The sequence below is a fragment of the Cydia fagiglandana genome, chromosome 27 (assembly GCF_963556715.1).
Source record: "Cydia fagiglandana chromosome 27, ilCydFagi1.1, whole genome shotgun sequence".
In the NCBI taxonomy this organism is placed as follows: Eukaryota; Metazoa; Arthropoda; class Insecta; order Lepidoptera; family Tortricidae; genus Cydia; species Cydia fagiglandana.
The window spans coordinates 7448581-7509528 of NC_085958.1; the positions used below are offsets into that span (position 1 = coordinate 7448581).

General features: G+C 38.3%; 2 protein-coding genes across 6 annotated transcripts in view; both read right to left on the reverse strand.

The window, feature by feature from the left end:
* The window catches only part of LOC134677916 (GATA zinc finger domain-containing protein 14), a 55664-nt gene extending 52493 nt beyond the window's left edge, over window positions 1-3171 (reverse strand). Inside the window, exons 1-3 of the mRNA XM_063536362.1 lie at window positions 3032-3171; window positions 1479-1557; window positions 22-120 (exon numbers count right to left, since the gene is read on the reverse strand). Of these exons, the coding sequence (XP_063392432.1) occupies window positions 22-120; window positions 1479-1557; window positions 3032-3070 (217 nt within the window). The 5' untranslated portion in view covers window positions 3071-3171. The remainder of the gene's footprint in view (window positions 1-21; window positions 121-1478; window positions 1558-3031) is intronic.
* Window positions 3172-20092: 16921 nt separating this feature from the next.
* LOC134677861 (juvenile hormone esterase-like) lies at window positions 20093-59814 on the reverse strand. 5 transcript variants are annotated; one of them, XM_063536281.1, is made up of 6 exons: window positions 59684-59814; window positions 43966-44004; window positions 31617-31764; window positions 27276-28543; window positions 23737-23966; window positions 20093-23474 (listed from the first exon to the last, which is right to left on the reverse strand). In XM_063536281.1, exons 2-6 carry the CDS (start codon window positions 44001-44003, stop codon window positions 23056-23058), a joined length of 2103 nt encoding a protein of 700 aa, XP_063392351.1. In that variant the 5' UTR covers window position 44004; window positions 59684-59814; the 3' UTR covers window positions 20093-23055. The 5 variants fall into 5 exon arrangements, with proteins under 5 accessions (XP_063392351.1, XP_063392353.1, XP_063392354.1 ...); XM_063536283.1 differs by lacking the exon at window positions 43966-44004 and having other exon boundaries at window positions 59684-59807; XM_063536284.1 differs by lacking the exons at window positions 31617-31764; window positions 43966-44004; window positions 59684-59814 and adding an exon at window positions 31256-31317.
* Window positions 59815-60948: the final 1134 nt, after the last annotated feature.

Below are 60948 nucleotides of genomic sequence, written 5' to 3' on the forward strand. Positions count from 1 at the left end.
TTAGTATAAACTAGTGCTTACCCAGCTGTAGGTTGGCGTCGTCCAGGGTGCTGTGGTGGCGGCGGCTGCTCTCGATCTGAGAAGCCATCTGCTCGTGCTCCTCAAAATCGAAGCCGTCCGCTGTGGAAATCAATCAATCAATCATTACGTTTTCACTCTCTCCTCTCATCTACTCAAAGGTTAACTGGAAGAGATCCCTCAAAGGGATAACTTCGCCTTTGTACTTCTTACTAATTGTATGTTATTAGGGTTCCGTACCCAAAGGGTAAAACGGGACCCTATTACTAAGACTTCGCTGTCCATCCGTCCGTCCGTCCGTCCGTCTGTCACCAGGCTGTAACTCACGAACCGTGATAGCTAGACAGTTGAAATTTTCACAGATGATGTATTTCTGTTGCCGCTATAACAACAAATACTAAAAACAGAATAAAATAAAGATTTAAATGGGGCTCCCATACAACAAACGTGAGTTTTGACCAAAGTTAAGCAACGTCGGGAGTGGTCAGTACTTGGATGGGTAACCGTTTTTTTTTTTTGCATTATGGTACGGAACCCTTCGTGCGCGAGTCCGACTCGCACTTGCCCGGTTTTTTTAATGTCTTTTTGTACAATAAAGAGTTTACTACTACTACGTTTCAAGGCGAATAAATATAGTTGTCTCGGTGCACACTTCGAATTTGTAGCCTTTGGCGTCGAGACACTAGGTCCGTGGGGTAGAGGGCTCGGGGGCTCCACAAGGCGCAAACGCAAACGCCTAAGGGACGCCACAGGTGACTCTCGCGTAGGCAGCTTTCTCGCGCAAAATTTTGATAGGTACTTTTAATTTTTAGCTGTAGTTATTTAAATTTTAGTTTTATATTCATTTTATAACACTTATTCTATCAGAATTTCAGACGAAAAACTCCTTATTGCACTTGAAGCATAAGGACCCTTCTGTGATGGAAAGCCACATTTATTTGATGCAAAAACAGAAACCCTATCCCTTATTCATAAACTCGCTACAAACCTCAATTAGCTAATAATCATTTGGCCTTATCTGTCATTTTGACTTAAGTATTTGTAGGAAAGGGATAAAACATAATTTAACTAAATCAGGCCCGTAAAAATGTATGAATAAAAGGCTATGAGTCATTGTTTCAAAGGGTCAGCTAAGTATAGATAGCCGCATCCTGCCCACCACACTCATTTTAAGCCATTGAAATTTAAACCAAATTATTTGGAAAATTGAGTTGATTTTCCTTTGCTTCACGTTAAGTAAAAAAAAAAGAATTTTCAGTGTAACCTCATCTTATGCAGGCTTTTTCATAACTTGCTAAAAATGGAATATGTTCTTTAAAAATCACATTGGGTAGGACTAGGATAGAATGGGCAAATCCTAAAAGGAGCCTGGGGTCCGCTTGACAACTAAGAGCCAGCATGAGAGCCAACTGCTATAAGGTACCTTTACCCTTGGGACGTCACATTTATAGAGAACTTACCCTGCCCAAAGGTCTCATCGTTGAGTGCGTCATATTCATCTTCTGACGGCTCGCCGGCTCCTTCGTCGTCATTTAAGTTCTGTAAAAAAAAACTAAGTTATAATGTGGAGTAGAACGCAGTAAATGGATTGGTGCCCCTATGATCCCAATTGGAAGCCAGAATCTTTACCTTTTGTATATCTTTGAGGGTCATTCATTAATTACATCACAAAAAAATTACGGTTTTTCCCTTGTCACACTTTTTCATAGGACAAAGATAGGTTAGAACCCCCCTGCTTCCTATTGCTGTGACGTAATATGTGGATGAACCCTTGATATAATGATAATAGACATTGTAAGGACTTTTTACAATTGTTGCAAATGATGTTAATTACTGCTAGATTTTATATTAATGTGTATTAAATGTTTTAATTGATGTGACTAGTATGTAAGCGCTTTGGTATAACACTCTAATGCTTATATATGATGAAATAAATGAAATGAAATGAAAACTATAATAATAAATTAAATTAACCAGCCAAGGAAACACAAAGCATGTGTTTCAGATTGTGAAAATTTGTTGATATGTGGCTATCTCCTCTTCTTCTTCCTCGATTCCTCATGACTGATGGTCGCGACTACATGAGGTTGTTATTCTCCTCTAAAAGGTCTCTTATCTCCACAGATTTTTGTGAAATTTTTTAAACAGGTCTAATGGATTCTTTTTTTATTTTAGAAATGGAGGAGCCAAAAGGAGAAATTCTCAGAGGAGAAATGTCCGTGATCAGATCTTCTTATTTATACAATTTTATCTGAAATATTGTTCATCTGGAGGTGCGGGAAATAATCTATATGAAATGTCGAAATCAGATATTTTACAAAAAGCTGTCATTCAAAACAACACAGAACTGATGTATGACAAAGAAAAGGTTATCATGAGCCTCACTCTTCTTGATATTACAATATGAACATTTGAGCATCTTCTAAAAACAATTCTTAGAAAACAAGATATATCATTGGCTGATACTGTATTTATGCAAGCGGTATGGAAATAGCTCCAGGATGTACTTACAGCGACAAGGTATATATTATTATGCGTTTCATAATGATGAAATCATCTTTCAAATATATAATTCATGTTATCATACTAATATCACTCATAAGAATCACGTAAAGAAAAGTAACAATGTTGTTTGTAGTTTTTAACGATTTCAAGGATGAAAGATGAGCGCAGACATTCGAAACGTACATTTATGACAAATATGTTTGCAGCATGGATGTAAACAAGTAGGAGAATGAAGGCACTTGGTACATATATGTTATACACGACACAGCATTTAGGTATTTTGCCATGGAAAACTTTGATATGATGAAGCAAAAAGTTATAGGTCGCGATAAAAAGGCTATAATACCAATAATACGCGCGTAGAAAGGCTAGAAAGTTACGAAAACTGGCTCGAATTGAGTCATAACTTTGCAATATAGCACGCTGGCACGACCACTATGTAAGAGAGTAAAGGCTTATCCTTCGGTTATTTTGCTTTAGAAATGAAAAGAAAACTTAACAAGCTTACCGATGACGAAGTATCGAACCCGAAGAAATAATCTGCCATTGGATTTTCTCATATATCATGGACAAAAATGACATGACTTGTCACACAAATAACGTTGCAACGGCGATGGCGGCGGCCATTATAGCTGGGTTGCCATAGTTGCATTTGTCAAGTAAAATTTCTACTACGCACTAGATTGTTCCCGATTTTCCGATCCGATGTTCCCGATGGTAGGAGTAGAATGTAGGATAGTGTAACTCTGGCACAGCCACTTTGTCAGTAGAAAAAGGCGGCAAATTAAAAAATGGAGGTGCAAAGGTTCGCCCATAGAAAATTTGGATTCGCGCGTTTTCCTACTTACAAGTTGGGTGTGTTAGAGTATAAAAACCCAAAACGTTCTCGAATCTGGGTAATAATAGAAGTATTTTTAAACTAAACGTATATTATAATTATAAAGCATGAAAGTAAAGTCAATTTAAGAAATGTCATGAACATGTGTTCATTTCTTTTGACACACAAATTTTCTACTAAATTAATAGAAAATCGAATATTGTAACATTATATCGTGTCTTGTCCAAGGCCCCTACCTTTATTGTTCTATTTGACGGCGCAGCAACTAGTATCATTTCTCTCTCCTCGCTCTTTTAAAATGCCATTTGTCAAAAAAGGACAACTATACTGTTGACAAGATGGACTTCAAATCCAAGTGGCCCCTTTTTAGGCGACCCGGGTTGTGCATGTGTGCGTAAAGACGTATATGTGTGCTCTTTTAGGGATGTGAAAAGTCGATTTTAATCATGTTATATATCGATAAACGCTACACAGCGGAACAAAATAGCGATTAATTGAAGCTTCAATATCTTCGTTAAACATAAACATAATTGAAATGCTAATGGATAATGAATATATTATAATGTAATAAAATAATTCAATTATTGAGGACCACCTATTTTAATAGGTATTTATGTATTTTAATTAAATATCTGAACTTTCCCTTGGTTCTCTCCTGGGGCGTGACTACAAAATTGTGATCTGATAACCACAATAAAGAAAAAAAGCGTTTTTGTTCATTTTAGGTATAGTTAAACCTTTGAAGTAAAATTAAAATTGCAAGAAATGTCGGTAGTTTATCGATATGACTTTATCGACATGGCTACAGCAAAGTGGGTCGCTTTGTTAATCGTACACTAATAGTAGAAGAGCCGGCCGCAAATTTTCTAACCGACTTGATACCACGATGAAATACACAATGGGAAACCATAAAAGTGATGCTAAGTCCGAATTCGATAGTCTGCCACGGCGGAACTTGCCGAAAGTACGAAAAAGAAGGCCACTTCCGGTGCGAAAAAAGGGGGCTGATTTAACCCATCTGATACCGAAATAATAGTTATGGCAGCAGTTAGAAATTTACATGTAGACACATAAAAGCGAAGTCTGCCAGTATTTTTTTTGCCGGAAGTGCTTGGCAGACGCTCTCAAAGGTGGCCAGCGGGACCCCTAATTTAACCCATCTGATACCACCATGAAACCAATTCCAGTCGGTAGGTATGAACCCTCATGTCAGGAATATATAAGTCTGCCAAGGCTTTTCCTGCCGAAACACCTTGGCAGACGAGATTATGTAAGCAAGGTCGGCATCGGTTACCCTACACTAACCCATCTGATACCACCATGAAACCAATTCCAGTCGGTAGGTACGAACCCCCATTTTAGGAATATATAAGTCTGCCAAGGTTTTTCCTGCCGAAACACCTTGGCAGACGAGATTATAAGCAAGATGACCATCGGTTACCGTACACTAACCCATCTGATACCGCCATGAAACCAATTCCAGTCGGTAGGTATGAACCCTCATTTCAGGAATATATAAGTCTGCCAAGGCTTTTCCTGCCGTAACACCATGGCAGACGAGATTATGTAAGCAAGGTCGGCATCGGTTACCCTACACTAACCCATCTGATACCACCATGAAACCAATTCCAGTTGGTAGATATGAACCCCCATTTTAGAAATATATAAGTCTGCCAAGGTTTTTCCTGCCGAAACACCTTGGCAGACGAGATTATAAGCAAGATGACCATCGGTTACCGTACAGTAACCCATCTGATACCACCATGAAACCAATTCTAGTCGGTAGGTATGAACCCTCATTTCAGGAATTTATAAGTCTGCCAAGGCCTTTCCTGCCGAAACACCTTGACAGACGAGATTATGTAAGCAGCATCCACATACGAGGGATCCGTATTTTGGGATTATACAGATTACGGACATTATTAATAGCTGTAGGCTTATTTATTACTTTATGCTTATACATATTTGTATATTATTATGTTATTAATAAAATATATTTATAATTTATTAAACCTAAACTTAATACATTGGGAATTCATTACCTGCTTACGGCAGTAGTAGGGATAAGTGGGTCAGTTCTGGCTCACTGAGCCAGGCCAACAGTCCCTCCCCCTTTTTTCCCTTGTTGAGGCCCTGCAACCTTGCCTTGAACCCAAACTAATGTCATTGTAGCTCGAATCTAACCTAATCTATTTTTATTGCTTTTAGAATATTTCAATTATCTACTTTTGCAAAGTTAAAGGTTGAAATCTCTATTTCGCAAAATGGAATTTTAATGTGACTTTAATGTATGTGCAGTCTACTTAGTAATTGGGTTTAAAGATATAAAAACACACATTTATTTCCTATCCTAAGTATCCTATCCTAAGTTTATTCAAATAATATTCTGAACATATATAGTAATTAGACTGGTCATATTTTTCATAAAATCTATTTCGACTGGCAAAGCATATAACTTTTTGGCAACCGGGTTTTTTAACCTAATTAGATCCCGCTGAATCCGAATTTGCCGGTTGCTCGATCGAAATCTTGACCGGAAGTGAGATATTTGACATTAAAGGTCCCTTTTTTTCGTTTTTCGTAAATAACTCTTAAACGGTGGCACATAGCAAAAAATGTTCTATAACATAAGTATTCTGCATAAAATTGCCTACAAGAAAGATTCAGTACAATTTTTCGCTAGGATCAATATTCAAAGAGATTTTAACGCGGGAAATTTAATTATAATCACTTCTAAGGTCCCGTTTTTTAGGTTTTCGTAAATAACTCATAAACGGTGGCCAATATCAAAAAATGTTGTTAGACGTTAATAATCTACACAAAATTTTGAACAAAAAAGATTCAGTATACTTTTCGCAGGGATCAATATTTAAAAAGATAATAAAGAGGGAAAGTTAATTATAATAAATTCTAAGGTTCCTTGTTTTTATTTTTTCGTTAATAATTTGAAAAGTATGACTCATAGCAAAATAAAAACTTATACATAAATAATAAACGTAAAATTTCCTACAAGAAACATGCAGAACACTTTTCGCTAGGATCAATATTTAAAAAGACAAAGCAGCGGGTAAGTTAATTATAATCAATTTTAAAGTCCCTTTTTAGTTTTTTGTAAATAACTCGTAAACGGTGTCCCATAGCGAAATAGGTTTTTAAGAATAAATTTCCTACATAAAATTTCCTCCAAAAAACATCTAGAACACTTTTCTCTAGGATCAATATTTCAAGCGATATTAAAGGAAGAAAGTTAATTACAATCAGTTCACAGGTCACTTTTTTTAGTTTTTCGTAAATAACTCGTAAACGGTGGCCCGTTGCAAAACAATATTCTACATAAAATTGTCCACAAAAAAGGTTCTGTACACTTTTTCGCTACGATCAATATTTAAAGAGATATTAAAGGGGGTAAGTTAATTATAATCAATTTCCAGGTCCCTATTTTTAGGATTTCGCAAATGACTCGTAAAATAAGCCTCATAGCAAAATAAGTTCTTAATGTTCTTGTAAATAAATAATCGATATAAAATTTTCTACGAAAGACATATGGAACGCTTTTCTCTTTTTAGGGTTCCGTACCTCAAAATGAATAAAAACCGGCCAAGCGCGAGTCGGACTCGCCTTGCAAGGGTTCCGAACATTACCCAATTTTTAACAGTGTATTTTATATGTTAAACGCGAGTGAATTGCCTTTAAAAAACCTGTAGGGATCGGTTCAAAAACTAAGTAATGTCCGACTCGCGCTTGACTACATAATTCTAATAGGTTTTTCTGTCATCTATAGATTCTATTCTGTATATCTTTTCAAAATTTTAGACCCAGTAGTATCGGAGATAAAGCCCCCTTCCCCAAAATAAAACATTAAAATACAAAAAAATACCCCCCCCCCTTTATCTCCGAAACTACTGGGTCTAAATTTTGAAAATAAAATAAAATAAAATAGTTCTTTACCTATATAGACGTAAACCTAAAAATAGGGACCTGGAAATTGATTATAATTAACTTACCCCCTTTAATACCTCTTTAAATATTGATCGTAGCGAAAAAGTGTACAGAACCTTTTTTGTGGACAATTTTATGTTTAATATTTATGTAGAATATTGTTTTGCAACGGGCCACCGTTTACGAGTTATTTACGAAAAACTAAAAAAAAGTGACCTGTGAACTGATTGTAATTAACTTTCTTCCTTTAATATCGCTTGAAATATTGATCCTAGAGAAAAGTGTTCTAGATGTTTTTTGGAGGAAATTTTATGTAGATAATTTATTCTTAAAAACCTATTTCGCTATGGGACACCGTTTACGAGTTATTTACAAAAAACTAAAAAGGGACTTTAAAATTGATTATAATTAACTTACCCGCTGCTTTGTCTTTTTGAATATTGATCCTAGCGAAAAGTGTACTGCATGTTTCTTGTAGGAAATTTTACGTTTATTATTTATGTATAAGATTTTTTTTTCTATGAGTCATACTTTTTAAATTATTTACGAAAAAATAAAAACAAGGAACCTTATAATTTAGTATAATTAACTTTCCCTCTTTATTATCTTTTTAAATATTGATCCCTGCAAAAAGTGTACTGAATCTTTTTTGTTCAAAATTTTGTGTAGATTATTATCGTCTAACAACATTTTTTGATATTGGCCACCGTTTATGAGTTATTTACGAAAACCTAAAAAACTGGACCTTAGAAGTGATTATAATTAAATTTCCCGCGTTAAAATCTCTTTTAATATTGATCCTAGCGAAAAATTGTACTGAATCTTTCTTGTAGGCAATTTTATGCATATTACTTATGTAATAGAACATTTTTTTGCTATACACCACCGTTTAAGAGTTATTTACGAAAAACGAAAAAAACGGACCTTTAATGTCAAATATCTCACTTCCGGTCAAGATTTCGATCGAGCAACCGGATCGGATTCAGCGGGGTCTAATTAGGTTAAAAAACCCGGTTTCCAAAAAGTAATATGATTTGCCAGTCGCATCAAGAAGGAGAGCGATTTTGAATTTTTTTGTCTAGTCTAAATATCATTACTTATTCTGTGTACAGTGGAGAAAACGAATGAAATTATGCAATTTGATTTTGCTATTTTTAAATAAAGAGTAACTAAACAGTATTTTCCACAGTTGTTGGTAATGATACCATCTCTTACAATTTCTCTTCATGAACATTTTATGATACCTAACCTTCCAGTTTTCGCCCGAATTGATCAAAAAATTCACCAACTCCATTTACACCAACCAAATAGAAAACGGGTCCGTGTCCGAATTCGTGATCTCGAGTCCGGGTCCGCGTCCGGGTCCAGGTTCAGGTAGAAGTCGAATTCAAAATCTTGCTTGTTTTGCCAGTGGGGTAACTTGCTTAACAATCAATTAGAAAAAGACAAGTCGTCGAGGAGTTCCGTTCTGATCACCATCAGCAATACCACTTCATCAAATGCCACTGTTCTTAATGTAAATCCTTGTTTGCCTGATGAAAATACAAGAGTCACTATACAATGCCATTAAGATTTGTAGAGTTACCTCGATTCCTTATGGATCCCATCATCAGAACTTGAGCTTCACGAAAATATGACTTAAAAATCTAACGTGCTTAACAAACATAACGAAGACACATCCCCAAACATGAGCTATGCGTCGTTGAAGAGTTCCATTCTGATCATCATCAGCAGTTTCACTTCATCAAATGTCACAATTCTGAATGTAAATGCTTGGTTTGTTTAAAATACACCAGTATCACTATATGTTAGGGTGGTTCAAAAAACATTTTTTTTTCCTAAGGGGCACCCCCTTATTTTGTTAGACTTATTATGTTGATAAATTGAGATTATAGTTGAGATAAATTAAGAAACTTGGTGTAAAAGTTTCTTAATTTATCTCAACTTTACTTCGTTTTTTTTAGCATTAGAAATTAGGTAAACAATCTTGATGTGTCGTCTGCTTTCATAAGTAATAGTTTTTGAATTTTGAAAAGCGTTTTTCAATTAAAAGACATGCTAAGATCGCTTACCTTCTTGCAAGTTCTTTCTAATGCTAAAAGAACGGACTATACAATGGGTAGGACATCAATTTTAAATGAGTTTGTATGAGTACCTCATTTTCTAAAATGAGGTGTTACAATGTCTTACTTCAAATGAGGTGAGGTACTAGCATATTTTCAGCGTCGACTATTCTATTAATCCAACGGGCCAATGGTGACAAAAATATTTAATAAATATACATATTAATGTATTCATCACTTCCTTTGTAAATTAATAAATAATAATAATTAAGGAGTGCAATTCTGGAGGTAGAAGGTAAGAATAGAACTTATAGGAGAAAGATCCCACATAGTAACTTAATTTGCTGCTTTTATGAAACTTTTTCTAATTTAGCTCTTTAGATTGTTAGATTGTTTTGTCCTCCTCCTTGCTACTTGATATAGTTTTAAGTATAATAATCACTAGCGAGAGCGACCCGCTCCGGCTTCGCACGGGTTAACAAATTATACATACACCTAAACCTTCCTGAAGAATCACTCTATTGATAGGTGAAAACCGCATGAAAATCCGTCCAATCGTTTTTGAGTTTATCGCGAACATACAAACAAACACACATACAGACAGACGCGGCGGGGGACTTTGTTTCATAATATGTAGTGATATATTTCATAACCATAAAACTACCACATTTTTAACAAACTAAGGAGAACAAATTCAATATTTTCACAAGTCATTATTATATAGAAGTGACTAACTTACCACTTCAGATAATTTAACAGTAATATCATCAATATGATATTAAACAAAGCACCATTCGCTCCGGCCGCCGCCGGCTACATTTACATTTAATTTTTTCATGCAGGTATTAGAGAACTAAAATTAGCTACAGCGACGTACGAACGAACAAAATAAATAAAAATATGTCACAATCATAATTTGTCAGTCCGAAGTCGTTTACAAATAATGTTAATAAAAAGTATTGCAAATTCAAATCGTTATAATTTACATCTACATGTTTATTTTACCTATGCAAATTATACTTACTTTTTATTTAATAAACTTGAAACTTATTGAAATGATCATATATTGTGTACGCTACAGTATTATATTTCAATAATATTTTAGTCACTAAAGGATTACTGTTTATAAGCAAGCTTCGTAAATGCCTGTCTGGTATACAGAGTGCGTACCGCGATCCATGTTCGTCATGTTGCCTCCCTGTCACACTTACGTACAAATTTACAAGTGCAACAGAGAAGCAACACGACGAACTTCCTTTTGGTGACTGATTTCTCGCGCCATTTTGACAAGTAAGTTAGGATCAAAAAGGCTTAAGATGTATGAAAGCTTGCAGCGCTTACGCTTGTTGTCTTTCGTGTTTAATTTTTAACGTATTTTCGGTGGTGACGCGAGGCGATATTGAAGTACGGCGCGTGTCTGTCTTACTCCCTCTTTGGGTATTTCTAATTCATTGTTTCATTTTGAAAGGATTTTTGAGGTGTTGACGTCACAGCGAGGCAGTGAATGGTACAAACTCAACGCATTTCTCGGTGGACCTTTTGTCGTTGCAATAAGGTTTGTAGTTCGGCAGTTGACAGTGTGGGCCATTACTCGTTTCTTCATTTGAGACATTTTGAATTTTGTATGTCGGCGAGCAGGCGAGCACCTAGCGCCTCGTGCCATCCAGGGACTCTTTTGCAAGTTGTGAGGAGCGTTGAGTTTTTGAGGTTCGCGAGTGAATTTGAAAGGATAAGAGTTTTTTTGAAATTTGAAGTGTGTGAATGATTTGTGTGGCAAGAGGTGTTTGTGATGCGCGCGAGTAAATGAGTAAAATGAATAGAGGAGTGAAGTAAGACATTTTTGCGGTATGAAGTACTGCGACAAATTAACAAAATGAGTGGTACAAATGAGGTGCCTCGCGAGTGAGCGACTCAACACTAATTTCAACGTGGTTAAGCACCACCTTGTATAGTATACAAGGTGGTGCTTAACCACGTTGAAATTTTGTATGTTGTTTGAAACCCAACAAAAAGAGTAATTATGATTCAGAATTTTATTTAAAATATCTGGTTTCACACTATTTGCACATGTGATGTATAAGTTTTGAAGTAGAAAAACATTTTCTTTCAAAATAATATCTTTTAAATCACACTTTCAAATAATGTGAAAACTACTACTTACATAAAAATCAAAAAAATAGTAACTTATTTATTTTTTTGATTTCATACAATTTGAAAAATTTCAAAGTGTTTGAGCACCCCCTTGTAGTTAAGATTGCAAGATGCTTGGCGTATTTTGTCAACATAATAAGTGTAACAAAATGAGGGGGTGCCGCTTCTTCTAGCTAGAGTTTGAATTTTTCCCATACAAACGTGAACCACCCTTACAAGATTTGAAGAGTGCCCTCGATTCCTCATAAATCTCACCATCAGAACTGGGTTTTGACAAAGACGGAACCAATCTGTATGTATATACTTACAAGTTACAACTCAACTAAAAAAATATTTTTCAATATCGATCCCAAAATGACGGAGATATCAAACATTAAAAAACCGAATTAATATCTCCTTTTTAGGGTTCCGTAGCCAAATGGCAAAAAACGGAACCCTTATAGATTTGTCATGTCTGTCTGTCTGTCCGTCCGTATGTCACAGCCACTTTTTTCCGAAACTATAAGAACTGTTGAAACTTGGTAAGTAGATGTATTCTGTGAACCGCATTAAGATTTAAACACAAAAATAGAAAAAAAAACAATAAATTTTGGGGGGGACCCCATACTTAGAACTGAAACTTAAAATGTCTTTTTCATTAAACCAATACCCTTAATTATTATTATTTATTAATTTACAAAGGAAGTGATGAATACATTAATATGTATATTTATTAAATATTTTTGTCACCATTGGCCCGTTGGATTAATAGAATAGTCGACGCTGAAAATATGCTAGTACCTCACCTCATTTGAAGTAAGACATTGTAACACCTCATTTTAGAAAATGAGGTACTCATACAAACTCATTTAAAATTGATGTCCTACCCATTGTATAGTCCGTTCTTTTAGCATTAGAAAGAACTTGCAAGAAGGTAAGCGATCTTAGCATGTCTTTTAATTGAAAAACGCTTTTCAAAATTCAAAAACTATTACTTATGAAAGCAGACGACACATCAAGATTGTTTACCTAATTTCTAATGCTAAAAAAAACGAAGTAAAGTTGAGATAAATTAAGAAACTTTTACACCAAGTTTCTTAATTTATCTCAACTATAATCTCAATTTATCAACATAATAAGTCTAACAAAATAAGGGGGTGCCCCTTAGGAAAAAAAAATGTTTTTTGAACCACCCTAACATATAGTGATACTGGTGTATTTTAAACAAACCAAGCATTTACATTCAGAATTGTGACATTTGATGAAGTGAAACTGCTGATGATGATCAGAATGGAACTCTTCAACGACGCATAGCTCATGTTTGGGGATGTGTCTTCGTTATGTTTGTTAAGCACGTTAGATTTTTAAGTCATATTTTCGTGAAGCTCAAGTTCTGATGATGGGATCCATAAGGAATCGAGGTAACTCTACAAATCTTAATGGCATTGTATAGTGACTCTTGTATTTTCATCAGGCAAACAAGGATTTACATTAAGAACAGTGGCATTTGATGAAGTGGTATTGCTGATGGTGATCAGAACGGAACTCCTCGACGACTTGTCTTTTTCTAATTGATTGTTAAGCAAGTTACCCCACTGGCAAAACAAGCAAGATTTTGAATTCGACTTCTACCTGAACCTGGACCCGGACGCGGACCCGGACTCGAGATCACGAATTCGGACACGGACCCGTTTTCTATTTGGTTGGTGTAAATGGAGTTGGTGAATTTTTTGATCAATTCGGGCGAAAACTGGAAGGTTAGGTATCATAAAATGTTCATGAAGAGAAATTGTAAGAGATGGTATCATTACCAACAACTGTGGAAAATACTGTTTAGTTACTCTTTATTTAAAAATAGCAAAATCAAATTGCATAATTTCATTCGTTTTCTCCACTGTACACAGAATAAGTAATGATATTTAGACTAGACAAAAAAATTCAAAATCGCTCTCCTTCTTGATGCGACTGGCAAATCATATTACTTTTTGGAAACCGGGTTTTTTAACCTAATTAGACCCCGCTGAATCCGATCCGGTTGCTCGATCGAAATCTTGACCGGAAGTGAGATATTTGACATTAAAGGTCCGTTTTTTTCGTTTTTCGTAAATAACTCTTAAACGGTGGTGTATAGCAAAAAAAGTTCTATTACATAAGTAATATGCATAAAATTGCCTACAAGAAAGATTCAGTACAATTTTTCGCTAGGATCAATATTAAAAGAGATTTTAACGCGGGAAATTTAATTATAATCACTTCTAAGGTCCAGTTTTTTAGGTTTTCGTAAATAACTCATAAACGGTGGCCAATATCAAAAAATGTTGTTAGACGATAATAATCTACACAAAATTTTGAACAAAAAAGATTCAGTACACTTTTTGCAGGGATCAATATTTAAAAAGATAATAAAGAGGGAAAGTTAATTATACTAAATTCTAAGGTTCCTTGTTTTTATTTTTTCGTAAATAATTTAAAAAGTATGACTCATAGAAAAAAAAATCTTATACATAAATAATAAACGTAAAATTTCCTACAAGAAACATGTAGTACACTTTTCGCTAGGATCAATATTCAAAAAGACAAAGCAGCGGGTAAGTTAATTATAATCAATTTTAAAGTCCCTTTTTAGTTTCTTGTAAATAACTCGTAAACGGTGTCCCATAGCGAAATAGGTTTTTAAGAATAAATTATCTACATAAAATTTCCTCCAAAAAACATCTAGAACACTTTTCTCTAGGATCAATATTTCAAGCGATATTAAAGGAAGAAAGTTAATTACAATCAGTTCACAGGTCACTTTTTTTTAGTTTTTCGTAAATAACTCGTAAACGGTGGCCCGTTGCAAAACAATATTCTACATAAATATTAAACATAAAATTGTCCACAAAAAAGGTTCTGTACACTTTTTCGCTACGATCAATATTTAAAGAGGTATTAAAGGGGGTAAGTTAATTATAATCAATTTCCAGGTCCCTATTTTTAGGTTTACGTCTATATAGGTAAAGAACTATTTTATTTTATTTTATTTTCAAAATTTAGACCCAGTAGTTTCGGAGATAAAGGGGGGGGGGGGGTATTTTTTTGTATTTTAATGTTTTATTTTGGGGAAAGGGGCTTTATCTCCGATACTACTGGGTCTAAAATTTTGAAAAGATATACAGAATAGAATCTATAGATGACAGAAAAACCTATTAGAATTATGTAGTCAAGCGCGAGTCGGACATTACTTAGTTTTTGAACCGATCCCTACAGGTTTTTTAAAGGCAATTCACTCGCGTTTAACATATAAAATACACTGTTAAAAATTGGGTAATGTACGGAACCCTTGCAAGGCGAGTCCGACTCGCGCTTGGCCGGTTTTTATTCATTTTGAGGTACGGAACCCTAAAAAGAGAAAAGCGTTCCATATGTCTTTCGTAGAAAATTTTATATCGATTATTTATTTACAAGAACATTAAGAACTTATTTTGCTATGAGGCTTATTTTACGAGTCATTTGCGAAATCCTAAAAATAGGGACCTGGAAATTGATTATAATTAACTTACCCCCTTTAATATCTCTTTAAATATTGATCGTAGCGAAAAAGTGTACAGAACCTTTTTTGTGGACAATTTTATGTAGAATATTGTTTTGCAACGGGCCACCGTTTACGAGTTATTTACGAAAAACTAAAAAAAGTGACCTGTGAACTGATTGTAATTAACTTTCTTCCTTTAATATCGCTTGAAATATTGATCCTAGAGAAAAGTGTTCTAGATGTTTTTTGGAGGAAATTTTATGTAGATAATTTATTCTTAAAAACCTATTTCGCTATGGGACACCGTTTACGAGTTATTTACAAAAAACTAAAAAGGGACTTTAAAATTGATTATAATTAACTTACCCGCTGCTTTGTCTTTTTAAATATTGATCCTAGCGAAAAGTGTTCTGCATGTTTCTTGTAGGAAATTTTACGTTTATTATTTATGTATAAGTTTTTATTTTGCTATGAGTCATACTTTTCAAATTATTAACGAAAAAATAAAAACAAGGAACCTTAGAATTTATTATAATTAACTTTCCCTCTTTATTATCTTTTTAAATATTGATCCCTGCGAAAAGTATACTGAATCTTTTTTGTTCAAAATTTTGTGTAGATTATTAACGTCTAACAACATTTTTTGATATTGGCCACCGTTTATGAGTTATTTACGAAAACCTAAAAAACGGGACCTTAGAAGTGATTATAATTAAATTTCCCGCGTTAAAATCTCTTTGAATATTGATCCTAGCGAAAAATTGTACTGAATCTTTCTTGTAGGCAATTTTATGCAGAATACTTATGTTATAGAACATTTTTTGCTATGTGCCACCGTTTAAGAGTTATTTACGAAAAACGAAAAAAAGGGACCTTTAATGTCAAATATCTCACTTCCGGTCAAGATTTCGATCGAGCAACCGGCAAATTCGGATTCAGCGGGATCTAATTAGGTTAAAAAACCCGGTTGCCAAAAAGTTATATGCTTTGCCAGTCGAAATAGATTTTATGAAAAATATGACCAGTCTAATTACTATATATGTTCAGAATATTATTTGAATAAACTTAGGATAGGATACTTAGGATAGGAAATAAATGTGTGTTTTTATATCTTTAAACCCAATTACTAAGTAGACTGCACATACATTAAAGTCACATTAAAATTCCATTTTGCGAAATAGAGATTTCAACCTTTAACTTTGCAAAAGTAGATAATTGAAATATTCTAAAAGCAATAAAAATAGATTAGGTTAGATTCGAGCTACAATGACATTAGTTTGGGTTCAAGGCAAGGTTGCAGGGCCTCAACAAGGGAAAAAAGGGGGAGGGACTGTTGGCCTGGCTCAGTGAGCCAGAACTGACCCACTTATCCCTACTACTGCCGTAAGCAGGTAATGAATTCCCAATGTATTAAGTTTAGGTTTAATAAATTATAAATATATTTTATTAATAACATAATAATATACAAATATGTATAAGCATAAAGTAATAAATAAGCCTACAGCTATTAATAATGTCCGTAATCTGTATAATCCCAAAATACGGATCCCTCGTATGTGGATGCTGCTTACATAATCTCGTCTGTCAAGGTGTTTCGGCAGGAAAGGCCTTGGCAGACTTATAAATTCCTGAAATGAGGGTTCATACCTACCGACTAGAATTGGTTTCATGGTGGTATCAGATGGGTTACTGTACGGTAACCGATGGTCATCTTGCTTATAATCTCGTCTGCCAAGGTGTTTCGGCAGGAAAAACCTTGGCAGACTTATATATTTCTAAAATGGGGGTTCATATCTACCAACTGGAATTGGTTTCATGGTGGTATCAGATGGGTTAGTGTAGGGTAACCGATGCCGACCTTGCTTACATAATCTCGTCTGCCATGGTGTTACGGCAGGAAAAGCCTTGGCAGACTTATATATTCCTGAAATGAGGGTTCATACCTACCGACTGGAATTGGTTTCATGGCGGTATCAGATGGGTTAGTGTACGGTAACCGATGGTCATCTTGCTTATAATCTCGTCTGCCAAGGTGTTTCGGCAGGAAAAACCTTGGCAGACTTATATATTCCTAAAATGGGGGTTCGTACCTACCGACTGGAATTGGTTTCATGGTGGTATCAGATGGGTTAGTGTAGGGTAACCGATGCCGACCTTGCTTACATAATCTCGTCTGCCAAGGTGTTTCGGCAGGAAAAGCCTTGGCAGACTTATATATTCCTGACATGAGGGTTCATACCTACCGACTGGAATTGGTTTCATGGTGGTATCAGATGGGTTAAATTAGGGGTCCCGCTGGCCACCTTTGAGAGCGTCTGCCAAGCACTTCCGGCAAAAAAAATACTGGCAGACTTCGCTTTTATGTGTCTACATGTAAATTTCTAACTGCTGCCATAACTATTATTTCGGTATCAGATGGGTTAAATCAGCCCCCTTTTTTCGCACCGGAAGTGGCCTTCTTTTTCGTACTTTCGGCAAGTTCCGCCGTGGCAGACTATCGAATTCGGACTTAGCATCACTTTTATGGTTTCCCATTGTGTATTTCATCGTGGTATCAAGTCGGTTAGAAAATTTGCGGCCGGCTCTTCTACTATAAACAAAAAGTGGTCCCACTGACAGCTCGCTTGGAAGGCATCTGTATATATTCTTATATGTATGGTCTTGTCAATTATTTTTGTTTATGGCAAGTTTCAGAATGTAACTTTTTTCCAAATATCCTGTGTTTCTGATCTGTTATAAAATATCTGCTAGATAAATGAATAAAATTTAAATCATTATAATAGGTTCTTTTATGAAAGGGACGACACTACAGTGTTGCCACTTTTTAATTTCTACTCTTTTTGGCCAGGCTGTACCCCACACTATTGCATCAAAGTAAAAAAAAAACATTCTGTATGGTAAAAGTACCCTAAATTTTTTTTTGTAGTTTTTAGGGTTCCGTACCCAAAGGGTAAAACGGGACCCTATTACTAAGACTCCGCTGTCCGTCCGTCCGTCCGCCTGTCACCAGAGCGGCTACCGCGAAAACCGAAATTCGCAAATTGCGGGGATCTTTCTCTTTTACTCTAATGAAGGCGTTATCATGGAACAAAGCCGCGGACAGACGGACATGGCGAAACTATAAGGTTTCCTACCCTAGTAGGTGCACTACGGTACCCTAAAAAGGCAAATTTGAATGCTTTAAAGGCTCGAAAGATCGATCTCCCTTACAAATGTTGTTTTCGCGTGTTTTTCTACTGACAAAGTTGACTTGCCAGAGTAGGTATACGTATACTTAAACCAGAGAGGATATAGGGCAAAGAATATAATACTCACTAGGAGAAGAACGGTAACTCCATACAAAAAAATGTCCCCAACCGTTTATACGTTTATACTAGTGGCGCCGTCTTTGTGTACCAATGGAACTAAAGTTGACAACCGGTTTAGCCTGGCGGGTATTGGTAGGTAGTAATTCTGTTGATAAACATATTTGTTATCTTCATATCACGAAATATATGCAAGATGCAAATATTACCCCTTGTTTGTGGTATTATCAATTGATTTAAATAAAAGGCATGTTTATGTTTATAACATTATATATATTATTTATTAAAAAATGTTTTACATATAAAAATATACACTGAAAACTGGCAACTGGCAACTTAATAAAAAAATAGACATTAATAAAGCGTATTCACAAAGTTTTCAGCACCTTTTATACAAATAACAGGCATGCCTACCTATTACACTTTACACACAGATACACTACACTTTACACACGGCATTTTACACAGATTTCCAACTTGTATTCATACATTTCTTCACGGTTAATTAATACGCTTTCCAGATGCGTTATGACTCGGTTCCTTCTGAACCCACTAAAGTTGTAAATTTCACTCTGGCTGCTTCAACAGCCGTTACTCCGCATTTAGCACATTTTCTATGTGCATTGCTGTAATCCATGTAGGTACAGACTTACAGTCTTAAGTGGTACGTAGCGGTACACGTTGTATGTATTATTTAAAGAGTTAATAAATAAAATTTTCGTTATGAACTTTAACCACAGCAGTTGGACAGAGTCATTGACAAATATATTTTTTATTATGGTGGGTAGACGTACCTACCCTCCATATATTTTATGAACATTGATAAAGACAGTTGGAAGCAAATATTCATTATAAAACTTAATCGCATGTAATTAAGTTTTAAGCGTTTTAAGTCCCGTTTTATGATTAATATTGTATAAAATTCGTGATAATTTAAATCAGAGTTGGGAGCAATGTTGCTGTAGAAAAATGTTTTTATTTTTATTACTCGCAACTTTTTCCCGGAGGCCAACGCACACATAGAAGCTTAAGGCGCACACATGCGCAATTATTTGGGGACATAACTTTCTTAAGTAGCTAACACACTACCGCACCGCACCAAGGACATTGTAGGACGCACCCATAAGTAAGAGGGAGAAAGCGATATCGCTTTCTTCCTCTTACTTATGGGTGCGTCCCTCAATGACCTTGGTGCGGTGCGATGGTGTGTTAGCTGCTTTAGGAAGTGAACAGGCCTTGATATAGGGTAGGTATATACGGAGTTATATGTCTCTGCTTAAACCAAGGGGAGACACTCCTGACTTCGGGCAAACTCGGCTCAGCCTTGCTCCGAGAAATTATTAAGGTTGGCACAACTTGACGTCCCTTTGGGTGCACGACCACAGATAAGACAATGGGGTTGGCAACTGTCAAAAGAATGCATAGATGGCTCCATCATAGCTTGCCCCTTTTTCTATGAGATTTGGCTTAAATGGCTGGCATCCAGGGTATTAAAAAACATAAATTTGACATAATTCTAGGGATTGACGGGGCAAGCTATGATGGCGCCATCTGCTAAAAACTTCCACCGGCCAACCCCATTACTTATTTTGACAACCCTAAATTGTCGAAAGGGATAGTGCCATAACTTAGATATCATGATTCGTCTATGATTCGTCCCTGAATCGCTGCCAAACTTCGGTTTTGTAGGAAGTGTCCTTTCTGTACGGTAGTACTATTACTTATTCTGTGCTTTAACTATGAATAGCTGCCCAGTCCGAAATATAAATAAAACGCTAGGTACTTTCATAATTTATTTACTAATTAATGGTAGATATATATAAAAATACACATTCTTCGCAAACTAATGTATAACTATTTATAAAGTCAATACAATTATTAGCACATGTACAACATACATATAAATAATATAATTTGGAATGTTTATTAAGAAGAATATGCCTTCAAAAATTATATAAGCAGACTGATAAAAAGTTATTTTACTTAAATACCATTATAAATAACGAATGTAAATATTTAGAAATAAAGAAAATTTAGTATAGAGGCGGTTGTAAAAGTAAATTTTGTAGTCACAGTTAATTTACTGCCATCTTTCGACACAGGATTAAAACTTTTAGAACGTCATTTGACTTTGATCCTTATTCTTTCACTAATATGTGTTTTTGTTAAATATCAAACGGTGTCGCCATCTACAAGATAATAGGCCAAAGGTATTGCGTCATCGCTCGAATAGATGGCGCCAAACCTTTCGCCAATACTTGTGTAGATGGCGACACCATACATTACGCCTCTATTCCAAATTCTCTTTTCTAAATACTTTGAATGGTCAAAAATATTATTACAATAATTCAAATTTTAAATGGCATGTTTTTCTTATAAATAAATAATGCCTAATGACAAACACATAACTAATAGACTAGTTTTATATGAAAATGTTTCAGAATACTATTAGAAGTATTAGAACAAAAATAAATTATTTTCTGACAATATTTTAATTTGTTTTTATTTTAAGTAGAAACACTACACACAACGAAGGCCGCAAAAATATCTGACACGGTCTTATATGTAGACTTGTAGAGCCATAAGAGCGTGTCACATATTTTTGCGTCCTTCGAAGAGTAACATATTATTGTAGGTGACTGTACACAAAAATACGTTTTTTGCCGCTGACTGTACAATTTGTATGATTTAATAGAATAAATAAATTAGTGGAATGTTTATTAATTAAAATTATCTGAATTATATCCGACCAAAGTTTTACCGATTGTCTCAAACAATCTTATACAAATATCAAATTATCCGAGCCAATAAATACACAACCTATAATAAAAATACTAATAGTATGGTGCTGTCTACAGATGTAAACTGCAAAACGTAATTCAAGACCAAAAAAAGTAAGACAATGTTGCCATTGCAATAATTTGTTTGTAAAATAGTAAATTCCTTTTGTTAAATAATCACGCTAAGATCAATTATTTATTCGTAATTTTACTCCTACTATTTAAAAAAAGTATTTTTATTTATTTATTTTTACATAAATACAAGACGCGGTAGTAATAAGTGGCAACATTGTTTACTTTTTTTGGTCTTGAATTACGTTTTGCAGTATAGTGCATAATTATTTTCCATCGTATTTTCACGGAAACGTACGAACGTGTCTTGCTATTTCAGTCAGTCTCGGCACAAAAAGTACTGACGTTGACTGAAGTAGCATGACAAAACGAACGTTTCCGAGGAAATACGATGGAAAACAATTATGCACTAACCCCCTTATTCATAAACGCGCTACAAACCTAAATTAGTTAATAATCGTTTGTCCTTGTCATTTTGACTTAGGTATTTGTAAGAAAGGCACATAAAACATAATTGGGGCATTATCTGTGAAAAGGGACCTTATTGTCGATGACGCTTACAAAGCACAGCGTCGCGCGGCATTGTATTTATACCGGAGCATCTATAAAGGTGGGTCAACGCTAGACGAACCGAGCACGAGCGAAGCACGAGCGGAGCCGTTCTCGGCGTCAAGTGTGGACGTACAACGAACACGTCCATGAGCGCAATGTGAGCGCGTAGCAAATCCCTTTGTGTTCATCAAAAAACCGACAACTGGCGGAACGCAGCCGAGCACGAACCAAACGCTCGCAGCGGGCTCGTTCGTGGCTTGTAAGTCGGTCCACATCATAGACCTAGGATTCGCTTGCGCTTGACAGACAGCTTAAGTGTGCGAAAGGGAAGCCATCACGTATATGAACATCCCATAAGTGCGAAAGAGTCAGACTACCAATGAGAAAACGTAACCACTTTTGAGTTTGACGACGGCCGCGGACGGCCAAGAGCGTATCACGGTAATTTTCAAATTGAAAAATATACACGGATTAGGACGAAAAGTATTAAATAAAGTAATTCAGTAAAGATGGTGTCTTGTAGTGTGCCGGATTGCAGTGTCACAGGGCCAAATAATCCAAGCAAATACTCATTTCAGAGGATTTATGATATTCCGAGCGAAATTTTCATAGCGATATTTTGTCAAATTAACAGCGTAAAAAGTGTAAGAAGCCAGTTTATACAGTTCATTATAAGTTTTTCTTCCGTTCCGTGCTAATATTTTATTATATTAGTCAATAATTTAGAATATTTTGTGTAAAAACATAAACTGTTAGTTTACGCTAGGGCTTGACAAAATGTTCATATGACAGTATCGATAACTTGTCGGTATATTAATAGCTATGTAATTATTTCTTCACAAGACATCATTATTATTATCTTTTATAACCGACTTCAAATAATAACGATTGTTATACTTTTTTGAAGGTGTTCATGTTTAGCGTGTCATGATAACTTCACTTTCCAACACAGTTAGTGTTTAAAATAACACATTTGAAAAAGTAGTCGATAAAGCAATCAAACATCGACAGATTATTAATGTTGTAACATGACATCACTATTTTTGATCTCACATAGACAATTTACGCACACACTTGCATTTCATTTTTGGTCACACTTTTGAAGATTGAGAGTTGTTCTTTGTCATATAATTCTTTGGTCCACATTAGACGAATTGTGTTCGGCTTGTGCTCGGCTCGCCTAGCGTAGACACACCTTTATAATGGCGTAAGCGCCATCGACAATAAGGTCCCTTTTCATAGATAACGTCACAATTTAACTAAATCCGGCCAGTAAAGTTTTATGAATAAGCTACATCTGTACAACTAAAAAATAACGCAAATCCAAAATTCAAATACATCACTTCTTCCCGCCGAGGGATTCAAAGAAATTCACAAACTTATTCACCCCAATATTTTTAGGCAAATCGTCTTCCGGCGGATCGTTGGCACGGATCACATCCTTAGGTACCCCGTTTCCATTTTGGACCATTTTGATTTCATTGGACGGCCGCGGTTTCCTTTCTACATCACCGTTTGTCCCGTTCACACCATTGTGAGGAGTTTCTACTAGTGGTTCTAACGGACTGGTTACCTGCTCTTCGATGTGAGCTACAGTTTCTAAGGTACTGGTTACCGGCTCTTCGATGTGAGCTACGGGTTCTAAGGGACTGGATACCGGCTCTTCGATGAGTGGTTCTGGGCTGGTTTCAGGTTCTGAACTGGTTATGACAGGTTCAGGACTGGTTATGACTGGTACCGGTTCGATTGGCTCTGCTACTGAAATGGAAAAGTAAATACAGGGTGAAATTTTTGGAGAAGAAGACTACAATAGAGCAATATAGTAAGACGAGAGTGCTCACTCCATACATCAGTTTTGGTACCAAAAACACTATTATTTTTGTAGTCGACATCTAGCATCGAGTAGCGGAATTATCAGTACTTTAAGTAGCAATGTAGTACTAAACTTTCAAGATGTATTTAGCATTTACAAATTGTTTGTTTACTTTACAGACTATAGGTTTAGGCAGGAAATGCTTACCAATGACAGGCTCTTTAAGCGTCTTAACAGGTGTCTCCTCATTATTGACTTGAGGATGCTCCCAGATCTTGAAATGCCTGTTATATAAGTCCTCCCAAAGCGCCATCTTGTGTTTATCCGGACTCGTGTTGAGGGATAGTTCGTTGCTCAGATTCAGGTAGTAGAGGTTGTCCTTGGTGACCGGTTGCCAGGTTACCGTGATGTAGTGGTTCTCGTCTGGAGTTGGGTTGCTGAGGATAAGTTGAAAGGATTAGATTTATAGCCGATTGTGTGATAAATGCGAATGGTCCAATTGGCGATGATTGGGATGGTCAGGGCGAATATGATCGCCCGCAGATTTGCTAGGTGCTCTAAAGAGGTGAAGGTCACTTTGTTTAACGCGTTTTGCACATCCCTCTACACCTGCAGTCTGTGGGCGGCGTATACGCAACGGGCACATGGGGCCCTTAGGGTCCAGTACAATAATGCGTTCCGGGTGTTGATGGGGCTGCCTCGTTTCTGTAGCGCATCTGGGATGTTCGCGGCGGCGCGCGTGGATTGTTTCTATACTACCATGCGTGCACGCGCAGCATCCCTGGTGCGCCGTGTGCGTGGCAGTCCCAACAGCATCCTTCGCATGATAGCGGATAGGGTTGACTGTCCCTACTTGTTACACTGTGAGGGATTGCATTCCCCCATCAGTGTTGTTTTGTTTTAAAAAATAACCCTGTACCTACTAACCCCTTAGTGTGTAAGCTTTACTAATAAAAATTGTGTCCATGTGTTACACGTAATAAATAAATATTCATTAATTCATTCATTCATTCAATTGAAAATGATTAGAATTTTGGTGAAGTAGATTACTATTTTGAAAAAAAATATACAAAATAATTCTTTACCTATAGATGACAGGAAAACCTATTTTTTTTTATTAAATTTATTATTAGAAATATGCAGTCAAGCGTGAGTCGGACTAATTACCAGTGGCGGAGCGTCCATAGAACTCGATTTCCATCGGCTTGTCTGATATTCAGGCTCTTAAGCTATTCTCTTTAAACTTATGAAGAAAAGAAAGGGCAACTCGGCTACGGCTTGCCTACCAAAAATCTAGACGCGCCGCCGCTGCTAATTACTTAGTTTTTGATCCGACCCCTACGGGTTTTTTAAAGGCACTCGCGTTTCACATATAATGAATGAATGAATGAATGAATATTTATTTATTACGTGTAACACATGGACACAATTTTTATTAGTAAAGCTTACACACTAAGGGGTTAGTAGGTACAGGGTTATTTTTTAAAACAAAACAACACTGATGGGGGAATGCAATCCCTCACAGTGTAACAAGTAGGGACAGTCAACCCTATCCGCTATCATGCGAAGGATGCTGTTGGGACTGCCACGCACACGGCGCACCAGGGATGCTGCGCGTGCACGCATGGTAGTATAGAAACAATCCACGCGCGCCGCCGCGAACATCCCAGATGCGCTACAGAAACGAGGCAGCCCCATCAACACCCGGAACGCATTATTGTACTGGACCCTAAGGGCCCCATGTGCCCGTTGCGTATACGCCGCCCACAGACTGCAGGTGTAGAGGGATGTGCAAAACGCGTTAAACAAAGTGACTTTCACCTCTTTAGAGCACCTAGCAAATCTGCGGGCGATCATATTCGCCCTGACCGACAAGGCCCTTCGTTCCCTTTCCATGTCCAGGTCGTCTTTGAGGTCGGTCGCGATCACATGGCCTAAGTACTTAAAATGGTCCACTCTATCTATAGGGGTACCATTGAGGCAAATGGCAGGAACTTCCATTGTCTTCTTGCGACCGCACTCAAACACCATGAACTGGCTCTTGGTTGCGTTATATTTAAGTCCATGATCTGAGACATACGTTTCGCAGATTTTTAACAACTTGCGCAGCCCACACACCGACGCGCTCAGCAGCACCATGTCGTCTGCATAACTTATGTTGTTGACACAAACTCCATCCACATGACAGCCGACATGGGTTCTACTGAGCGCCTCGATTAGTCCGTTAACATACAGGTTAAAGAGCGTAGGCGAGGTCAACCCCCCCTGTCTCACCCCGCACTCCAACCTGTACTCATCAGATAGCACGTCTGACCATCTAACGCTGTTGACCTGGTTTCCATACCAATACTTAAATATTCGAATGGTTTCCTGCGGTAAACTGGTATTTTCCAGCTTCTTCCACAGTATGTCATAGGAAACCAGGTCAAAAGCCTTAGACAGATCGAGGAAACAGGCTACCACCGGTGTTTTACTTTTGGCATAATACCTGACAGTGTGCTTAAGACACAGGATCGCAGACTCTGTAGATAACTGTGGTCGAAAACCTAGTTGGTTATCATGCAGTTTAACATGGTTATTTAACTGTGAATTAAGCACACTATCAAGTATTTTGGCCGTGACTGTTGCCAACGAAATGGGTCTGTAGTTACTCCTATCTGCCAGGTCTCCCGTCCTGTTTTTGACAATAGGTACGACGATCGTCCGCATCAGGTTAACTGGCAGATAAGAATGCCTAATACACAAGGTATAAAACATTGCCAACACTCTCGGTAAGTGGGGACCTGCATGTTGGAGGTGCTCAATAGAGAGACCGTCGTATCCCGGGGATTTACCTCCGGACATTGATTTTATAATTTTGGCAATATCCTTGGCAGTAAGGCTAGGACCCACACTCTCAATCTCGGTCTCACTATCCAGCCCCCCCAACTTCGTTGGGCCTAAAGTCGATTTTATAATGAAATGGTCCTTAAAAAGGTTAGCAATGCCTTTTGGATCGCTAATGCCCTCAACGCTAGCCGGGTGACCACTCAACGGTTTCAATTTATTAGTGGCCTTCCAAAAGGAGCGGAAATCCTTCTTTGTATGATGAGAGGTAATAATGTCCATCTTTATTTGATCTTCATGATCTTGGCACCATTTTAAGCGCGATTTAAAGACCTTGCGACTCTCACGCATCTCATTAAAAAGAATACCACTTTCAGGCTTTCCAGCCATTATCCAATCATAAAACCTTTGTTTAGCCACCCGGTGAGCGGCACTAACATGTTTGTTCCAACCTACAATCCGTTTCTTAGCCCTCGGTTTCCCATCTCCCCGACCGACAGTCGCTGCACTCTTAAGCGCACCAACGATTTGCTCATATAGCCGGTCCAAAACTTTTTTATGTCCCTGTTCCTGACAATACCTATCGGCACAGGACTCTAATTCTATTGGAAAATTAACTAAACGCAGCCTTCGATGACATTCGTCGCGATAAACAACAATTTGTTCCGCTGTTCTCACCCCCCATATTACATTTTTATCTACATGAACCTGTCTTGTTGTTTTAGAGACTATAACATTAAGGTCACATTCGAATATAAAAATACATTGTTAAAAGTTAGGTAATGTACATTGTACGAAACCCTGGGAACGCGAGTCCGACTCGCACTTGACCGGTTTTAATATTTTAAGCTTATCTTGAGGTCTACAGCTCACAGAGCCACAAGTTTAATCGTAAGATTCATAAGTAATGATACCCTTACCCGGACTTAGCGAAGTTGGTCCAAAGCCGCAGCATCCTCTCCCTCATCTTAACATCCTGTGCCGTTGGTTCCACTTCACCCTGCGAGTCCATCTTGAAGAGATACCCCAATTCATCCGCGTGTCCAGCATGATGGACATTTAAGGTATCCATTAGCTTCTTCGTCAAATTTAATTCGCCTACATAGTCGAATTTATAGTAATAAACAGGCTTTGTTGTCGCATGTACCAAATACTGGACATATCTGTGCGTATCGACGTTGATAAGCCTATCGGAAATCAGCTCAAAATAACCATTCAAATTTTCAACAGCCGTATGATTCCCTTTGAAATATAAGCTTTTAAATTTGTTGGCGATCTCCAAGGATTCCTCGGAATTTCTCTGCACGTTTAATTCTTGAGGAATGAACACTTGCAAGTCATCTGTGTCAACTTTACGCAGAAATTCAAGCGTTGTTGAACCGATCATGATAGGGACTTCAGCGACGCGACCAGAAGTCAATAGATCAGTGAAAGACTCTGTAATAGCGGCTTCCACGCCAGGAAACTCTTTCTCCACAACAAAAGTGAAACCTATTATTGCTGTCTCGAAAAACGTTTGCAAAGGAAAAAGTTTTCCAGTAGCTTCCACGATCTCCTTCGCAGGAGTCGCTCGTAAGAATTCGAGGATATCATCAGCCTCATCTGACTCGCAGCCTAGTAAATGCGCTAGCTTTTTGGCGTTTTCCAACGGCTGTTTCTGCCATGCCCAGCTGGAGAGTCCACAACCAGACTGAATAATAGCTTTGCTGATCAAATCTTTGCTCAAAGGACTAGCCGTGAGCACAGACACGGCGGCACCGCCCGCGCTTTCACCGAAAAGCGTTATGTTACCGGAATTACCGCCGAAATTATTGATATTCTCTTTAACCCATCGTAAAGCTGCTATCATGTCTTTGAGACCTGCGTTACCAGGGATCTCAGGGGTGTTTAAGCTTAGGAAACCGAGCGCTCCGCATCTGTAGTTAATAGTGACAACTACTACATCTTTCTCGACAAGGTAGTCAGCTCCTCTGACGCTGGCACTGCCTGAGCCGAACTGTAGACCTCCGCCGTGGATGTAGACCATGACTGGGAGGAATTCTCCGTCTATGCTGGGGGTGTACACGTTGAGATAGAGACAATTCTCGTCGCCTACAAACGTGTCAGTCTCCATCTTTATTTGCGCGCTGATATTGCCTTCTGAAGTGGCGTCACGGACGCCATCCCATGGCTCCAGGGGTTGAGGTGCCTGGAATTATAAGAGTTTGATTAATGGTAAGAAAACTCTGTAATATATTAGTTAAGTTAGTTGCATGATAGATTTAGTCCTTTAATTTTAAGTTTTTCATTTGATATTCGCACGCTAGAAAAGGCGTAATATGTAGAACAATTTTGTACCTACTTAACCATACTTTGTAACCATATTACTGCGAATAAACCATTTGTATTTGAAGATTTAGGGCCAGTTGCACCAACGACATTTAACGGACTGATTAACGTCAATCAGCAGTGTAGTATGAAACTTCCCATACTATAAACTCAGTGTTTATAGTATGGGAAGTTTCGTTTCCCTCCGCTAAAAATGGCAGAATGATTTGTACGGTAAGATATCGCTTGGGCTTTTCCTTTCCAACATGTCGGGAGCCGGTGTTGCTCGGTGTCGTCTTGGGTCGTCCCATTCGTTTTTCGTCAAGTTCTTAAATTAGTCCTTTTCTGCTTTCGTCACTCATTCTACATTGAAAGCCACCGACGATTGTGACGAATGTAGAATGGGTGACGAAAGCAGAATAGGACTAATTTAAGAACTGGTCTGGTGGAATGGGACGTCCCAAGACGATACCTGTTGCTCGAAGGAGTTAAAGGTCAAATAAATGACTCGTTGTGTAAAGGTTGGTTCCATATTGTACAGATGATAAATAACTACCCATTACTGAGGATTGAGGTGATACGGAACAAGTAACCGTCAAAAATATTATTTGATACACACTTTTTATTGTCGAATGTAATTTCTCTCCTTTGCATGTCTATCAAGTACTTCTCGAGACCTTTCAAATGAGCCTAAACTCAGTGGACACCCGGGTATGTCCTTAAACCACGTCCAAGACCACTACCGGTGGACGGGCAGCAGCGTCCCTCAAATTCAGTGTACTCGACTGCGATCGCCAACCCGCCTGCCAAGCGTGGCGATTATGGCATTCACCCCTCAAAAAAGGGGGAGGCCTATGTTCAGCAGTGGACGTCTTATGGCTGAGATGATGATGATGATGAAACTCAGTGTGTTTATGTTTTTCCATCGAAGATTTCCTTTGGCTATCTTCCGCATCATTAGATCAACTCCATAATATTATTAGCATATTATCGCAAGTATAGAAAATGGGAAATTTCAGTCCAATCAGACCTAAGAATCAGACACTCAAAAGTGGTTCAAATTTAAGTTACAAGATTTGAAGCACCATAGGTACAAAGAGATAGATATATACGCAGTGAAGCTAAACAAAAGCGTGTAATAAAAAACACTAAGAATTATAAGGTGAGGTAGACTCATAGTAATTATAATTAACTATTGCATAAGAATGATAATAAAAAGTCTTAAGCATGTGACGCCACAACTGCAAGGCTGCTGCAAGGCGATTTCAGCAAAACAAATATTTGCTGAATGCTCGAGAAATGATAACTTTATCTGGGCAAATACGTGATAAGTGATAAGAGATAGTCAGCCTCCTGGGGAACTTGGCTGTGTTAGATTAAACATGCTTTCTAACCGAGTTATACATAAAAAAATATTCTTTCAATTGAAGTTGTATCCAGACGAGACAATTTTTCGCCAATCTGATGAAATTCTCCAATCGAACAGGGCCGTGCGGATCTAATACCAATTCCCCGATCACATCAGCAGGTGAGCACAAAAATGCCGATTTTCATAGTAGAATGCAAATTGGTGATTTAATTTGTGTACATGTGGACGCCAGATGAGATTGACCAATTAATTTCCTGAACAAATATACTCCGCCTGGTACTCTCTTCCCGTCTTTTCTAGGTCACCTGACTGACACAAGCCTACGTCATCATGCGACAGCGCTATATGATAATATGCGATAGCGCTATATATAGCGGCCATGTTATTGTGACGTAGGCTTGTGTCACTCTGGGAAGAGAAGACCAGGTTTTATTAGACTATGAATTTGACAGCTCCGAACAACCATGACAGACTGATATCGTCCGGCGAACTGGTAATCTGTGGGCCCCTTAAGGGTAAGATTTGTCTAGAGTTAGACCAAGAAAAGTCTGCAGAGATGTTGACAGCACACGCAGTGCAGGTGTTATTTTAAACGTCAAACTTCTATGAAATTATGACGTATAAATAACACTGGCACTCCGTGTGCTGTCAAAATCTCTGCAGACTTTTCTTGGTCTAAAGGTGCCAATCGATTCTTCTTTTAGGTTTTGATGAAGATCTAAATAGGATAGCTTCCAAAAAACAAGTAATTCTATGTAAGTACTACCGATGCCTCTGTCATTCTCGCTTTTACAGACAGGGATGGCTATATACCTGGAATCTAAGGGTCCCTAGCGGTGGTTTGGCGTAAGGGATCCCCTGGAAGCTGTAGAAGGCCTTCCTCTCTCTCGTCTCTCTCATTCTCGCTGTTATAGACAGGGATGGCTATATACCTGGAATCTAAGGGTCCCTAGCGGTGGTTTGGCGTAAGGGATCCCCTGGAAGCTGTAGAAGGCCTTCCCGCTGGGGCTCTCGGCCACTCGCCCCTGCAGCTGGCCATGCTCCACCCGAACTACCGGTGCCTCTGTCATTCTGCCTGCTACAGACAGGGATGGCTATATACCTGGAATCTGAGGGTCCCTAGCGGCGGTTTAGCGTAAGGGATCCCCTGGAAGCTGTAGAAGGCCTTCCCGCTGGCTCTCGTCTCTCTCATTCTCGCTGTTACAGACAGGGATGGCTATATACCTGGAATCTAAGGGTCCCCAGCGGTGGTTTAGCGTAAGGGATCCCCTGGAAGCTGTAGAAGGCCTTCCTCTCTCTCGTCTCTCTTATTCTCGCTGTTACAGACAGGGATGGCTATATACCTGGAATCTAAGGGTCCGGGAGCGGTGGTTTAGCGTAAGGGATCCCCTGGAAGCTGTAGAAGGCCTTCCTCTCTCTCGTCTCTCTCATTCTCGCTATTACAGACAGGGATGGCTATATACCTAAAATCTAAGGGTCCCCAGCGGTGGTTTAGCGTAAGGGATCCCCTGGAAGCTGTAGAAGGCCTTCCCGCTGGAGCTCGTCTCTCTCATTCTCGCTGTTCCAGACAGGGATGGCTATATACCTGGAATCTAAGGGTCCCCAGCGGTGGTTTGGCGTAAGGGATCCCCTGGAAGCTGTAGAAGGCCTTCCCGCTGGGGCTCTCGGCTACTCGCCCCTGCAGCTGGCCATGCTCCACCCGAACTACCGGTGTCTCTGTCATTCTGCCGCCCCTGAAAAAAAAACGTACTGTTATCAATATCAAATCAAAAATTCGTACAGAAAATGACAGCCGTGACGTCTCCAGTTGCTAAATGGTCTAAGCTCCGTGTTCATAAAATATAACCTTCAAATCAAGAGTGAACAGGCACCTTCTGGGCGAGCTCCATCGTAGGCCACGTCTACGCCTCGGCTAGTCTGTGGCCATAAGTAAGCCCATTCATATTTTTTTTATGGAATTTTACACATTCAGTGCCGAAAACCCGACTACCTGTCGGGTATTTTATGATTTCGTTCTCAGGCCAGCCGGCCTAGCCAAGGTTACAATCGCTATCGCTTCGACAACGAAAAGCATTATGTCTCTCTATCACTCTTCCATATAAGTGCGACAGTGACAGTTGCGTTTCGATCGCTACGGAGCGTAAGCGATCGGCATCTTGGCTACGCGGCCAGCTATATGTAGTGCACTTACGATATTGTGTTGTGAATATTAATCAATAAATAAATAAATAATGTGACATTAAATCGTCAATACGACGGTAAAAGTGCAATAAAGTTTTCAAAAATAAAAAGTGAAATATCCGCCATAAATATAATTTTATAATTTCGTAAAAAGATATTATAATCCAGTAACTTTGTCGAATTTTGTAACCTGGCTCTTTTGCGTCAAATCCGGTAGTTCTGATTTTTTGCAGACTTGTTTATGATGTTGGCCCAATGAATAATCCAAGTTTGTGACCTCGAGCGCCGAACGCAACTTTGTCAAAAATCGAATAAACCGCAATTTTTTTTAGATTTGGGCGATTATAACCCTAAGGTACTAGTTTTTGATAGTAACTTCCTAGGGCGTTTTTAAAGTAGACTAAATTTGCTACAATAAGACACTAGAATTGTCTCTGTATATTTAATATTTTCCGAGATAAAGCCTTTCAGAATTTTATAATTTTACATCAGTTCTTAGGTATAATATAAGGGTTAGGTACGATTATAACCCTAAAGTACTAGTTTTTGATAGTAACTTCTTAGGGCGTTTTTAAAGTAGACTAAATGTGCTACAATAAGACACTAGAATTGTCTCTGTACATCTAATATTTTCCGAGATAAAGCCTTTCAAAATTTTATAATTTCACATCAGTTCTTACCTATAATATAATAAGTATAATAACCCTTATATTATAGGTAAGAACTACTACTACTACTAATTTATATGGAATTCATCACCGCCACGTTCTAAAAACTATATATTTTCCATAAAAAAATGTATGAGTGCCTATTTTGCTAAAAATATTTTTTTTTGGAAAATAAATATTTTGTAGAACGTGGCGGTGATGAATTCCATATAAATTACCTACATAATCCTTATATTATAGGTAAGAACTGATGTGAAATTATAAAATTTTGAAAGGGTTATCTCGGAAAATATTAGATGTACAGAGACAATTCTAGTGTCTTATTGTAGCAAATTTAGTCTACTTTAAAAACACCCTAAGAAGTTACTATCAAAAACTAGTACTTTAGGGTTATAATCGCCCAAATCTAAAAAAAAATGCGGTTTATTCGATTTTTGACAAAGTTGCGTTCGGCGCTCGAGGTCACAAACTTGGATTATTCATTGGGCCAACATCATAAACATGCCTGCAAAAAATCAGAACTACCGGATTTGACGCAAACGCAAAATGTATAATTTTACTGTATTATTATATGAGCGGCTATTAAATTAACAATCTGATAAATGAAATGACTGAATTAATGATTGATATCGCAAATAAACTACGATCAGGTCGATCAATGATCAAAAATGAGATTGTGTAAATCACAGAACTGCGTTTATCTCGCTTCGGATAACGCAATCGGTTAATAGCCCTGAGTTTGATACAGATTAGTGCATTTTATATGCAAATGATGTGTATTGGAAATATAATGTCATAATTATTATATAAAAACGGTTCGAAACAGTGCAGGTTGTCAATTTTATTTTATGGAACTTAATCATTTTTGAGGGGGATGTGCGTGGGTCCATTTCCATACAAAAGGTTTTGAATTTTGTATCAGTTTTCTTTAGAAAGCATCACGTGATCACCGACTTGTCATAGAAAAAGAAGTGTCCGAGCCTCGTTCCGGGCCCGGGCCGTTCTAGCGTGAGTCATCTTTAAATTATGAAAAATGAAAAAAAAAATATAGTGACCGAAACCACACGATCTTCATACTGAAACCTGCGGAAACTGATACTTTGGTCGGACGCTACTAATTTGTGACGTTCCACGGGAAAAGGTATCTTATGGCGACTGGTGCTTACGTCGCATGTCGCATTTTAGCATCGCAATGTCAGCAATAGTATTGGAGCGGCGTAAATAATAGCGTAAGCGCCAACCGCCATAAGGTATTAGAGGTACCTTTACCTGTGGGGCGTCACATATTGATACATCTCTATTTGGAAAAGTATTCCAGAGCGTGTTTAGTGCCTTGTTTCAACTGCCACTATTAATATTGACTGTAACGTAACTATACCTGCTTAGTTTAAAATATAGATACCAATTTTATGAACACTTGTAAATTTTAGTTATACTTTTGTATGTAATTTTATTTTAAAGTTTATCACGAATAAAATACTTCATTCTGATTCAGATAAAAGGGAAAAAAACTCACCAAAAAAATACAACACAGTCACACTGAGGGGAGTATACGTTACATACTGAATTTCAGGCAGATAGACATTGATATGATAATGATAAGATAATATATAACATATTGTACGGTTGCGAAATGATGAATCACTATACATACTCGTATTTAGAGAGAATTCGTGAATACTTTACGTTACAGGATTAAGATATCAAGTCTTGTTAGAATATTATTATATATTTCTTTATATCTTATACTTAGTTCGGGGATCTCTGAAACGGCTCTAACGATTTCGATGAAATTTGCTATATGGGGGTTTCTTAGGGAAAACGCGCATTTTGAGTTTTTATATGTTTTCCGAGCAAAGCTCGGTGTCCTAGATATTTGTACGGTTTCTACTGACGACAATGGCTTGACAGACTATATAATTATCAATGTTTGTTTAACCCTCCTCGTGCCTTGAAACCCTGGCCACGCAATGGATTCCACTTTCCCAATCACTCGACGCATTTATCAGGTGATCCGTCTGCTCGTTTGCCTCATAAAAAACCGGCCAAGTGCGAGTCGGACTCGCGCACGAAGGGGTACCATTATACGCAAAAAAGGTAAAAAATCACGTTTGTTTTATGGGAGCCCCACCTTAACTATCTATTTTATTCTGTTTTTAGTATTTGTTGTTATAGCGGCAACAGAAATACATCATCTGTAAAAATTTCAACTGTCTAGCTATCACGGTTCATGTCATGAGATACAGCCTGGTGACAGACGGACAACGGAGTCTTACTAATAGGGTCCCGTTTTTACCCATTGGGTACGGAACCCTATAAAAGCTCGTTAGATACGTACCATACCTCCCATCATCCTCCCATACAACTTATTAAGTAAGGAAACGACGTATGAAGCAATATTGTATGTGCATATTATGCTCGTGTTTGGGGTATTCAGTAGTACACTGTTAAGGAAGGCAACCATCATTAAAAATAATCATAAACATCGACTTTTAAGTATAAACCTTAGTGTTATAATTACGTTTTGCTGTGATCATCACCTCGTCCTGTCAATGTTTAGACTGACATTGACAGACTAGGAATAAGTACATAATTTACGCTTTACATCATATAAGGAGTTTCCGTTCCATATTTGGTAATGTACGAATATTTTTGAAGATAACTTACAGGACAGAAGTACAGTCAACAACAGAGCTATGAATACAGGCAAAGTGCCAAAAATATGTATACACGACCTTAATGTACAGGCAATAAAGTACTGTATAGGTACATATTTTTGACACTTTGCCTGTATTCATAGCTCTGTTGTTGAATGTACATTGAACTATTATTACGAACGTATAGAACCGGCACACAGAACCAGTATTAGGCGCCATGAGTTATTGTTTTGAGAACAATCCATAGAAGCGGAGCGTGAGTCTCGCGACCTAAACGCGCAAGCGCCATGAATTTAAAGGCGCTTACGGCGTTTTGGTCGCGTGGTACAGATAGCGATTGCGACAATTTCATCGTTTGGTATGGCTTCTCTATAGTAATAGCAAAGATATATGTAATTCCGTATAAGATAAATAAAGTTTAAGAAAAAAACGTGCCTCGAAAATCAAGAAAAAGTCATTCTCGAATAGATGGCGCCATTACCTTCGGCCTATTCTCGGCTAGATGGCGTTGACAACACCGTTTGATATTCTGACTCAGCATGGAACAATAAAAATTAAAAATCATTTATCCGTATACATATTTTGATCGTGTGTCGATAGATGGCAGTAAACGTTTATATTCCGCGTCAAATCCTCGTTCAATGAGTCCATAAAACCGCTCCACGCGTCGTTCTCTTGATGGCTTTTAATATAGTTAGCGATTTTCTTATTAACCGGAGAAAAAAACGTGCCTCGAAAATCAAGAAAAAGTCATTCTCGAATAGATGGCGCCATTACCTTCGGCCTATTCTCGGCTAGATGGCGTTGACAACACCGTTTGATATTTAATAATTTTAACACATATCAGTAAAAGAAAATGGATCAGCATGGAACAATAAAAATTAAAAATCATTTATCCGTATACATATTTTGATCGTGTGTCGATAGATGGCAGTAAATGTACCGTGGCTACAAAACTTACTATGGCAATAGCCCTCTATACTATCTATTCTCTTTGGTAATAGTAACCCAATGGTATAACGTAACGGGTGCAATACGTCTCATGGTCTCAAACTACAATAAAATTCAACGAAGGTCAGTCAATCGATTAACTGAGATGAGAATAAATGAATATTATCATGAAAACCATAGACGCGGTCCGTGGGAAATAAGGTAATTTCATATTTATACTACACGCAATCTTGCGTCTTCTTGATTTTAACTCTTTTCTCGGCAACGTAGTATCTTACAAGATACATTACAAGGTAAGTTATCGAGAAAGTTCTCCGTTTACTATGGGGAAAGTTCTTGCGCGAGAATTCCCCATACAAAACTGAGAACATTCTCGAGAACGGCACAACTATTCTCACATACTTAGGTAAGATGTTTTATACTCTGTCAAGCTATTTCCGTCAGTAGAAAAGAGCGGCAAATTTAAAAATTGTAGGTGCGAAGGGTTACCGTCCCATAGAAAATTTGAATTTCGCGCCTTTTTCTACTGACAAACATAAAATCCGGCTATAAAATCTTACCAGAACCCCATGTCGTAATGCACAAGAATATCCCTAGAAGTAGAATCCAATCTCACTTTCCTGGCAACACTCTTATGTTCATCCACCACTTTCCATTCGAAAACGTTTATATTCCGCGTCAAATCCTCGTTCAATGAGTCCATAAAACCGCTCCACGCGTCGTTCTCTTGATGGCTTTTAATATAGTTAGCGATTTTCTTATTAACCGGCTTTTTACCTAAAGCTAACAGTCTAGATTCCCTCGCGAATAGGTAACGTAAAACAGTACGTTTTAAAATAAATATTTCTTCTAGAGTCCTTGCCATAAACTACCAAAAAAGGGCAACACTAAAATTTCAAAAATCGACCACCGATTCGCTCGGCCGGCTTTTTTTTTATTGGACGACGTAGATATTAAAAATTTGATTTTGGAACGCGGTAACTTTTTAAAAGTAGACCGCAACTGATGAAGACAAAGGTGGTTACTGAACAGCCAACGGATTTTCACGATCAATTATCGTTCTTGAAAGAAGTTGACATGATAAATTGGTGTAAATTATGTTAAATAGATCGTCGTACTTTACAGTTGTCAACATCCTTATCTCGTAAGCCAAAAGGTTTTAAATCGCTAAAAATAACTTATCAGAATGTAAAGTAAGTTTGTTCTGGTTACATAATTTTTTGCGTCACCTGTTAGAAAATGTGGCGTAAACATTATAGGCATAAAATTTGTGCCTTTATTTTAGGATCTAACCTAATCCTTAGAGATGATTATGAATAAATGCAAAGGCAAAATAAGTATGTATTCGTCCCTGAATTGTTATTAGACTGGTGGCAACCGGCCTGTTTCGAAAAAAGTCGTCGACATCTCTTCTAAATACCTAAAACTGGTATGGATGTGTTCCTCGTGATCTCTAGAATACGAATTGACCGGTTTTAGTTTATGGAGGGGGGGCGGGACGGGTCGAAAAAAAGGGGGGCAAAGATGGCCGACCATCATTGATATTTGTTCACATTTTCAGTCCTACGGGACTAGGGTTACCAGATGACAGGAATTTTCCTGACATGTCAGGAATTTTGGCCTTTTGTCAGGAATGGGAACGGAACACGAAAATGTCAGAATTTTTTGGAATTTTAGACTTTTTTTATAAAGTACCGTTTTATTTACTTAAATCAACCCAAATAATAAATTTAATAAAACAAATTAATAAAACGCGGTAATCGGCTCAATCGGGTGGCCATCGCTAACGGCTCCTCGTCGTCGAATGTCAGTAAAAATATACGGAAATCAGGAATTTTGTCTACGGGACCGATCAGTTCGTGTGATAATATGTGTCGTTTGAAAGAGTATTAAACGTGCTATTATATATTGTTTTTAGGGGCAGCAGTCTATAGATGGGTGCTGAGAAGGGGCGGCTAGTAGTTACTACAGGGCCTGGGGCCTAAGGCGGCCAACATTGCAAATCCGCCACTGGTTCTCTCGACGAGTGTGTACATCCGGCATCGGCATTACCATGTACCACAGACAAGACATCCTCCAGACTTAGCATATAAGCTCTACCCCCTCTGCCACGCATACGGTAATTTTACTCCATTTTCGACTCAAAAGTGTCTTTGTGTGACGTCCGTGTATTTGAACGGACCAATCACGGCACGGGATCTCGCTCACCTCATCCCGCGCACCCCCGTATTTTTGGCAATAATCATGCAGTTTCATGAAATAATTGCTCTAAACTCGGTCTAGAGCAGCGGTCGGCAACCTTTTAGCAGCCAAGGGCCACATAGTAGTTAACGAAGATGACGCGGGCCGCACCTTGTCGTTCGTCAGTATTACATACAAAATAGCGAGGGAGGCTCGCGGGCCGCAAGCGAGAGGTTGGCGGGCCGCATGTGGCCCGCGGGCCGCTGGTTGTCAACCGCTGGTCTAGAAGATTCCTAGTCTATGATATGTACGGACTTTCGGCCAGTAATCAGGTCACCGTTGCCATTCGACGCACGCCATCACTATGCAAGGTCGTGTTATACCGCCGGCGCCTGCGCAGCTAATACATACAAATTATGTTCAAATTGAATATTAAATAAGTACGCCATGGCGCTGTCACGACGCTGTCATAGATTAAGTAATGTTACGGCTCGGCCACGACATCGAGCGACTTGCGACGGCGGGAGCGATAACCATAGGTTGGAGTGAAAGGTCCGATCGCTGTGTCACCCTCCAACCTATGGTTATCGCTCCCGCCGTCGCAAGTCGCTCGATGCCGTGGCCGAGCCGTTACGGCAGATTCTTCAAACATCAACGAGATTAGTAGCCATGACTTGTTAGGGCCGCCATACACGGGCTGCTTTAAGCAGTCAGTGCCAACAGCTTCAAGCGGTCGCCGTTGGGTGATCTGCGGTTTCAATATAAAATCGTCATTCGCAATACACGAACCGCTCAAGCGGTTGCAACTGCTTCGGGCGGTTGGCTGCGCGGTGAAATTTGATCATGCGGTCAAGCTGCAAAAGCAGTCCGTGTATGTTGATCACTGGGTTACTGCTCGAGCAGTCCGTGTATGGCGGCTCTTAGTTTTGTTACTTGTCGTATTTCCTCTCTGCAGTTCATATGGCCGATGGCTAAGGAGAGGAGAAGGGGCATACATTTAGTTAAATACACCTATAACAACGATAAACTCCTAAAGAACTGTTGTGTCGTACTTTGGGAAGCAGTTAACACCTGCATATAATAAAAAAAAATGTTGAAATTTGAACTTTAATAGCTGTGAATAGAGTTACATATCATATCCGCCATATATGGCTTCATATGCGGTAAGGGCCCCACTGATTACCAGTCCGCCGGACGATATCGGCCTGTCAGTCAAAAGCAAAATTTGACAGCTCCGAACATATACTAGGAATCCTCTAGACGGAGTTTAGAGCAATTATTTCATGAAACCGATGCTGCCAAAAATACTGGGGTGCGGGGAACGAGGTGAGCGAGGTCCCGTGTCCCGTGATTGCCGTTCAAAGAGACGGACGTCACACAAAAACACTTTCGACTCGAAAATGGAGTAAAACTACCGTATATTGTGGCAGAGGTAGAGCTACTATGCTCAGTGTGGACAAAAAGAATAGATAGTATAGAGGGGTCGTGTCATTGTCAATTTTGTAGTCACGGTACATTTACTGCCATCTATCGACACACGATTAAAACTTAAAATAAAATTGAAAATGTATAAATTAATCAAAATATGTTTACGGATAAATGATTCTTAATTTTTATTGTTCCATACTGACCCATGTTCTTTCACTGATATGTGTTAAAATTGTTAAATACCAAACGGTGTCGTTAACGCCATCTAGCCGAGAATAGGCCAAAGGTAATGGCGCCATCTATTCGAGAATGACTTTTTCTTGGCCGTCCGAGGCACGTTTTTTTCTTAGACTTTATTTATCTTATACGGAGTTATATATATCTCTGGTGTGGAGAATGTCTTGTCTGTGGCTCCGAACAACTGACAGGCTGATATTTTCCGGCGAACTGGTAATCTGTGGGCCCCTTTATAGATGAAACGCCGGTTTACGTCAAGCAGTAAACACATAGGCAATTATAATAATTACTTCTGGCCCCTGTTTCACCAACGTGACAGGTGCGACGAATTGTAAAATCACTGTTGCTGACGTCACAGGCATCCATGGGCTACGGTTACCGCTTACCATCGGGCGGGCCGTATTCATGTTTGCCACCATCATTGTATTATTAAAAAAAACTTTATGATATCGGAAAAAAACAGATATTTCTCTTGCTAAGTTTATGACAATTGTCACAAGAAACACTACAATTGTCACGAAATTCGGACATATAACTCATTACCTGTCAAGAATTACCTACAATTCTTCTAAATCTTTGACAATTGTCATAAACTTAGCAGGAGAAATATCTGTTTTTTTTCCGATATAATAAAGTTTTTTAAATAATACAATGATGGTGGCAAACAGGAATACGGCCCGCCCGATGGTATTAAGTGGTAATCGTAGCCCATGGATGCCTGTGACGTCAGCAACAGTGATTTTACAATTCGCCGCACCTGTCACCGATGTGAAATTGGGGCCTGAACTTCTGACCATACACTACACTTTCCTTTTGTAGTGTTTAAGTTTTACTTACGTAAGTAGGGACAAAGCTATTTGTTAGAATGAGATAACGATATTCATCTCTCATTCTGTAGTATAGCCGTGTCCCTACTTACGTAAGTAAAACTTACAAGTGTAACTCAGGCTGAAGAGTTGTGAAGAGGTGACCGGCGATATTGTACTTGTAAAATACACCACACATTAATACTCTTTTCTAAAATTTCTCTTTACAAGTTTACATACATTATTTTCTATTTTTTAGGGTTCCGTACCCAAAGGGTAAAACGGGACCCTATTACTAAGACTTCGCTGTCCGTCCGTCCGTCCGTCTGTCCGTCTGTCTGTCACCAGGCTGTATCTCACGAACCGTGATAGCTAGACAGTTGAAATTTTCACAGATGATGTATTTCTGTTGCCGCTATAACAATAAATACTAAAAACAGAATAAAATAAAGATTTAAGTGGGGCTCCCATACAGCAAACGTGATTTTTGACCAAAGTTAAGCAAGTCAAGAGGGGTCAGTACTTGGATGGGTGACCGTTTTGTTTTTGCTTTTTTTTGTTTTTTTTTTTGCTTTATGGTACGGAACCCTTCGTGCGCGAGTCAGACTCGCACTTGCCCGGTTTTTTAGGGTTCCGTACCCAAAGGGTAAAACGGGACCCTATTACTAAGACTTCGCTGTCCGTCCGTCCGTCCGTCTGTCCGTCTGTCTGTCACCAGGCTGTATCTCACGAACCGTGATAGCTAGACAGTTGAAATTTTCACAGATGATGTATTTCTGTTGCCGCTATAACAACAAATACTAAAAACAGAATAAAATAAAGATTTAAGTGGGGCTCCCATACAGCAAACGTGATTTTTGACCAAAGTTAAGCAACGTCGGGCGTGGTCAGTACTTGGATGGGTGACCGTTTTCTTTTTGCATTTTTTTCCTTTTTTTTGCTTTATGGTACGGAACCCTACGTGCGCGAGTCCGACTCGCACTTGCCCGGTTTTTTTAATGATATGAGGCAAACAAGCAGACGAATCGATTACCGTCGCCCACTACATGTGTAGGTCTCTAGTGTTTCCCAATATTGTTTGTCCGCATTTTCATTTGCTTGGTTCAGAAACGCCTAAAAAGTTTATGGCTCCTCTACAGGATGGGCCAACGCCGGCCACTCCAAGGGACGCAGCCATGCGGTAGAGTGAGATAGCAATATCACTTGCTCCCTCTAACGCATAAATGCGTCCCTTGGAGTGGCCGCCGTTGGCCCATCGTGTAGAGGAGCCATTAAAGGGGCCTACTGATTAACAGTCCGCCGGACGGTATCGGCCTGTCAGTTAGAACAAAATTTTGACAGTTCCGAACAACTGACAGGCCGATACCGTCCGGCGGACTGTTAATCAGTGGGCCCTTTGACGGTCTCAGTTTTAGGACTAATGATAATATAACAAATTACATTATGACTTAAAACTTTATGTGAACCAAGGGAACTATATTCACGTCAACCTGCCATATTAATTATTGACCCGTTTAAAATTATCCACCCCGTATATACAGGCGTGTCATATTTTTAGAATAGGGTCCCCGTCCACTGAGGCAGAGAGAATCAACCTTGCGAAACAGCCGCTCACAGAACAGAAGTGAGTATAGGTATATAGTGACATATTTATAAATCTTGTCAGTAAAAAAAGGCGAGAAATTCAATATTTTTATTGGACGATATCCCTTCGCGCCTACATTTTTCAAATTTGCCGCCATTTTCTACTAACAAGATCTGCTAAACCAAGGTAGAGACCCTGGGGCCGTGGTGTCGAGACGCTCACAATCTTTTTAAGGGCCTAAAAAAAAGACTATTGGAAACCACGGGTGACCCTAGGGCTGGCTCATTCCTAGGCCAAAGAATAGGCATAGCTATTCAGCGTGGGAATGTAGCCAGCCTTATGGGTACCCTTCCGCAGGGGACAGATCTGGGGGACCTAAGGTAGGTGGGTAAGTTTTATTTATTTATTTTATTAGTTTTAGTTTTAATTTATTTAGTTTATACTTAATTTTAATAATAGGTCAGGTTAAAATTTATGTTTTATACAGGCCGGCTAAAAAATTACTGCATTCCCGTTGCCTGGGAGGTAATTTTTATTATGGGACCAACCCCGAAATCGCGAAAAAAAATTTGCCTGTGTCATACATTTTGGCTGGTCCATTTTCTATGGGAGGGTAAATTTGTTTGTTAAAATAATAATATTTTAACTGCGATCATATAACCTGTATTTTAACAATTATGTTCTAGCCGCCCAGACATCAAAACTTGCAAATGCAATTTAGATTTGTCAAAAAAGTTTTTGGCAAATATTTCATTTCTGGTACAAGCTTTTATAGCTGACTGTACTTTTCTTACGACAGACAACTAATACTCATCGAGACAATTCTAAAAACCCCTAACACAATTAGGTTACGTTGTTTCATCACATAGTTCCTATGGCCACCTCCTGTCTCCATCATCAGACCAGCTCGACGGTACCATAATATTGCATTGTCATATGATTTATACATGCATGCAAAATTTCAGCTCAATCGGAAACCGGGAAGTGGATCAAATTTAACTTGCAAGATTTGATTTCAGACAACGGTCAGGTGAAAGTAAATAAAAGCTTGTAATAAAGATTCAAATTAGAATTGAACGAGAGACCTTTTTAAAGGCCTCTGGGCGGCTAGAGGATACATTAGTTACAAGTGTTACATCTTGTGTTAGCAATAAACATAAATCATATGTTAATATACAACCAACGTAACAAGAGCTCCGTTTACTAGTAAAGTTAAGCCAACCAAAGCTCAAGCTCTTACCGCATGTCATCTAGGAAGGCATTGACCGCCGATATCATTCTGCAAATATAAATTATATTTAAATATGTTATTGAACCTGTTATAAGATAAAACTAAGGACCCGCCCCGGCGTCGCACGGGTTACAGTTACACAAAACCTTATTAACAACTATACACGTGTTATACACCTAAACCTTCCTCAAAAATCACTCTATTGATAGAGTTAATCCCAGAAAAGGCTGCAGAGATTTTGACAACACATGCAGTGCAAGTGTTATTTAATACGTCATAATTTGATAGACTACCGGGATGCCAGCTAGTGGCTATTTTGACCTAAGATTGTAGTGTAAGATTGGACTAAGATTTTTACAAAGGTACCAAACATTAAAATCTAAAATAGGGGAGGACAGTGTAAGACGGACCCCGCCTCTCATAAACGAACCGTACGAAAACGTTCTCATAATTGAAATAAAACATTAAAAATTAGCATTGAAGTTCATCGGCTTTTGGGCATGCATTGTAACTGACTTCCGCCGTTTGTTCTGTGTTTTGTGGGAAACTGAGCCAAAAGGCTCAAAAGTGTACACTGGTACAGTCGCCATCAGATACATCGGAGCGACCGAAGTGCTCAAAGATATCTGAACACGCACCGCTAGAGTGCGTCCTTGACAATAGAGTGTACCTACAGTCTTCACTTTGAAATGGTGACAATGTTGATACCATAAATGAATTCAGCACCCCCGATTTATACGAAACCGATACCAAACATGGCCTAGCAGCGTCACTGATGTAGGTATCAAGATAAAATTGAGGGCCCTAAATAAACTTTCAAGAGTGGGTATCTTGAAAACTAGAAAACTACACAAGATATCGAAAAACTTGACTAAATAAAACTTGTTACAAATTTAATCAACTTTCATTTTGTATGAGTGGTCATGTCGCTAAGACGCATAGTTTCCGAGATATAATCGAAAAATGGGACCTTGTTACCCCCTCTCCCCCGGCACAGGGGCTACGGCCGGGGTCTTTTGATATGTTCACCTCCTAACTAGTCCAAAAAAGTCACAAAGTGAAAACTTGTGTTCCAAGCATTTAGCTCTATAACTTTTTTTGAGCATTTGCTGCCTGGCCTAGTAGGGCGTATAAAATTAAATAAACATACCTGGTACGTAACGTAACACGATAATTGATATTATATATTCCATTACAAATGTCGTACAACCTTGAGAGAAGCCCTATTGAGATATTACATATTACGTAGGCTTGAAATGGCTTAGGACTAATCTACTTATTGTTTACAATTTCGATAAAATTTACTATAGGTATAGGGGTTTTTGGGGGCGAAAAATGGGTCTTATCTCTGGGAAAACGCGCATTTTCGAGTTTTTATGTTTTTTTTTCCCAGATAGAATATTTATTTATAATACCAAAGTAGGTATCTATATAGAATCAGACCAAAAAGTCTGCAGAGATTTTGACAGCACACAGTGCAAGTGTTATTTACACTTCATAATTTCATAGCAGTTAGACGTTTAAAATAACACCCTGTATTGCAGTTTGAAGAGTATCAGCTCTTTTCCATAATGATGTAAGGCATTTTTGGCATAAAATGGAATTTAATGGTATATAGATATAGCGTAGGGGTTATCCCAATACTTTGAGGCGTAAAGTCAGCAATGCAAGTGTAAAATGTAAATTTATAGGAAAGTCTTTGAAATAAGTTTTTGGCAAAAATTTCATTTTTGGTACAAGCTTTTATCGCTGACTGTACTTTGCTTACGACGACAACTAATACTCATCGAGACAATTCTAAAAACACCTAACACAATTAGGTTACGTTGTTTCATCACAGAGTTCCTATGGCCACCTCCTGTCTCCATCAGATCAGCTCGATGGTACCATAATATTGCATTGTCATGCGATTTATACATGCATGCAAAATTTCAGCTCAATCGGAAACCGGGAAGTGGATCAAATTTAACTTGCAAGATTTGATTACAGACAGACAGACAGACAACGGTCAGGTGAAACTAAATAAAAGCTTGTAATAATAAAATTGGAATGAGTTTATTACAATGTCTATCAGCTCGTAAATGATACATTTTGATACGGTGTTGACACTGTCAGATAACTCAGATAAGGCACTCAAAATCGTTGTGAGAAAAAGCGAGTTACTTATCTCTGTCATGGTATGTGTCTGGTTACTCATTTGAGTAATTTGCAAGTTTCCAAACAAATATCCAAAAAAAATACATTTCAATATTAGGGCCCCCCCACATCTAGCGTCTTTTGAGCGTCGGCGTCTACAATTCTATGGCCGCTGCCGACGCAACGTCGACGCAACTGCGCAGCGACGTCATTTTCCATAGCGCTGACCAGACGCCGACAGACGCCGACGCTCGAAAGACGCTAGATGTGGGGGGGCCCTTTGTACGGCTACCACCAGTTTTGACATTGACAGATACGCTTGCGCTTACGTAAATCACTTTTTAATACAGTTGCTCAAAAAGTGCTACTTTACGTAGCTGTTTAGCGTGCGGAAAGTTGGTTATCTCGAACTAGTGCTTTTTACTTTTCCAATTTTTTTAAATTTATACTTGTTCCAATTCACGACTACTTATTGATGAGTGTTAATATTAGTTTCCTTTAAACGTCGTAATCAGCATAAAAACCTACCGTTAATGTAAGAATACGAAAAATATTACATATTTCATATTTAATTACTTACCTCTTCATCATTATAACACGTTTATTTTTAATATTCAATATTGAAAATTCCGTTCTTAATAAGTTGACTGAATGGAACGGAATAGCTGCCAAACGCCCATAGATATAATATACTTAAAGACGACGTCTAACCGAGCTGTCACTGTTACCACTTTTGTTTAGTGTACGATTAACAATGTTTTTCTTATTTTTTCGCAACTGTATTAAAAAACGTCGTTCGATACACGTGCGGAAATGTCATTCTTCACTCGTCCCGAGTCTTGCCACTCGCCTGCGGCTCGTGGCAAGATATCTCGGTACTCGTGAAGTAATGACATACCTTCCGCACTAGCATCGAAATGTACTATTCCATACATCTCGCTTGCACTAATACGCGAGTACGATCGAGATGCATAGAAAGTAAGTTGCTTAGAGGCGAGCGTATCTGTCAATGTCAAAACTAGTGGTAGTGGTTCTTGTCACAGTGACAATCAAATATAAGTTACTGGGGACCTCATAATATTGTCACTGTGACAAGGTACCTTTGATACTGAATTTAACCTCCTGAAACCCAGAAGCAATTGTTTTGTTTTTGAAATTGGAACCCTCTGTTACACAATAAAAGTTCAAAATAGATGTTGGAATATTGTACAAAAAATTGTACGCAGGGACATCTGGAGGTTTAAGTAATTCTTTGGCCGTAACCCGTATCCAGTCCGAAGTATTTTGATCCACATATATTTTCCGTTAAACGTGTTATATTGCAGTTAAATTCCGATAATTGAGACGAGAGATAGAGAAAGTGTTTGCGTATCGAACTCATTAATATTAATTTTGAGCAATTACCGTTATTCATACTGTAGCTTCAATATCGTGATCGATAACAGTTATTGCACTGTGGAGAGGACGTCACAACACGAGAGACGGGATATACTCATTCTTGAGAATAATTTCGGTGTATTCTCATGTGTTTACCTTAAATTCCGACGTTTCAGCTGAGTTGCACCAGCCGTGGTCACGGAAAGACTGACAACAGGTATTATTACTATTATTCACGTGAATACCAAGAAATAAATAAATGATTATGATTATGATTATGATTATACCCATATTACCTATATACATTACAAGATACTTACATTACCGAGCTCTTTATCCTTAGAATAAAAATAGCGAAGCACTTATTTTATCTTTCTTTAATCCGGATTATAGATAGTCGAGTTATTTTATCGTATATAGTATCTGCATATTTAAAGTATTACTAATAATATGTAGTAAACGTTATAGTAGATTATATTAAAAAACCGGGGAAGTGCGAGTCGGACTCGCGCACGAAGGGTTCCGTACCACAATGCAAAAAAAAAAAACAAAAAAAAGCAAAAAAAAAAACGGTCACCCATCCAAGTACTGACCACTCCCGACGTTGCTTAACTTTGGTCAAAAATCACGTTTGTTGTATGGGAGCCCCATTTAAATCTTTATTTTATTCTGTTTTTAGTATTTGTTGTTATAGCGGCAACAGAAATACATCATCTGTGAAAATTTCAACTGTCTAGCTATCTCGGTTCGTGAGATACAGCCTGGTGACGGACGGACGGACGGACGTACGGACAGCGAAGTCTTAGTAATAGGGTCCCGTTTTACCCTTTCGGTACGGAACCCTAAAAATAGGTAAGTAATAGTCGTAATAGATAAAAATATAAAACGTTCAAGGTAATTTTTTGATATTATTCAAAGTTGAATTTCCTGTTCTTGGTGGCGGTGCGCGGCAACCACTACCGCTAGACACCAAAACTGGTGCGGCCCGCATGTACTTGTAGCGACGCGACGAAATCACGGATTTTGTATGTAGTGACTAATGAGTGAGAAGTGCGACTGTGTGCACGTTTCCGCAAAAAATGGCAAAACTGTTTGTACAGTCGCCATCAGATATATCGGAGCGGCCAAGGTGTTCACAATATCTGAACACGCACTCTAACGCCCTGACAATATAGATACTTATCGCTTGGGCTCCTCCCTTCCGACGTGTCGGAAGCCGGTGTTGCTCGAAGTTTATATTAAATCAGTTTATAATGTGGATTACTTTTGACAGTCCTTTCTCTTGAATACAGAGTAAAACAAAAGTAAAAGCACAAGTGAAAACGAACGCGGAACCGGTACAAAGCGAAATGTTTTTGGTCCTGCGAATTACATAACTTTAATGAGCTGCATTTTATTTCAACCAGTTTGGTGACAATCAAAATAAATTCAGCTTACGTAACAAGTACAAGTGCATTTGAGCTCTAGAGGCTCTGCCGCGAAAAACGAAATTTCTTTATCTGTTTCTCTATCGCTCTTGCATATTCGAGTCATAATGACAGAAAGACATTTCTGATGATAAAAGTATGTTTCCAAAATTGAATTTCCACATGGAAATATTTCGGAATCTTGTCATTTTTGATGGGAATTGACAGTTTTCATTTTCAAAAGTTTTCTTTGGTCTCTGGGAAAGTTTTTGAAATTTTCAATAACTTCTCTAACGTTTTAGAAATTCTGGAACTTTCATATCTGTAGCCACTTCTGTTGCTAACAGGACAATAACTGTATTAGGTTTCCTCTAGATTTGTTTAAGTGGCTGAACTAAATCTAATTTGATTTTAACGTGAATTGGATGCGTTTTTAGGGTTCCGTACCCAAAGGGTAAAACGGGACCCTATTACTAAGACTTCGCTGTCCGTCCGTCCGTCCGTCCGTCTGTCACCAGGCTGTATCTCACGAACCGTAATAGCTAGACAGTTGAAATTTTCACAGATGATGTATTTCTGTTGCCGCTATAACAACAAATACTAAAAACAGAATAAAATAAAGATTTAAATGGGGCTCCCATACAACAAACGTGATATTTGACCAAAGTTAAGCAACGTCAAGAGTGGTCAGTACTTGGATGGGTGACCGTTCTTTTTTTGCTTTTTTTTTGTTTTTTGTTTTTTGCATTATGGTACGGAACCCTTCGTGCGCGAGTCCGACTCGCACTTGCCCGGTTTTTTAAAATGTTTCCCATATCCACTATATTAGAGTTCGGTCGAATAAAAACCTAGAAAAAACCTTTGTCTGCCACAAAAAACAGGACAAGTGCGAGTCGGACTCGCCCACCGAGTGTTCCGTACTTTTTGTTCTAGAAACGAACAGTGTCAAATGTGACGTTTCTTCAAACAAAAACGTCACTTTTGACACTGACAAATCTAATCCATATCGTTTCTAGATCTATTAAATGGCGTATCTTTAAGTTCGTATCGGCCATAATTGTTTTCCATCGTATTTTCTCGGGAACGTTCGTATTTGTCATGCTACTTCAGTCAACCTCAGTACTTTTTGTACCGAGACTGACTGAAAGCAAAGATACGTTCGTACGTTTCCGTGAAAATACGATGGAAAATAACTACCTATGCACATCTGTATAGAAATTCCTTATTTAGGCATCTGTAAGCATGAATGATTATATAATTTTGAACACATCGCCCGTTTAGCTATTACTGACTGCAGTTAACCTGAATAGAGATGTAAATATATTTGCATAGGTATCCACACGTGCATTCGTGCAAGCCACTCCATTTTGAGCCTTAAAGCGTCGCCTGAAGGTATCATATTGCTTACGTCACGAACTCTTCATTTAACTGTTAGAAATTGTAGAGTTAGACAAACACTACACATTGATTTAGACATTTAGAGAAAATAACTTAAGGCAGCGGTTCTCAATCTTTTTAGGGTTCCGTACCTCAAAAGGAAAAAAACGGAACCCTTATTTATAGGTTCACTCGTACGAGTCGTACGTCTGTCTGTCACAGCTTATTTTCTCGGAAACTATTAGACCAATGTGAAATTTGGTACACATACATAAATTAGTGACCCACAGATGGACATGTTACGTAAACAAATGAATTTTAAACAGGGGGGGTACTTTTGGGGGGTAAATGAGAAAGTTAAAAAATAAAGTTATACAAACTATATCGCGTTAAATATCAAATGAAAGAGCTCATCTTGAGAATTTCAAATATATATTTTTTATAATTTTAAAATACACAGGTTAGAAGTTATTTAAGAAAATAGCCAAAAAATTACAATTGGGGGGACTTTATCCCCGAGACTACTGGGTCTAAATTTTTGAAAGAAAAATACACAAAATAGTTCTTTACCTATAGATGACAGGAAAACCTATTAGAAATATGCAGTCAATCGGTCGGACTAATTATACTTAGTTTTTGATCCGACCCCTATTACGGGCCCTACGGGGTTTTTAAAGGCAATTCACTCGCGATTCACATATAAATAAGAAATAAGCAGTTTTGACTTATTTACAATATGAGTGGTGGTAATTGCTATAACTGTTCCAAATTTTAGGTATCTATGTCAAACGGTCTCTGAGAAAAACGTATTTAACTGATTTGCAAGACCGAAGTGATCCTATAAGTGTTCCGTAAACAAAGTTTTGTACGGAACACTAAAAATACATTGTTAAAAATTGGTAAATGTACGGAACCCTTGGAACGCGAGTCCGACTCGCACTTGGCCGGTTTTTGTGCCGTCGCGTCTGATTCATGCACTAACTGAAGCGAGGCGGGGCGAATTGATTTGATTTCTATACTGAGTCACGAAATGGATATGTATGTGTTGGCGATTTTCGATGGAGTGTTTTATGAATTTTTGACTTCTCACGCTTAGAGTTGGTGTTAAATTCGTGTCGCGACATAAAGTTGATGTTTATGCTCTAGTCAGTCTAGTGCATAACGTAAAATCATCTATTATACGACCCTCATTCTTATTCATAAATGCGCTACAAACCTCGAAAATCAGGGCGGTTTTGGAATTATACTGAGCAAGTTTGGGACCAACCCCGAAATCGCGAAAAAAAGGGTGTTTCATACATTTTAGCTGGTCCATTTTTCTTTGGGAAGGTAAATATTTTTATCGTATTTTCGGGGTTGGTCCCAAAGTTGCTCAGTATAATTCCAAAACCGCCCTGACTACGGGGAGTCAGTTATTTTTTAGCCACCGTGTATATTATTTCCCCTCATAGAGCCACTTTTATAATATTGCAAGTTGTAGCCAACTGTACAAGGATTCACCTGTGGTTAGGCCTGGTCGATAGAAGGTTGCGGTTTCAGTTCTTACAATACACTAGTATTTGTTAGCTACTGGTAGTTAATATTACTAAGCCAAGACGGATTAGCAACCTAACACTTTTACTTAGAAACTGAAATAGATGCCATGTACCTACTGAAGAAAGAGTGACCAAGTCCACCATTCAAGCCAGTGTCTTCACTTTCATTTCAGCTTATACGCGGGTAACGACATAGACCAGGGGTCTCCAACACGGCCCGGCCCGCGACACGTTCCAATCCGGGCCGCAGCATTCATTGAGAGTGGAACTGTTCCTAACAGCAGCAACCAGACACCCTTCGGCGCTAAAACCAACGGTGGCCCGCGCGAAAGTTTGAGGCGCAATATGGCCCTCAGGTAAAAAAGTTTGGAGACCCCTGACCTAGACCTCTCTGACGGGATAGTCTCTAGGCCCTAGAGTTTCGAATCCGGCCTCCGCCACTGGAGGGTTTGGTCACTTTTTCCTTGCTTTTTAGGGTTCCGTACCGAAAGGGTAAAACGGGACCCTATTACTAAGACTTCGCTGTCCGTCCGTCCGTCCGTCTGTCCGTCCGTCTGTCACCAGGCTGTATCTCACGAACCGTGATAGCTAGACAGTTGAAATTTTCACAGATGATGTATTTCTGTTGCCGCTATAACAACAAATACTAAAAACAGAATAAAATAAAGATTTAAGTGGGGCTCCCATACAGCAAACGTGATTTTTGACCAAAGTTAAGCAACGTCGGGCGTGGTCAGTACTTGGATGGGTGACCGTTATCTTTTTCCTTTTTTTTCCGTTTTTTTTTTTGCTTTATGGTACGGAACCCTTCGTGCGCGAATCCGACTCGCACTTGCCCGGTTTTTCTTACATACTTTCTACATGACATTTATTAGGTATTGATTATAATGCATATGTCGACGGGTCTTTGGGAGGTCTACGCGTTAGGTGGTAAGTTAATGCATAAGGCACAATCGTAGGCCCTTTTAAAAACCCATTGTATGATAAGATATGACGTCAAACAAAGATGGCGGCGGTATTAGACTAATTCTTAGACAGTGACACATTAGAGAATACAAACAAATTATACTCAGCGATAACATTACAGGTAGTTTGAATAAAAAACCGGGCAAGTGCGAGTCGGACTCGCGCACGAAGGGTTCCGTACTATAATGCAAAAAAAAAAACAAAATAAAGGAAAAAAAAACGGTCACCCATCCAAGTACTGACAACGCCCGACGTTGCTTAACTTTGGTCAAAAATCACGTTTGCTGTATGGGAGCCCCACTTAAATCTTTATTTTATTCTGTTTTTAGTATTTGTTGTTATAGCGGCAACAGAAATACATCATCTGTGAAAATTTCAACTGTCTAGCTATCACGGTTCGTGAGATACAGCCTGGTGACAGACGGACGGACGGACGGACAGCGAAGTCTTAGTAATAGGGTCCCGTTTTACCCTTTGGGTACGGAACCCTAAAAACAACTTTTTAAATGCCATTGTAATTTTCCCTAAGGGACTAATACAAAACTCTCACCTACTCAGGTTAACTTGGAAGCTGGAAGGGTTTTAAGTTTTAACTCATGAAAAACATGACGTTTTGCAGACAATTTTTACGAACTTTTAACATGTCCACGCATACTATTAAGGGGCCCACTGATTAACAGTCCGCCGGACGGTATCGGCCTGTCTGATACCGTCCGGCGGACTGTTAATCAGTAGGCCCCTTTTCAGAAAATATTTTAATTTGTTTTTATTTCAAGTAGAAACACTACTATATCAATTATAAACTGAAATAAATGTACTAAGAAAAAGTGACCAAGGCCTCCAGCTCCAGGCTGGCCAGGGGGCGCCACAAGCCTTCAGTAAGAAAGAAGTGAGTGTAACTAAGAAGAAGTATATATACTTGGAAAAATTCGACCTATGTCGCTGTGTCCCGGTGGCCGAATCGCACAGACTCCTGCCGCGATAGCAGAGGACTCTGGTTCGAGTCCAGACTGGGGCACTGGAGGCCTTGGTCACTTTTTCTTAGTATATCACATTTATTTCAGTTTATGTCCGCGTATGTTTGGGGTCATACATTAATTACGTCACACGAATTTCAAGGTTTTTTGACCCCTCCCCCCCCATTGTCACACTTGGTCACATTTGGCAAACCCCTCCCCCCCTGGTGTGACGTCACATTTTTTCAGCGAAATCGGAAAATCGAATTAAGTATTATTATTTATTGTCATAATATTAGTAAATTTATAACCCAAAACTGATTATGAAAAAAAATTAAACTACCTAATAAAAACGATTATCGTTCCAAAAACTTGTTTTTGAACTGTAAAGTAATTAAAATGATTAAAATAAAATTTTGGTTACTGATGAAGTTAAAGTGACGTCACAAAGTTTGTGACCCCCTCTCCCCCTTGTCACAACATGTCACATTTTCTTGACCCCCTCCCCCCCCTAAACGTGTGATGTAATTAATGGATGACCCCTTTGAGAATTTTATTCATTTAGTAAATTGGATGCATCATTTTGAGATATTACAACCCGTTTGTATAAACCAATCATATAACACCCACAAGACAATGGCGCCTTTATTTTGTGATTTTCATAACACAATGGACTGCATGTCCTCTATATGACTCATTCATGCGTCTTGTATGTACTGTCTTGAGCAGGTACAAAGGTCTATACTGAAAATCGTAATTCAAGACCAAAAAAAGTAAGATAATGTTGCCACTTTTTACTAGCGCGCCTTGTATTTATGTAAAAATGAGTAAATAAAAGTAGTTTTTTTATATTGTAGGAGTAACATTACCAATAAACAAATTACCTCAGCGTGTTTATTTATAAAAAGGAATTTACTATTTTACAAACAAATTATTGCAGTGGCAACATTGTCTTACTTTTTTTGGTCTTGAATTACGATTTCCAGTTTAATTACTCTAATGAGTATTAGAGTTAAGGCGTATCCAGATTAGTCAATTTATCGCCAATCTGATTAAATTGCCCGATCGAATCATGAGGTGCGGACGCAAACGCCAATTTGGCTCGCCGAATTCAACCGCCGATGATGACCGATATTAACGGTAAAATGAGGTGCGGACGCAAGAATACCAATTTGTGAGGCCAGTATTTACGTTCCGCTCTAATATCACCATAATCTAAAATTGGAAATTGACGCCAATTTCAATTCTGATCAAATCGACTGATTTGATCAGTCCCGTCTGAATACCGCACAACCGCATTAGATCAAGCTAAGAGCTAAGTTGGCATGATGGCAACGATTTTGATAGCACGTGCACTGCCCAATCTGTTATTTAAACGTCATAATTTCATAGAAGTTTGACGTTTAAAATAACACTTGCGCTATCTGGCTATAGTTGTATCCAGACGAGACAATTTTTCGCCAATCTGATGAAATTCTCCAATCGCACAGGGCCGTGCGGACGCAAATACCAATTTGATTCCCCGATCACATCAGCAGTTGCCGACACAAAAATGCCAATTTTCATAGTAGAATGCAAATTGGTGATTTAATTTGTGTACGTGTGGACGCAAGACGAGATTGACCAATTATTTTCCTGAACAAATCGACTGATTTCGTCAGTCCCGTCTGGCCGTCTGGATACCCCTTATTCTGGCTGTCAACTAGGGCCGACACAGACGGACTGCAACCCGACGCAATAGGGAATATTAGGCAAAGCTCTGCGTAGGTGGCACAACTAGCCTAATATCAGAGATATATAAACTCCGTATAAGATAAATAAAGTCTAAGAAAAAAACGTGCCTCGGAAATCAAGAAAAAGTCATTCTCGAATAAAGTGTCATTATATGGAACTTGCTAACTATGTAAACAAAAGCCACTGGTAAATTCATCATTCAGAGACAATTTCAATATGGCGGTTTGTTTACATAGTTAGCAACTTCCATAGAATGCTTTAGATGGCGGCATTACCTTTGGCCTATTCTCGGCTAGATGGCGTTGACGACACCGTTTGATATTTAACAATTTTAACACATATCAGTGAAAGAACATGGGTCAGTATGGAACAATAAAAATCATTTATCCGTAAACATATTTTGATAAATTTATACATTTTCAATTTTATTTTAAGTTTTAATCGTGTGTCGATAGATGGCAGTAAATGTACCGTGACTACAAAATTTACTTTGACAATAGCCCTCTATACTATCTATATAATATACAGTAAACAAACATCGATGACACATCATGCGTCACTACGTCAATCATATGGCCTACCGTGAAACACGACATTCGAAAGTTCGGCTTCTGCCTCTCTATCACTCTTGCATATTCGAGCGATAAAGAGGCAGATAACTAAATTTCGATTTTCGCGTTTACCGGTAGGCCCTTGTTAACATACCGCCTTGGGGGCTATTCATAAATTACGTTATTTCAAATTAGCGGGGGGGTTTGGACATCGGATGATGGTAGCATGACGTAGGAGGAAACGGGATTTTAGAGGGGGGGGGGGGGTCAATTTACAAGAGTCGGTAGTGCTGCACTCTGGCGGCAGAACATTGCAGTAATATCCCCTATTGGTATGGGAACTGCATGTCCACTGGTGGCCCATATGCCCATATGACGGAACGGAATACGTGGCCGTCGCGCGGGTTTTTACAATAACTTCTTATAACACCAAACTTACAATAAAATGTAACCTAAAATTTAAACTACCTACAAAACTAAAACTAAACCTAAAAAAAGTTGTTTATTAAATCAGACGTTACTTTAGCTAATAGTTAATTCATCTAAGTTCGTATAAGATGAACAAAGTCTAAAGAAAAAACGTGCCTCGGAAATCAAGAAAAAGTCATTCTCGGATAGATAGCGCACACAGTATACCAATCTTAATTACACGGTAGACCTATAAATGCTCTCATTGTGATAATGTTTGTTCTTTTTATCCGCCCATACGTCAAACCTTGCCAAGCAAAATGAAATTTTGATTTTGTCAACACAAAGTTCAAATTAGAATGGAACAGGAGACCTTTTTATAGGTCTCTGGGCGGCTAGAGGTTATGCCATTTCTTCAAGCTCTTTGCTAATTTCTCAGAATAGGTATTTGCAAAACTCGGATGCGATAAGAAATGAGATGAAAGTCTTATCATTAACTAACCTTACTAACGTAGTATTTCGTAGGTACAGTTGTTACGTATGTATGTACAGATATATCGGAGCGGCCAAGGCGCTCACAAATATCTGAGCACGCCTCTATTGTCAAGGCGTTAGAGTGCGTGTTCAGAAATTGTGAACACCTCGGCCGCTCCGATATGTATAATGGCGACTGTACATATCAGATTAAACGGACTAAAACGAGATTCTGTCAGTTTAGTTATGATTGCAGGCGTGGCTCACTCCGCGATTTCGTCGCTTTGCTACAGGTAGCTAAAAGTACATCCGTTCCACACCAATGTTGGTGGCTAGCCATAAGCCGTGCGTGTGGTGCTGTCGCCATCCAGCGGCCATACCTGTCCTAATCGTAACAGACGCGTTATGTTAGAGAGTGAGTCTTCTGTAGCTAGTAATTCTGTGGTTTAGGCACGATAAAATATCAAGAAGAGTCATGGAATGTATGGGCAGTGGGGAGACACTCCTGACTTTGGGCAAACTCGGCTCCGTTCGGCACAGCATTTCTCCGAGTTTGCCCGAAGTCAGGAGTTTCGCACCCCTGCCCGTAGCCAGGGAGGTTTTGGGATTATACTGAGCAACTTTCACTATGGGACCAACCCCGAATTCGCGAAAACCCTTGGAACGCTAGTAGAAATGAGTTCGCGCGAACGTTCACTAATCACTACGAAACAGATAAAAACGTGCACATGCGCACCTGAAAAACCGAAATGTATAACGGCCGGATACCGAATGTTCGGCCGATGCTGGTCAGGCCGAACATCCGGTATCCGCCCAAACAACTATCCGTTGCATCTGTAAACGCGAGTCCGACTCGCACTTGTTTTTATTCGCACATTTGACCACAATCTCTTCTCACTTGATGGTCAGTGCCGATGCAGTCTAGGATGTAGCATACTTAAAATATTACTATAGGTATTCATTCAGGATTTGAAAAGATCAAAGCTATAGTTATTTTTATTTGTATGTCATGCCTTATCTAGTCACGCCTATTTACTGCATTGCAGTAGGTAAAAACCAGGTAAAAACCTACTTTTTTAGTCAAGTCTTTCACAGTCATAAATAGGGATCATCCATTCATTACGTCACACGAATTTCTAGGTTTTTTGACCCCTCCCCCCTCCTTGTCACACTTGGTCACATTTTGCAAATCCCTCCCCACCTGGTGTGACGTCACATTTTAGGCAATTTTGTTTTCAACGAAATCAGCAATACTAACTTGCTATTTGTTTTTTAATAAAAAAATATTTTTGGTTAAATAAATATTAGTATTTTATAACACAAAACCGATTAGGAACGAAAATTACGTACTTCCAAAACCTCATTATTTAAATGTACAGCGAATAAAAAAATATAAATTAATTTTCGGTTACTGATGAATAGTGATGAAGTTAAAATGACGTCACAATGTTTGTGACACATTTCCCCCACCCACCCACGTGTCACATTTTCTTGACCCCCTCCCACCCCCTAAACGTGTGACGTAATTAATGGATGACCTAGGGGGTCATGCTGTGCTTATAGATAGATATAGCTAAAAAAAGCGGCCAAGTGCGAGTCGGACTCGCCCATGAAGGGTTCCGTAGCAGCAAGTAACATAATAAAATTGCGGTTTAGGGTTATTAAAAAAAAACTACTTACTAGATCTCGTTCAAACCAATTTTCGGTGGAACTTTGCATGGTAATGTACATCATATATTTTTTTTAGTTTTATCATTCTCTTATTTTAGAAGTTACAGGGGGGGGGGGGGGACACATTTTACGCAAACTATTCAGTTCAGAAAAAAAAATAGTATTATTAGAAACCTCAATATCATTTTTGAAGACCTATCCATAGATATGTCTATACCCACACGTATGGGTATAGACGTATATCTATGGATATGATATGATGAAAAAAAAATTTTGAGTTTCACTTCTAAGTATGGGGAACCCCCAAAATTTATTGTTTTTTTTTTCTATTTTTGTGTGAATATCTTAATGCGGTTCACAGAATACATCTACTTACCAAGTTTCAACAATATATGTAGTTCTTATAGTTTCGGAAAAAAGTGGCTGTGACATACGGACGGACAGACAGACAGACATGACGAATCCATAAGGGTTCCGTTTTTGCCATTTGGCTACGGAACCCTAAAAAGTGACCGTACGTAGGTATACGTGTAATAAACCATGTGTAAACAGAGTTTTATGGACACTTTCTCATATAAAATGCAAAAAGGTGACTAAACATTCGGTTTTTCGGTTACGAAAGGATCCTGATCTGATCATCTAAGAGTTTTTTTAAGTACCTATAGTTAGGTACCTATCATTTTTGCCCATTGAAAACAATAGCAGTTTTAATTATTCATGTAGTAAAGTAGTAAAAACTGCAACAGTATGCACGTAATAGTAATTAGGTAGGTACTTATTATTGGAAAATGTTAGTTCGCAATTATCTTTTTATTTCTTGCAACTATGTTTACTTGCTTAAAACTAATAATTTTGTCTACCCACAATCTTCATGTGTGAAATATTAAAATTGAATATCTTTTACGAAATAAAAACTAATTAAAAACACTTAAAATTAAACGTATCCATAAAAAAGCCTTTAACAAAGACCGTCAAAAACCTGTTTTGCAAAAATCTCACTATCGGCGAATTCGCGCGGCCGGCGAAGCAACTTTTTTTTTTACTTTTTTTAATAGGCCGACAACTTTTTTTTAATGCCGTGTAGCTGAACAGTAAAATGAAAACTATTGTGTAATGTAAATAAGAGAAGTACTCACGTTTGTTTTATTCCGTTGCACTAAATAATCCTTCACTTAGTTCTGATAACACATGTATTTAAAAGCGGAATGTCTGGCGGACTCGTGACCGGCCGGGCATTAGCACTTGCGGTACTGCCAACGCAACGGTGTTTATCAATCGGTTGGTGATTGTGTCAGAAGTGTTTCCAGTCTGAATAAAGATGATCATAAATACTTTTAGTACTGTTGTTTTATTATGAAGCAGTAACAATTTATATTCATATGGTTCATATTTGAATAAGTAATAAACAAGAGTTTTCTTCTGATAATCATCGTGAATTAATGAAATAAATAATTGTCGCTTGATCATTCATGAGTCCAAGTCAAACAAGTTTGACATGTGTCAAACCGAGGTCAAGCTATTTCAGTCAAGTTTTAAACTGCGTTGAAACTGCGTGCGCAGTGCGTTCAAACTTTCAAAGGTAAGTTGTGTACTGTTATTTTTTGGATTATTCATTATATTACCTATTCAAAATATTTTAATGAATATCTAATGATAATTGTACCTACTCACTAAAACAAACGAAAATATTCAAAAATTAAGGAACAAAATTTGACAAACTATACTTGGTCAAGCAGATCTTGTCAGTAGAAATGGGCGGCAAATTTGAAAAATGTAGGCGCGAAGGGATAGCGTCTCATAGAAAATTTGAATTTCGCGCCTTTTTCTACTGACAAGATTTGCTTGACCATCTATAGTTGAGGGTTCTGGTTAAATTATGCATTCCCATTCATTTTATTATTTAAAGAACTACCCTCATAAATATAAAAGGACTAAAACAATTATAAGAAAATTTAAAATATTTACTATAGTCAATTATATATTAAAAAATCAAATAATTTAAGTTCCAGCTTTTCTTATTATTATAACTCGTAACTTCTTTAATTAACATTAAAAATTTGAAATGTATTACTAGCTTGTGTCAACATCAACACATGGACAAAGCAGTCAATCTATTCATAGAATTTCGTCTTAGATACATTTGTTTCTAAATAAAAGGGGTTGTAACTTATTTTATATTCACTGTTGACGTTGGTGAGCTATATTCGATGGATTCATTCTGTCCAGCAGTTGTATAATTATGCATGCTTCTTCTTTTCGTATTCAAATCACCGGACAAAGATGTATTACCGAAGACAGGTGCTGAGACATTCAAAAAATTCTCACCAAAGCCAGCAAAACTATTATGTTTCTGAATTTTCGCTTTGATTGGATTTTTTATACCCCTTGCAAAATTAGGACG

What these genes read in the sequence shown, in the direction of transcription:
- LOC134677861 (XM_063536281.1), bottom strand. Translation starts at nt 44,003, where the DNA reads ATGATATCGGCGGTCAATGCCTTCCTAGATGACATGCG. An exon ending in GCCTTCCTAGATGACATGCG is followed by an intron (nt 31,765 to 43,965) that starts GTAAGAGCTTGA and finishes TTTTTTTTTCAG; the next exon opens with GGGCGGCAGAATGACAGAGA. An exon ending in GCTTAAAGAGCCTGTCATTG is followed by an intron (nt 23,475 to 23,736) that starts GTAAGCATTTCC and finishes TTTCCATTTCAG; the next exon opens with TAGCAGAGCCAATCGAACCG.